Genomic DNA, 72,089 nt, shown 5'->3' on the forward strand with positions numbered 1-72,089 from the left:
GAAGGTACACAGTTCTCTAAAACCCCTTCAGCATTTATAGTTTGTAGACTTTTTGCTGCTGGTCATGACTGGTGTGAGCTGAAACCTTATTGAATTTGAATTTGCATATGGCTAATAATTTCCTTTACTGAGCTTTAGGCATGCCCTTTTTTTCTTTTCCTTTTTTTTTAAAGAGTGAGTACAACCTCCCTCCTCTTATTGACTTCTTGAAAAATTTCTCATGTGTTGAATTTTCTTGCCTATTCCTTACCCCACGGCATTTTTTGAGGGCCTGTGTCATTTACAGCCCTGCAGTTCTTGTGAGTCTATAAGCAACCATTGGCACTGGGTTTAAAGCTGCTGTTGTGGGAAATAGCCACAAGGCAGCAGCATTATTACGTTCTCAACACTTGTTACTAGGGCAGCAGAGTCTTCCTGGAGGTAGTGTTCCGAGGTTGTAAACTAGAGTGGAATGTGCTGGGACAAGCCCCCAGAAGTTTATATCTCCTTACTTATGTTTGTTTTTTAAATTTATTTTCTACTTCTTATCGGAGTAAATTTGATTAGAGTGTTTTGATTGTCTGGCTGTACAGAATCTGCTCAATGATTCATACATATGTCTGTTCATCTTCGGAACCTGTTACCATGTATGTGATTACAGAATGTATATTTTGAAGGGATTGGTGATTATATAATTCATATCATTTATATGTTATATGTTTATGTACATTTAACTTACATTAGTATATTCATGTTAACCCCATAGTCCTAATTTACCCATCCCCCCACCTTTCATTTTGGCTAACCATTAGTTTATTTGATAAGTCTGAGTGTCTTTTTCTGTGGAAATATGTTCATTGGTAGCAATCTTAGGATAACATGTATAAATGATATCATAGGACATTTGTCATACCCTTTTGACTTACTTATCGTTATATGATTATTTCTAGGCTCAACTGTAGTCCTGAAAACGGCATTGTTCATTTTTTTCCCGAGGCTACTATTCCATTCTGTCCATATACCACTTCTTCTTTTTCCCGTCATCTGTTTATGGACCTTTTTTTGCTTCCATGTCTTGGCTCTTTCAATATTGCTGCAGTGCACATTTGCCTGCCTCTGTCTTTCCGATTCTGGTGGTCTTAGGTTATAGGCCCAAAAGGTGCCCTGCCGCATCATATGGTAGCTCAATTTTTACCTTTTCAAGCACAGCTCCATTCAGTTTGCGTTAGTGCTGTTGCCACTTTACATCCCACCAGCAGCCAGAAGGTACACAGTTCTCTAAAACCCCCTCAGCATTTATCGTTTGTAGACTTTTTGCTGATGGTTATGACTGGTGTGAACTGAAACCTTTTTGAATTTGAATTTGCTTGTGGCTTATAATTCCTTATACTGAGCTTTAGGCATGTCCTTTTTTTTCTTTTCCTTTTTTTTTAAAGAGTGAGTACAACTTCCCTCCTCTTATTGACTTCTTGAAAAATTTCTCATATGTTGAATTTTCTTGCCTATTGCCTACGCCAGGGCATGTTTTGAGGGCCTGTGTCATTTAGAGCCCTGCAGTCCTTGTGACTATATAAGCAACCATTGGCACTGGGTTTAAAGCTGCTGTTGTGGGAAACAGCCACAAGGCGGCAGCATTATTACGTTCTCAACTCTTGTTACTAGGTCAACTGAGTCTTCCTGGAGGCAGTTTTCCAAGGTTGTAAATTAGAGTGGAATGTGCTGGGACAAGCCCCAGAAGTTTATGTCTCCTTACTTATGTTTGTGTTTTAAACTTAATTTATACTTCTTGTCGGAGTAAATTTGATTAGAGTGTGTTGATTGTCTGGCTGTACAGAATCTGCTCAATGATTCATACTTATGTCTGTTCACCTTCGGACCCTGTTACCATGTATGTGATCACAGAATGTATATTTTAAAGGTATTGGTGATTATATAATTCATATAGTTTATCTGTTATATGTTTATATACATTTAACATACATTAGTATATGTATGTTAACCCCATAGTCCTAATTTACCCATCCTCCCACCTTTCATTTTGGCTAACCATTAGTTTCTTTGGTAAGTCTGTGAGTGTGTTTTTCTGTGGAAATATGTTCATTGGTAGCAATCTTAGGATAACATGTATAAATGATATCATAGGATGTTTGTCATACCCTTTTCACTTACTTAACCTTATATGATTATTTCTAGGCTCAACTGTAGTCCTGAAAACGGCATTGTTCATTTTTTTCGCGAGGCTACTATTACATTTGGTACGTATACCACTTCGTCTTTGTCCATTCATCTGTTTATGGACCTATTTTCTGCTTCCATGTCTTGGCTATTTCAATATTGCTGCAGTGCACATTGGCCTGCCTGTGTTTTTCAGATTCTGGTGGTCTTAGGTTATAGGCCCAAAAGGTGCCATGCCGCATCATATGGTAGCTCAATTTTTACCTTTTCAAGCATCTCCATTCAGTTTGCATTAGTGTTGTTACCACGTTACATCCCAGCAGCAGCTTGAAGGTACACAGTTCTCTAAAACCCCTTCAGCATTTATCGTTTGTAGACTTTTTGCTGATGGTTATGACTGGTGTGAGCTGAAACCTTTTTGAATTTGAATTTGCATGTGGCTAATAATTCCTTATACTGAGCTTTAGGCATGTCCTTTTTTTGTTTTCCTTTTTTTTAAAGAGTGAGTACAACTTGCCTCCTCTTATTGACTTCTTGAAAAATTTCTCATGTGTTGAATTTTCTTGCCTATTCCCTACCCCAGGGCATTTCTTGAGGGCCTGTGTCATTTACAGCCCTGCAGTCCTTGTGACTATGTAGGCAACCATTGGCACTGGGTTTAAAGCTGCTGCTGTGGGAAACAGCCACATGGCGGCAGCATTATTACGTCCTCAACTCTTGTTAATGGGGCAAAAGACTCTTCCTGGAGGTAGTGTTCCAAGGTTGGAAATTAGAGTGGAATGTGCTGGGACAAGCCCCCAGAAGTTTATCTCTCCTTACTTATGTTTGTTTTTTAAATTTAATTTCTATTTCTTATCGGAGTAAATCTGATTGGAGTGTTTTGATTTTCTGGCTGTACAGAATCTGCTCATTGATTCATATTTATGTTTCTTCATCTTCGGATCCTGTTACCATGTATGTGATTACAGAATATATATTTTAAAGGTATTCGTGATTATATAATTCATATACTTTATATGTTATATGTTTATATACATTTAACATACATTAGTATATGTATGTTAACCCCATAGTCCTAATTTACCCATCCTCCCACCTTTCATTTTGGCTAACCATTAGTTTATTTGATAAGTCTGTGAGTGTCTTTTTCTGTGGAAATATGTTCATTGGTAGCAATTTTACTATAACATATATAAATGATATCATAGGATATTTGTCATATACCCTTTTCACTTACTTAACGTTATATGATTATTTCTAGGCTCAACTGTAGTCCTGAAAACGGCATTGTTCATTTTTTTCACGAGCCTACTATTCCATTCTGTCCATATACCCACTTCGTCTTTGTCCATACATCTGTTTATGGACCTTTTTTTTTCCTTCCATGTCTTGGCTATTTCCATATTGCTGCAGTGCACATTTCCCTGCCTCTGTCTTTCCGATTCTGGTGGTCTTAGGTTATAGGCCCAAAAGGTGCCCTGCCGCATCATATGGTAGCTCAATTTTTACCTTTTCAAGCAGCTCCATTCAGTTTGCGTTAGTGCTGTTGCCATTTTACATCCCACCAGCAACTAGAAGGTACACAGTTCTCTAAAACCCCTTCAGCATTTATAATTTGTAGACTTTTTGCTGATGGTCATGAGTCTTGTGAGCTTAAACCTTTTTGAATTTGAATATGTATGTGGCTAATAATTCCTTATACTGAGCTTTAGGCATGTACTTTTTTTTGTTTTCCTTTTTTTTAAAGAGTGAGTACAACTTCCCTCCTCTTATTGACTTCTTGAAAAATTTCTCATGTGTTGAATTTTCTTGCCTATTCCCTACCCCAGGGCATGTTTTGTGGGCCTGTGTCATTTACAGCCCTGCAGTCCTTGTGACTATATAACCAACCATTGGCACTGGGTTTAAAGCTGCTGTTGTGGGAAAGAGCCACAAGACGGCAGCATTATTACATTCTCAACTCTTGTTATTAGGGCAACAGAGTCTTCCTGGAGGTAGTGTTCCCAGGTTGTAAATTAGAGAGGAATGTCCTGGGACAAGCCCCCAGAAGTTTATGTCTCCTTACTTATGTTTGTTTTTTAAATTTAATTTCTATTTCTTATCGGAGTAAATTTGATTAGAGTGTTTTGATTGTCTGGCTGTACAGAATCTGCTCAATGATTCATACATACGTCTGTTCATCTTCGGATACTGTTACCATGTATGTGATCACAAAATGTATATTTTGAAGGTATTGGTGATGATATAATTCATGTAATTTATATGTTATATGTTTATGTACATTTAACATACATTAGTATATGTATGTTAACCCCATAGTCCTAATTTACCCATCCTCCCACCTTTCATTTTGGCTAACCATTAGTTTATTTGATAAGTCTGTGAGTGTCTTTTTCTGTGGAAATATGTTCATTGGTAGCAATCTTAGGATAACATGTATAAATGATATCATAGGCTGTTTGTCATACCCTTTTCACTTACTTAACCTTATATGATTATTTCAAGGCTCAACTGTAGTCCAGAAAACGGCATTGTTCATTTTTTTCCCGAGCTTACTATTCCATTCTGTCCATATACCACTTCTTCTTTTTCCATTCATATGTTTATGGACCTTTTTTTTTGCTTTCATGTCTTGGCTATTTCAATATTACTGCAGTGCACATTTGCCTGCCTCTGTCTTTCCGATCCTGGTGGTCTTCGTTTATAGGCTCAAAGGTGCCCTGCCGCATCATATGGTAGCTCAATTTTTACCTTGTAAAGCAGCTCCATTCAGTTCTTGTTAGTGCTTTTACCACTTTACATCCCACCAGCAGCTAGTAGGTATGAGTTGTCTAAAACCCATTCAGCATTTATAGTTTGTAGACTTTTTGCTAATGGCCATTTGACTGGTGTGAGCTGAAACCTTTTTGGAGGTTGGAAACGCATGTGGCTAATAATTCCTTATACTGAGCTTTAACCATATCCTTTTTCTTCGTTTCCTTTTTTTGTTAAAGAGTAGGTACAACTTCCCTCCTCTCTTGACTTCTTGAAAAATTTCTCATGTGTTGAATTTTCCTGCCTATTCCCTACCCCAGGGCATTTTTTGAGGGCAGGTGTCATTTAGAGCCCTGCATTCCTTGGGACTATTAAGCAACCATTAGCAGTGGGTTTAAAGCTGCTCTTGTGCGAAACAGCCACAAGGCGGCAGCATTATTACGTTCTCAACTCTTGTTACTTGGGCAAAAGAGTCTTCCTGGAGGTAGGGTTCCGAGGTTGTAAATTAGAGTGGAATGTGCAGGGACAAGCCCCCAGAAGTTTATGTCTCCTTACTTATGTTTGTTTTTTAAATTTAGTTTCTATTTCTTTTTTTTTTTTTTTTTTTTTAAATTTTTATTATTTATTTATTATGTTTATTTTTGGCTGTGTTGGGTCTTTGTTTCTGTGCGAGGGCTTTCTCCAGTTGCGGCGAGTGGGGGCCACTCTTCATCGCAGTGCGCGGGCCTCTCACTATCGCGGCCTCTCTTGTTGCGGAGCAGAGGCTCCAGACGCTCAGGCTCAGTAGTTGTGGCTCACGGGCCCAGTTGCTCCGCGGCATGTGGGATCTTCCCAGACCAGGGCTCGAACCCGTGTCCCCTGCATTGGCAGGCAGATTCTCAACCACTGCGCCACCAGGGAAGCCCCTAGTTTCTATTTCTTATCGGAGTAAATTTGATTAGAGTGTGTTGATTGTCTGGCTGTACAGAATCTGCTCAATGATTCATACTTATGTCTGTTCACCTTTGGACCCTGTTACCATGTATGTGATTACAGAATGTATATTTTAAAGGTATTGGTGATTATATAATTCATATAATTTATCTGTTATATGTTTATATACATTTAACATACATTAGTATATGTATATTAACCCCATAGTCCTAATTTACCCATCCTCCCACCTTTCCTTTTGGCTAACCATTAGTTTACTTGATAAGTCTGTGAGTGTCTTTTTCTGTGGAAATATGTTCTTTGGTAGCAATCTTAGGATAACATGTATAAATGATATCATAGGATATTTGTCATACCCTTTTGACTTACTTAACCTTATATGATTATTTGTAGGCTCAACTGTAGTCGTGAAAACGGCATTGTTCCTTTTTTTCCCGAGGCTACTATTCCATTTGGTACGTATACCACTTCATCTTTGTCCATTCATTTGTTTATGGACCTTTTTTTTGCTTCCATGTCTTGGCTATTTCAATATTGTTGCAGTGCATATTTGCCTGCATCTGTCTTTCCGATTTTGGTGGTTTTATATTATAGGCCCAAAAGGTGCCCTGCCGCATCATATGTTAACTCAATTTTTACCTTTTCAAGCAGCTCCATTCAGTTTTCGTTAGTGCTCTTACCACTTTACATCCCACCGGCACCAAGAAGGTACACAGTTCTCTAAAACCCCTTCAGCATTTATAGTTTGTAGACTTTTTGCTGCTGGTCATGACTGGTGTGAGCTGAAACCTTATTGAATTTGAATTTGCATATGGCTAATAATTTCCTTTACTGAGCTTTAGGCATGCCCTTTTTTTCTTTTCCTTTTTTTTTAAAGAGTGAGTACAACCTCCCTCCTCTTATTGACTTCTTGAAAAATTTCTCATGTGTTGAATTTTCTTGCCTATTCCCTACCCCAGGGCATTTTTTGAGGGCCTGTGTCATTTACAGCCCTGCAGTCCTTGTGAGTCTATAAGCAACCATTGGCACTGGGTTTAAAGCTGCTGTTGTGGGAAATAGCCACAAGGCAGCAGCATTATTACGTTCTCAACACTTGTTACTAGGGCAGCAGAGTCTTCCTGGAGGTAGTGTTCCGAGGTTGTAAACTAGAGTGGAATGTGCTGGGACAAGCCCCCAGAAGTTTATATCTCCTTACTTATGTTTGTTTTTTAAATTTATTTTCTACTTCTTATCGGAGTAAATTTGATTAGAGTGTTTTGATTGTCTGGCTGTACAGAATCTGCTCAATGATTCATACATATGTCTGTTCATCTTCGGAACCTGTTACCATGTATGTGATTACAGAATGTATATTTTGAAGGGATTGGTGATTATATAATTCATATCATTTATATGTTATATGTTTATGTACATTTAACTTACATTAGTATATTCATATACCCCATAGTCCTAATTTACCCATCCCCCCACCTTTCATTTTGGCTAACCATTAGTTTATTTGATAAGTCTGTGAGTGTCTTTTTCTGTGGAAATATGTTCATTGGTAGCAATCTTAGGATAACATGTATAAATGATATCATAGGACATTTGTCATACCCTTTTGACTTACTTATCGTTATATGATTATTTCTAGGCTCAACTGTAGTCCTGAAAACGGCATTGTTCATCTTTTTCCCGAGGCCACTATTCCATTCTGTCCATATACCACTTCTTCTTTTTCCCGTCATCTGTTTATGGACCTTTTTTTGCTTCCATGTCTTGGCTCTTTCAATATTGCTGCAGCGCACATTTGCCTGCCTCTGTCTTTCCGATTCTGGTGGTCTTAGGTTATAGGCCCAAAAGGTGCCCTGCCGCATCATATGGTAGCTCAATTTTTACCTTTTCAAGCACAGCTCCATTCAGTTTGCGTTACTGCTGTTGCCACTTTACATCCCACCAGCAGCCAGAAGGTACACAGTTCTCTAAAACCCCCTCAGCATTTATCGTTTGTAGACTTTTTGCTGATGGTTATGACTGGTGTGAACTGAAACCTTTTTGAATTTGAATTTGCTTGTGGCTTATAATTCCTTATACTGAGCTTTAGGCATGTCCTTTTTTTTCTTTTCCTTTTTTTTTAAAGAGTGAGTACAACTTCCCTCCTCTTATTGACTTCTTGAAAAATTTCTCATATGTTGAATTTTCTTGCCTATTGCCTACGCCAGGGCATGTTTTGAGGGCCTGTGTCATTTAGAGCCCTGCAGTCCTTGTGACTATATAAGCAACCATTGGCACTGGGTTTAAAGCTGCTGTTGTGGGAAACAGCCACAAGGCGGCAGCATTATTACGTTCTCAACTCTTGTTACTAGGGCAACTGAGTCTTCCTGGAGGCAGTTTTCCAAGGTTGTAAATTAGAGTGGAATGTGCTGGGACAAGCCCCAGAAGTTTATGTCTCCTTACTTATGTTTGTTTTTTAAACTTAATTTATACTTCTTGTCGGAGTAAATTTGATTAGAGTGTTTTGATTGTCTGGCTGTACAGAATCTGCTCAATGATTCATACATACGTCTGTTCATCTTCGGATACTGTTACCATATATGTGATCACAAAATATATATTTTCAAGGTATTGGTGATTATATAATTCATATAGTTTATCTGTTATATGTTTATATACATTTAACATACATTAGTATATGTATGTTAACCCCATAGTCCTAATTTACCCATCCTCCCACCTTTCATTTTGGCTAACCATTAGTTTCTTTGGTAAGTCTGTGAGTGTGTTTTTCTGTGGAAATATGTTCATTGGTAGCAATCTTAGGATAACATGTATAAATGATATCATAGGATGTTTGTCATACCCTTTTCACTTACTTAACCTTATATGATTATTTCTAGGCTCAACTGTAGTCCTGAAAACGGCATTGTTCATTTTTTTCGCGAGGCTACTATTACATTTGGTACGTATACCACTTCGTCTTTGTCCATTCATCTGTTTATGAACCTATTTTCTGCTTCCATGTCTTGGCTATTTCAATATTGCTGCAGTGCACATTGGCCTGCCTGTGTTTTTCAGATTCTGGTGGTCTTAGGTTATAGGCCCAAAAGGTGCCATGCCGCATCATATGGTAGCTCAATTTTTACCTTTTCAAGCATCTCCATTCAGTTTGCATTAGTGTTGTTACCACGTTACATCCCAGCAGCAGCTTGAAGGTACACAGTTCTCTAAAACCCCTTCAGCATTTATCGTTTGTAGACTTTTTGCTGATGGTTATGACTGGTGTAAGCTGAAACCTTTTTGAATTTGAATTTGCATGTGGCTAATAATTCCTTATACTGAGCTTTAGGCATGTCCTTTTTTTGTTTTCCTTTTTTTTAAAGAGTGAGTACAACTTCCCTCCTCTTATTGACTTCTTGAAAAATTTCTCATGTGTTGAATTTTCTTGCCTATTCCCTACCCCAGGGCATTTCTTGAGGGCCTGTGTCATTTACAGCCCTGCAGTCCTTGTGACTATGTAGGCAACCATTGGCACTGGGTTTAAAGCTGCTGCTGTGGGAAACAGCCACATGGCGGCAGCATTATTACGTCCTCAACTCTTGTTAATGGGGCAAAAGACTCTTCCTGGAGGTAGTGTTCCAAGGTGGGAAATTAGAGTGGAATGTGCTGGGACAAGCCCCCAGAAGTTTATCTCTCCTTACTTATGTTTGTTTTTTAAATTTAATTTCTATTTCTTATCGGAGTAAATCTGATTAGAGTGTTTTGATTTTCTGGCTGTACAGAATCTGCTCATTGATTCATATTTATGTTTCTTCATCTTCGGATCCTGTTACCATGTATGTGATTACAGAATATATATTTTAAAGGTATTCGTGATTATATAATTCATATACTTTATATGTTATATGTTTATATACATTTAACATACATTAGTATATGTATGTTAACCCCATAGTCCTAATTTACCCATCCTCCCACCTTTCATTTTGGCTAACCATTAGTTTATTTGATAAGTCTGTGAGTGTCTTTTTCTGTGGAAATATGTTCATTGGTAGCAATTTTACGATAACATATATAAATGATATCATAGGATATTTGTCATATACCCTTTTCACTTACTTAACGTTATATGATTATTTCTAGGCTCAACTGTAGTCCTGAAAACGGCATTGTTCATTTTTTTCACGAGCCTACTATTCCATTCTGTCCATATACCACTTCATCTTTGTCCATACATCTGTTTATGGACCTTTTTTTTTCCTTCCATGTCTTGGCTATTTCAATGTTGCTGCAGTGCACATTTGCCTGCCTCTGTCTTTCCGATTCTGGTGGTCTTAGGTTATAGGCCCAAAAGGTGCCCTGCCGCATCATATGGTAGCTCAATTTTTACCTTTTCAAGCAGCTCCATTCAGTTTGCGTTAGTGCTGTTGCCACTTTACATCCCACCAGCAACTAGAAGGTACACAGTTCTCTAAAACCCCTTCAGCATTTATAATTTGTAGACTTTTTGCTGATGGTCATGACTCTTGTGAGCTTAAACCTTTTTGAATTTGAATATGTATGTGGCTAATAATTCCTTATACTGAGCTTTAGGCATGTCCTTTTTTTTGTTTTCCTTTTTTTTAAAGAGTGAGTACAACTTCCCTCCTCTTATTGACTTCTTGAAAAATTTCTCATGTGTTGAATTTTCTTGCCTATTCCCTACCCCAGGGCATGTTTTGTGGGCCTGTGTCATTTACAGCCCTGCAGTCCTTGTGACTATATAACCAACCATTGGCACTGGGTTTAAAGCTGCTGTTGTGGGAAAGAGCCACAAGACGGCAGCATTATTACATTCTCAACTCTTGTTATTAGGGCAACAGAGTCTTCCTGGAGGTAGTGTTCCCAGGTTGTAAATTAGAGAGGAATGTCCTGGGACAAGCCCCCAGAAGTTTATGTCTCCTTACTTATGTTTGTTTTTTAAATTTAACTTCTATTTCTTATCGGAGTAAATTTGATTAGAGTGTTTTGATTGTCTGGCTGTACAGAATCTGCTCAATGATTCATACATACGTCTGTTCATCTTCGGATACTGTTACCATGTATGTGATCACAAAATGTATATTTTGAAGGTATTGGTGATGATATAATTCATGTAATTTATATGTTATATGTTTATATACATTTAAAATACATTAGTATATGTATGTTAACCCCATAGTCCTAATTTACCCATCCTCCCACCTTTCATTTTGGCTAACCATTAGTTTATTTGATAAGTCTGTGAGTGTCTTTTTCTGTGGAAATATGTTCATTGGTAGCAATCTTAGGATAACATGTATAAATGAAATCATAGGCTGTTTGTCATACCCTTTTCACTTACTTAACCTTATATGATTATTTCAAGGCTCAACTGTAGTCCAGAAAACGGCATTGTTCATTTTTTTCCCGAGCTTACTATTCCATTCTGTCCATATACCACTTCTTCTTTTTCCATTCATATGTTTATGGACCTTTTTTTTTGCTTTCATGTCTTGGCTATTTCAATATTACTGCAGTGCACATTTGCCTGCCTCTGTCTTTCCGATCCTGGTGGTCTTCGTTTATAGGCTCAAAGGTGCCCTGCCGCATCATATGGTAGCTCAATTTTTACCTTGTAAAGCAGCTCCATTCAGTTCTTGTTAGTGCTTTTACCACTTTACATCCCACCAGCAGCTAGTAGGTATGAGTTGTCTAAAACCCATTCAGCATTTATAGTTTGTAGACTTTTTGCTAATGGCCATTTGACTGGTGTGAGCTGAAACCTTTTTGGAGGTTGGAAACGCATGTGGCTAATAATTCCTTATACTGAGCTTTAACCATATCCTTTTTCTTCGTTTCCTTTTTTTGTTAAAGAGTAGGTACAACTTCCCTCCTCTCTTGACTTCTTGAAAAATTTCTCATGTGTTGAATTTTCCTGCCTATTCCCTACCCCAGGGCATTTTTTGAGGGCAGGTGTCATTTAGAGCCCTGCATTCCTTGGGACTATTAAGCAACCATTAGCAGTGGGTTTAAAGCTGCTCTTGTGCGAAACAGCCACAAGGCGGCAGCATTATTACGTTCTCAACTCTTGTTACTTGGGCAAAAGAGTCTTCCTGGAGGTAGGGTTCCGAGGTTGTAAATTAGAGTGGAATGTGCAGGGACAAGCCCCCAGAAGTTTATATCTCCTTACTTATGTTTATTTTTTAAATTTAGTTTCTATTTCTTTTTTTTTTTTTTTTTTTTTTTAAATTTTTATTATTTATTTATTATGTTTATTTTTGGCTGTGTTGGGTCTTCGTTTCTGTGCGAGGGCTTTCTCCAGTTGCGGCGAGTGGGGGCCACTCTTCATCGCAGTGCGCGGGCCTCTCACTATCGCGGCCTCTCTTGTTGCGGAGCAGAGGCTCCAGACGCTCAGGCTAAGTAGTTGTGGCTCACGGGCCCAGTTGCTCCGCGGCATGTGGGATCTTCCCAGACCAGGGCTCGAACCCGTGTCCCCTGCATTGGCAGGCAGATTCTCAACCACTGCGCCACCAGGGAAGCCCCTAGTTTCTATTTCTTATCGGAGTAAATTTGATTAGAGTGTGTTGATTGTCTGGCTGTACAGAATCTGCTCAATGATTCATACTTATGTCTGTTCACCTTTGGACCCTGTTACCATGTATGTGATTACAGAATGTATATTTTAAAGGTATTGGTGATTATATAATTCATATAATTTATCTGTTATATGTTTATATACATTTAACATACATTAGTATATGTATATTAACCCCATAGTCCTAATTTACCCATCCTCCCACCTTTCCTTTTGGCTAACCATTAGTTTACTTGATAAGTCTGTGAGTGTCTTTTTCTGTGGAAATATGTTCTTTGGTAGCAATCTTAGGATAACATGTATAAATGATATCATAGGATATTTGTCATACCCTTTTGACTTGCTTAACCTTATATGATTATTTGTAGGCTCAACTGTAGTCGTGAAAACGGCATTGTTCCTTTTTTTCCCGAGGCTACTATTCCATTTGGTACGTATACCACTTCATCTTTGTCCATTCATTTGTTTATGGACCTTTTTTTTGCTTCCATGTCTTGGCTATTTCAATATTGTTGCAGTGCATATTTGCCTGCATCTGTCTTTCCGATTTTGGTGGTTTTATATTATAGGCCCAAAAGGTGCCCTGCCGCATCATATGTTAACTCAATTTTTACCTTTTCAAGCAGCTCCATTCAGTTTTCGTTAGTGCTCTTACCACTTTACATCCCACCGGCACCAAGAAGGTACACAGTTCTCTAAAACCCCTTCAGCATTTATAGTTTGTAGACTTTTTGCTGCTGGTCATGACTGGTGTGAGCTGAAACCTTATTGAATTTGAATTTGCATATGGCTAATAATTTCCTTTACTGAGCTTTAGGCATGCCCTTTTTTTCTTTTCCTTTTTTTTTAAAGAGTGAGTACAACCTCCCTCCTCTTATTGACTTCTTGAAAAATTTCTCATGTGTTGAATTTTCTTGCCTATTCCCTACCCCAGGGCATTTTTTGAGGGCCTGTGTCATTTACAGCCCTGCAGTCCTTGTGAGTCTATAAGCAACCATTGGCACTGGGTTTAAAGCTGCTGTTGTGGGAAATAGCCACAAGGCAGCAGCATTATTACGTTCTCAACACTTGTTACTAGGGCAGCAGAGTCTTCCTGGAGGTAGTGTTCCGTGGTTGTAAACTAGAGTGGAATGTGCTGGGACAAGCCCCCAGAAGTTTATATCTCCTTACTTTTGTTTGTTTTTTAAATTTATTTTCTACTTCTTATCGGAGTAAATTTGATTAGAGTGTTTTGATTGTCTGGCTGTACAGAATCTGCTCAATGATTCATACATATGTCTGTTCATCTTCGGAACCTGTTACCATGTATGTGATTACAGAATGTATATTTTGAAGGGATTGGTGATGATATAATTCATGTAATTTATATGTTATATGTTTATGTACATTTAACTTACATTAGTATATTCATGTTAACCCCATAGTCCTAATTTACCCATCCCCCCACCTTTCATTTTGGCTAACCATTAGTTTATTTGATAAGTCTGTGAGTGTCTTTTTCTGTGGAAATATGTTCATTGGTAGCAATCTTAGGATAACATGTATAAATGATATCATAGGACATTTGTCATACCCTTTTGACTTACTTATCGTTATATGATTATTTCTAGGCTCAACTGTAGTCCTGAAAACGGCATTGTTCATTTTTTTCCCGAGGCTACTATTCCATTCTGTCCATATACCACTTCTTCTTTTTCCCGTCATCTGTTTATGGACCTTTTTTTGCTTCCATGTCTTGGCTCTTTCAATACTGCTGCAGTGCACATTTGCCTGCCTCTGTCTTTCCGATTCTGGTGGTCTTAGGTTATAGGCCCAAAAGGTGCCCTGCCGCATCATATGGTAGCTCAATTTTTACCTTTTCAAGCACAGCTCCATTCAGTTTGCGTTAGTGCTGTTGCCACTTTACATCCCACCAGCAGCCAGAAGGTACACAGTTCTCTAAAACCCCCTCAGCATTTATCGTTTGTAGACTTTTTGCTGATGGTTATGACTGGTGTGAACTGAAACCTTTTTGAATTTGAATTTGCTTGTGGCTTATAATTCCTTATACTGAGCTTTAGGCATGTCCTTTTTTTTCTTTTCCTTTTTTTTTAAAGAGTGAGTACAACTTCCCTCCTCTTATTGACTTCTTGAAAAATTTCTCATATGTTGAATTTTCTTGCCTATTGCCTACGCCAGGGCATGTTTTGAGGGCCTGTGTCATTTAGAGCCCTGCAGTCCCTGTGACTATATAAGCAACCATTGGAACTGGGTTTAAAGCTGCTGTTGTGGGAAACAGCCACAAGGCGGCAGCATTATTACGTTCTCAACTCTTGTTACTAGGGCAACTGAGTCTTCCTGGAGGCAGTTTTCCAAGGTTGTAAATTAGAGTGGAATGTGCTGGGACAAGCCCCAGAAGTTTATGTCTCCTTACTTATGTTTGTTTTTTAAACTTAATTTATACTTCTTGTCGGAGTAAATTTGATTAGAGTGTTTTGATTGTCTGGCTGTACAGAATCTGCTCAATGATTCATACATATATCTGTTCATCTTCGGATCCTGTTACCATGTATGTGATCACAAAATATATATTTTCAAGGTATTGGTGATTATATAATTCATATAGTTTATCTGTTATATGTTTATATACATTTAACATACATTAGTATATGTATGTTAACCCCATAGTCCTAATTTACCCATCCTCCCACCTTTCATTTTGGCTAACCATTAGTTTCTTTGGTAAGTCTGTGAGTGTGTTTTTCTGTGGAAATATGTTCATTGGTAGCAATCTTAGGATAACATGTATAAATGATATCATAGGATGTTTGTCATACCCTTTTCACTTACTTAACCTTATATGATTATTTCTAGGCTCAACTGTAGTCCTGTAAACGGCATTGTTCATTTTTTTCGCGAGGCTACTATTACATTTGGTATGTATACCACTTCGTCTTTGTCCATTCATCTGTTTATGGACCTATTTTCTGCTTCCATGTCTTGGCTATTTCAATATTGCTGCAGTGCACATTTGCCTGCCTGTGTTTTTCAGATTCTGGTGGTCTTAGGTTATAGGCCCAAAAGGTGCCATGCCGCATTATATGGTAGCTCAATTTTTACCTTTTCAAGCAGCTCCATTCAGTTTTCGTTAGTGCTGTTACCACTTTACATCCCTCCAGCAGCTAGGAGGTATGAGTTGGCTAAAACCCATTCAGCATTTATAGTTTGTAGACTTTTTGCTTATGGCCATTTGACTGGTGTCAGCTGAAACCTTTTTGGAGGTTGGATACGCATTTGGCTAATAATTCCTTATACTGAGCTTTAGGCATATCCTTTTTCTTCTTTTCCTTTTTTTGTTAAAGTGTGAGTACAACTTCCCTCTTCATATTGACTACTTGAAAACTTTCTCATGTGTTGAATTATCTTTCCTATTCCCTACCCCAGTGCATTTTTGAGGGCAGGTGTCATTTAGAGCCCTGCAGTCCTTGTGACTATTAAGGAACCATTAGCACTGGGCTTAAAGCTGCTGCTGTGGGAAACAGCCACAAGGCGGCAGCATAATTACGTTCTCAACTCTTGTTACTAGGGCAGAAGAGTCTTCCTCGAGGTAGTGTTCCGAGGTTGTGAATTAGAGTGGGATGTGCTGGGACAAGCCCCCAGAAGTTTATGTCTCCTTACCTATGTTTGTTTTTAAATTTAATTTCTATTTCTTATCGGAGTAAATTTGATTAGAGTGTTTTGATGGTCTGGCTGTACAGAATCTGCTCAATGATTCCTACTAATGTCTGTTCATCTTCAGATCCTGTTACCATGTATGTGATAACAGAATGTATATTTTAAAGGTATTGGTGATTATATAATTTATACAGTTTATATGTTATATGTTTATATACATTTAACATATATTAGTATATGTATGTTAACCCCATAGTCCTAATTTACCAATCCTCCCACCTTTCATTTTGGCTAACCATTAGTTTATTTCATAAGTCTGTGAGTGTCTTTTTCTGTGGAAATATGTTCATTGGTAGCAATCTTAGGATAACATGTATAAATGATACCATAGGATATTTGTCATACCCTTTTGACTTACTTAACCTTATATGATTATTTCTAGGCTCAACTGTAGTCCTGAAAACTGCATTGTTCATTTTTTTCCCGAGGCTACTATTCCATTCTTTCCGTATACCACTTCTTCTTTTTCCATTCACCTGTTTATGGACCTTTTTTTGCTTCCATGTCTTGGCTATTTCAATATTGCTGCAGTGCACATTTGCCTGCCTCTGTGTTTCTGATTCTGGTGGTCTTAGGTTATAGGCCCAAAGGTGCCATGCCGCATCATATGGTAGCTCAATTTTTACCTTTTCAAGCAGCTCCATTCAGTTTGCGTTAGTGCTGTTACGACTTTACATCCCACCAGCAGCTAGAAGGTACACAGTTCTCTAAAACCCCTTCAGCATTTATAGTTTGTAGACTTTTTGCTGATGGTCATGACTGGTGTGAGCTGAAACCTTTTTGAATTTGAATTTGCATGTGGCTAATAATTCCTTATACTGAGCTTTAGGCATGTCCTTTTTTCGTTTTCCTTTTTTTTAAAGAGTGAGTACAACTTCCCTCCTCTTATTGACTTCTTGAAAAATTTCTCATGTGTTGAATTTTCTTGCCTATTCGCTACCCCAGGGCATGTTTTGTGGGCCTGTGTCATTTACTGCCCTGCAGTCCTTGTGACTATATAACCAACCATTGGCACTGGGTTTAAAGCTGCTGTTGTGGGAATGAGCCACAAGACGGCAGCATTATTACATTCTCAACTCTTGTTATTAGGCCAACAGAGTCTTCCTGGAGATAGTGTTCCCAGGTTGTAAATTAGAGAGGAATGTCCTGGGACAAGCCCCCAGAAGTTTATGTCTCCTTACTTATGTTTGTTTTTTAAATTTAATTTCTATTTCTTATCGGAGTAAATTTGATTAGAGTGTTTTGATTGTCTGGCTGTACAGAATCCGCTCAATGATTCATACATATGTCTGTTCATCTTCGGATACTGTTACCATGTATGTGATCACAAAATGTATATTTTGAAGGTATTGTTGATGATATAATTCATGTAACTTATATGTTATATGTTTATATACATTTAACATACATTAGTATATGTATCTTATCCCCATAGTCCTAATTTACCCATCCTCCCACCTTTCATTTTGGCTAACCATTAGTTTATTTGATAAGTCTGTGAGTGTGTTTTTCTGTGGAAATATGTTCATTGGTAGCAATCTTAGGATAACATGTATAAATGATATCATAGGCTGTTTGTCATACCCTTTTCACTTACTTAACCTTATATGATTATTTCAAGGCTCAACTGTAGTCCAGAAAACGGCATTGTTCATTTTTTTCCCGAGCTTACTATTCGATTCTGTCCATATACCACTTCTTCTTTTTCCATTCATATGTTTATGGACCTTTTTTTTTGCTTTCATGTCTTGGCTATTTCAATATTACTGCAGTGCACATTTGCCTGCCTCTGTCTTTCCGATCCTGGTGGTCTTCGTTTATAGGCTCAAAGGTGCCCTGCCGCATCATATGGTAGCTCAATTTTTACCTTGTAAAGCAGCTCCATTCAGTTCTTGTTAGTGCTTTTACCACTTTACATCCCACCAGCAGCTAGTAGGTATGAGTTGTCTAAAACCCATTCAGCATTTATAGTTTGTAGACTTTTTGCTAATGGCCATTTGACTGGTGTGAGCTGAAACCTTTTTGGAGGTTGGAAACGCATGTGGCTAATAATTCCTTATACTGAGCTTTAACCATATCCTTTTTCTTCGTTTCCTTTTTTTGTTAAAGAGTAAGTACAACTTCCCTCCTCTCTTGATTTCTTGAAAAATTTCTCATGTGTTGAATTTTCCTGCCTATTCCCTACCCCAGGGCATTTTTTGAGGGCAGGTGTCATTTAGAGCCCTGCATTCCTTGGGACTATTAAGCAACCATTAGCAGTGGGTTTAAAGCTGCTCTTGTGCGAAACAGCCACAAGGCGGCAGCATTATTACGTTCTCAACTCTTGTTACTTGGGCAAAAGAGTCTTCCTGGAGGTAGGGTTCCGAGGTTGTAAATTAGAGTGGAATGTGCAGGGACAAGCCCCGAGAAGTTTATGTCTCCTTACTTATGTTTGTTTTTTAAATTTAGTTTCTATTTCTTATCGGAGTAAATTTGATTAGAGTGTGTTGATTGTCTGGCTGTACAGAATCTGCTCAATGATTCATACTTATGTCTGTTCACCTTTGGACCCTGTTACCATGTATGTGATTACAGAATGTATATTTTAAAGGTATTGGTGATTATATAATTCATATAATTTATCTGTTATATGTTTATATACATTTAACATACATTAGTATATGTATTTTAACCCCATAGTCCTAATTTACCCATCCTCCCACCTTTCCTTTTGGCTAACCATTAGTTTACTTGATAAGTCTGTGAGTGTGTTTTTCTGTGGAAATATGTTCTTTGGTAGCAATCTTAGGATAACATGTATAAATGATATCATAGGATATTTGTCATACCCTTTTGACTTACTTAACCTTATATGATTATTTGTAGGCTCAACTGTAGTCGTGAAAACGGCATTGTTCCTTTTTTTCCCGAGGCTCCTATTCCATTTGGTACGTATACCACTTCATCTTTGTCCATTCATTTGTTTATGGACCTTTTTTTTGCTTCCATGTCTTGGCTATTTCAATATTGTTGCAGTGCATATTTGCCTGCATCTGTCTTTCCGATTTTGGTGGTTTTATATTATAGGCCCAAAAGGTGCCCTGCCGCATCATATGTTAACTCAATTTTTACCTTTTCAAGCAGCTCCATTCAGTTTTCGTTAGTGCTCTTACCACTTTACATCCCACCGGCACCAAGAAGGTACACAGTTCTCTAAAACCCCTTCAGCATTTATAGTTTGTAGACTTTTTGCTGCTGGTCATGACTGGTGTGAGCTGAAACCTTATTGAATTTGAATTTGCATATGGCTAATAATTTCCTTTACTGAGCTTTAGGCATGCCCTTTTTTTCTTTTCCTTTTTTTTTAAAGAGTGAGTACAACCTCCCTCCTCTTATTGACTTCTTGAAAACTTTCTCATGTGCTGAATTTTCTTGCCTATTCCCTACCCCAGGGCATTTTTTGAGGGCCTGTGTCATTTACAGCCCTGCAGTCCTTGTGAGTCTATAAGCAACCATTGGCACTGGGTTTAAAGCTGCTGTTGTGGGAAATAGCCACAAGGCAGCAGCATTATTACGTTCTCAACACTTGTTACTAGGGCAGCAGAGTCTTCCTGGAGGTAGTGTTCCGAGGTTGTAAACTAGAGTGGAATGTGCTGGGACAAGCCCCCAGAAGTTTATATCTCCTTACTTATGTTTGTTTTTTAAATTTATTTTCTACTTCTTATCGGAGTAAATTTGATTAGAGTGTTTTGATTGTCTGGCTGTACAGAATCTGCTCAATGATTCATACATATGTCTGTTCATCTTCGGAACCTGTTACCATGTATGTGATTACAGAATGTATATTTTGAAGGGATTGGTGATTATATAATTCATATCATTTATATGTTATATGTTTATGTACATTTAACTTACATTAGTATATTCATATTAACCCCATAGTCCTAATTTACCCATCCCCCCACCTTTCATTTTGGCTAACCATTAGTTTATTTGATAAGTCTGTGAGTGTCTTTTTCTGTGGAAATATGTTCATTGGTAGCAATCTTAGGATAACATGTATAAATGATATCATAGGACATTTGTCATACCCTTTTGACTTACTTATCGTTATATGATTATTTCTAGGCTCAACTGTAGTCCTGAAAACGGCATTGTTCATCTTTTTCCCGAGGCCACTATTCCATTCTGTCCATATACCACTTCTTCTTTTTCCCGTCATCTGTTTATGGACCTTTTTTTGCTTCCATGTCTTGGCTCTTTCAATATTGCTGCAGCGCACATTTGCCTGCCTCTGTCTTTCCGATTCTGGTGGTCTTAGGTTATAGGCCCAAAAGGTGCCCTGCCGCATCATATGGTAGCTCAATTTTTACCTTTTCAAGCACAGCTCCATTCAGTTTGCGTTAGTGCTGTTGCCACTTTACATCCCACCAGCAGCCAGAAGGTACACAGTTCTCTAAAACCCCCTCAGCATTTATCGTTTGTAGACTTTTTGCTGATGGTTATGACTGGTGTGAACTGAAACCTTTTTGAATTTGAATTTGCTTGTGGCTTATAATTCCTTATACTGAGCTTTAGGCATGTCCTTTTTTTTCTTTTCCTTTTTTTTTAAAGAGTGAGTACAACTTCCCTCCTCTTATTGACTTCTTGAAAAATTTCTCATATGTTGAATTTTCTTGCCTATTGCCTACGCCAGGGCATGTTTTGAGGGCCTGTGTCATTTAGAGCCCTGCAGTCCTTGTGACTATATAAGCAACCATTGGCACTGGGTTTAAAGCTGCTGTTGTGGGAAACAGCCACAAGGCGGCAGCATTATTACGTTCTCAACTCTTGTTACTAGGGCAACTGAGTCTTCCTGGAGGCAGTTTTCCAAGGTTGTAAATTAGAGTGGAATGTGCTGGGACAAGCCCCAGAAGTTTATGTCTCCTTACTTATGTTTGTTTTTTAAACTTAATTTATACTTCTTGTCGGAGTAAATTTGATTAGAGTGTTTTGATTGTCTGGCTGTACAGAATCTGCTCAATGATTCATACATACGTCTGTTCATCTTCGGATACTGTTACCATGTATGTGATCACAAAATATATATTTTCAAGGTATTGGTGATTATATAATTCATATAGTTTATCTGTTATATGTTTATATACATTTAACATACATTAGTATATGTATGTTAACCCCATAGTCCTAATTTACCCATCCTCCCACCTTTCATTTTGGCTAACCATTAGTTTCTTTGGTAAGTCTGTGAGTGTGTTTTTCTGTGGAAATATGTTCATTGGTAGCAATCTTAGGATAACATGTATAAATGATATCATAGGATGTTTGTCATACCCTTTTCACTTACTTAACCTTATATGATTATTTCTAGGCTCAACTGTAGTCCTGAAAACGGCATTGTTCATTTTTTTCGCGAGGCTACTATTACATTTGGTACGTATACCACTTCGTCTTTGTCCATTCATCTGTTTATGAACCTATTTTCTGCTTCCATGTCTTGGCTATTTCAATATTGCTGCAGTGCACATTGGCCTGCCTGTGTTTTTCAGATTCTGGTGGTCTTAGGTTATAGGCCCAAAAGGTGCCATGCCGCATCATATGGTAGCTCAATTTTTACCTTTTCAAGCATCTCCATTCAGTTTGCATTAGTGTTGTTACCACGTTACATCCCAGCAGCAGCTTGAAGGTACACAGTTCTCTAAAACCCCTTCAGCATTTATCGTTTGTAGACTTTTTGCTGATGGTTATGACTGGTGTGAGCTGAAACCTTTTTGAATTTGAATTTGCATGTGGCTAATAATTCCTTATACTGAGCTTTAGGCATGTCCTTTTTTTGTTTTCCTTTTTTTTAAAGAGTGAGTACAACTTGCCTCCTCTTATTGACTTCTTGAAAAATTTCTCATGTGTTGAATTTTCTTGCCTATTCCCTACCCCAGGGCATTTCTTGAGGGCCTGTGTCATTTACAGCCCTGCAGTCCTTGTGACTATGTAGGCAACCATTGGCACTGGGTTTAAAGCTGCTGCTGTGGGAAACAGCCACATGGCGGCAGCATTATTACGTCCTCAACTCTTGTTAATGGGGCAAAAGACTCTTCCTGGAGGTAGTGTTCCAAGGTTGGAAATTAGAGTGGAATGTGCTGGGACAAGCCCCCAGAAGTTTATCTCTCCTTACTTATGTTTGTTTTTTAAATTTAATTTCTATTTCTTATCGGAGTAAATCTGATTAGAGTGTTTTGATTTTCTGGCTGTACAGAATCTGCTCATTGATTCATATTTATGTTTCTTCATCTTCGGATCCTGTTACCATGTATGTGATTACAGAATATATATTTTAAAGGTATTCGTGATTATATAATTCATATACTTTATATGTTATATGTTTATATACATTTAACATACATTAGTATATGTATATTAACCCCATAGTCCTAATTTACCCATCCTCCCACCTTTCATTTTGGCTAACCATTAGTTTATTTGATAAGTCTGTGAGTGTCTTTTTCTGTGGAAATATGTTCATTGGTAGCAATTTTACGATAACATATATAAATGATATCATAGGATATTTGTCATACCCTTTTCACTTACTTAACGTTATATGATTATTTCTAGGCTCAACTGTAGTCCTGAAAATGGCATTGTTCATTTTTTTCACGAGCCTACTATTCCATTCTGTCCATATACCACTTCGTCTTTGTCCATACATCTGTTTATGGACCTTTTTTTTTCCTTCCATGTCTTGGCTATTTCAATGTTGCTGCAGTGCACATTTGCCTGCCTCTGTCTTTCCGATTCTGGTGGTCTTAGGTTATAGGCCCAAAAGGTGCCCTGCCGCATCATATGGTAGCTCAATTTTTACCTTTTCAAGCAGCTCCATTCAGTTTGTGTTAGTGCTGTTGCCACTTTACATCCCACCAGCAACTAGAAGGTACACAGTTCTCTAAAACCCCTTCAGCATTTATAGTTTGTAGACTTTTTGCTGATGGTCATGACTCTTGTGAGCTTAAACCTTTTTGAATTTGAATATGTATGTGGCTAATAATTCCTTATACTGAGCTTTAGGCATGTCCTTTTTTTTGTTTTCCTTTTTTTTAAAGAGTGAGTACAACTTCCCTCCTCTTATTGACTTCTTGAAAAATTTCTCATGTGTTGAATTTTCTTGCCTATTCCCTACCCCAGGGCATGTTTTGTGGGCCTGTGTCATTTACAGCCCTGCAGTCCTTGTGACTATATAACCAACCATTGGCACTGGGTTTAAAGCTGCTGTTGTGGGAAAGAGCCACAAGACGGCAGCATTATTACATTCTCAACTCTTGTTATTAGGGCAACAGAGTCTTCCTGGAGGTAGTGTTCCCAGGTTGTAAATTAGAGAGGAATGTCCTGGGACAAGCCCCCAGAAGTTTATGTCTCCTTACTTATGTTTGTTTTTTAAATTTAATTTCTATTTCTTATCGGAGTAAATTTGATTAGAGTGTTTTGATTGTCTGGCTGTACAGAATCTGCTCAATGATTCATACATACGTCTGTTCATCTTCGGATACTGTTACCATGTATGTGATCACAAAATGTATATTTTGAAGGTATTGGTGATGATATAATTCATGTAATTTATATGTTATATGTTTATATACATTTAACATACATTAGTATATGTATGTTAACCCCATAGTCCTAATTTACCCATCCTCCCACCTTTCATTTTGGCTAACCATTAGTTTATTTGATAAGTCTGTGAGTGTCTTTTTCTGTGGAAATATGTTCATTGGTAGCAATCTTAGGATAACATGTATAAATGATATCATAGGCTGTTTGTCATACCCTTTTCACTTACTTAACCTTATATGATTATTTCAAGGCTCAACTGTAGTCCAGAAAACGGCATTGTTCATTTTTTTCCCGAGCTTACTATTCCATTCAGTCCATATACCACTTCTTCTTTTTCCATTCATATGTTTATGGACCTTTTTTTTTGCTTTCATGTCTTGGCTATTTCAATATTACTGCAGTGCACATTTGCCTGCCTCTGTCTTTCCGATCCTGGTGGTCTTCGTTTATAGGCTCAAAGGTGCCCTGCCGCATCATATGGTAGCTCAATTTTTACCTTGTAAAGCAGCTCCATTCAGTTCTTGTTAGTGCTTTTACCTCTTTACATCCCACCAGCAGCTAGTAGGTATGAGTTGTCTAAAACCCATTCAGCATTTATAGTTTGTAGACTTTTTGCTAATGGCCATTTGACTGGTGTGAGCTGAAACCTTTTTGGAGGTTGGAAACGCATGTGGCTAATAATTCCTTATACTGAGCTTTAACCATATCCTTTTTCTTCGTTTCCTTTTTTTGTTAAAGAGTAGGTACAACTTCCCTCCTCTCTTGACTTCTTGAAAAATTTCTCATGTGTTGAATTTTCCTGCCTATTCCCTACCCCAGGGCATTTTTTGAGGGCAGGTGTCATTTAGAGCCCTGCATTCCTTGGGACTATTAAGCAACCATTAGCAGTGGGTTTAAAGCTGCTCTTGTGCGAAACAGCCACAAGGCGGCAGCATTATTACGTTCTCAACTCTTGTTACTTGGGCAAAAGAGTCTTCCTGGAGGTAGGGTTCCGAGGTTGTAAATTAGAGTGGAATGTGCAGGGACAAGCCCCCAGAAGTTTATGTCTCCTTACTTATGTTTGTTTTTTAAATTTAGTTTCTATTTCTTTTTTTTTTTTTTTTTTTTTTAAATTTTTATTATTTATTTATTATGTTTATTTTTGGCTGTGTTGGGTCTTCGTTTCTGTGCGAGGGCTTTCTCCAGTTGCGGCGAGTGGGGGCCACTCTTCATCGCAGTGCGCGGGCCTCTCACTATCGCGGCCTCTCTTGTTGCGGAGCAGAGGCTCCAGACGCTCAGGCTCAGTAGTTGTGGCTCACGGGCCCAGTTGCTCCGCGGCATGTGGGATCTTCCCAGACCAGGGCTCGAACCCGTGTCCCCTGCATTGGCAGGCAGATTCTCAACCACTGCGCCACCAGGGAAGCCCCTAGTTTCTATTTCTTATCGGAGTAAATTTGATTAGAGTGTGTTGATTGTCTGGCTGTACAGAATCTGCTCAATGATTCATACATACGTCTGTTCACCTTTGGACCCTGTTACCATGTATGTGATTACAGAATGTATATTTTAAAGGTATTGGTGATTATATAATTCATATAATTTATCTGTTATATGTTTATATACATTTAACATACATTAGTATATGTATATTAACCCCATAGTCCTAATTTACCCATCCTCCCACCTTTCCTTTTGGCTAACCATTAGTTTACTTGATAAGTCTGTGAGTGTCTTTTTCTGTGGAAATATGTTCTTTGGTAGCAATCTTAGGATAACATGTATAAATGATATCATAGGATATTTGTCATACCCTTTTGACTTACTTAACCTTATATGATTATTTGTAGGCTCAACTGTAGTCGTGAAAACGGCATTGTTCCTTTTTTTCCCGAGGCTCCTATTCCATTTGGTACGTATACCACTTCATCTTTGTCCATTCATTTGTTTATGGACCTTTTTTTTGCTTCCATGTCTTGGCTATTTCAATATTGTTGCAGTGCATATTTGCCTGCATCTGTCTTTCCGATTTTGGTGGTTTTATATTATAGGCCCAAAAGGTGCCCTGCCGCATCATATGTTAACTCAATTTTTACCTTTTCAAGCAGCTCCATTCAGTTTTCGTTAGTGCTCTTACCACTTTACATCCCACCGGCACCAAGAAGGTACACAGTTCTCTAAAACCCCTTCAGCATTTATAGTTTGTAGACTTTTTGCTGCTGGTCATGACTGGTGTGAGCTGAAACCTTATTGAATTTGAATTTGCATATGGCTAATAATTTCCTTTACTGAGCTTTAGGCATGCCCTTTTTTTCTTTTCCTTTTTTTTTAAAGAGTGAGTACAACCTCCCTCCTCTTATTGACTTCTTGAAAAATTTCTCATGTGTTGAATTTTCTTGCCTATTCCCTACCCCAGGGCATTTTTTGAGGGCCTGTGTCATTTACAGCCCTGCAGTCCTTGTGAGTCTATAAGCAACCATTGGCACTGGGTTTAAAGCTGCTGTTGTGGGAAATAGCCACAAGGCAGCAGCATTATTACGTTCTCAACACTTGTTACTAGGGCAGCAGAGTCTTCCTGGAGGTAGTGTTCCGAGGTTGTAAACTAGAGTGGAATGTGCTGGGACAAGCCCCCAGAAGTTTATATCTCCTTACTTATGTTTGTTTTTTAAATTTATTTTCTACTTCTTATCGGAGTAAATTTGATTAGAGTGTTTTGATTGTCTGGCTGTACAGAATCTGCTCAATGATTCATACATATGTCTGTTCATCTTCGGAACCTGTTACCATGTATGTGATTACAGAATGTATATTTTGAAGGGATTGGTGATTATATAATTCATATCATTTATATGTTATATGTTTATGTACATTTAACTTACATTAGTATATTCATATTAACCCCATAGTCCTAATTTACCCATCCCCCCACCTTTCATTTTGGCTAACCATTAGTTTATTTGATAAGTCTGTGAGTGTCTTTTTCTGTGGAAATATGTTCATTGGTAGCAATCTTAGGATAACATGTATAAATGATATCATAGGACATTTGTCATACCCTTTTGACTTACTTATCGTTATATGATTATTTCTAGGCTCAACTGTAGTCCTGAAAACGGCATTGTTCATCTTTTTCCCGAGGCCACTATTCCATTCTGTCCATATACCACTTCTTCTTTTTCCCGTCATCTGTTTATGGACCTTTTTTTGCTTCCATGTCTTGGCTCTTTCAATATTGCTGCAGCGCACATTTGCCTGCCTCTGTCTTTCCGATTCTGGTGGTCTTAGGTTATAGGCCCAAAAGGTGCCCTGCCGCATCATATGGTAGCTCAATTTTTACCTTTTCAAGCACAGCTCCATTCAGTTTGCGTTAGTGCTGTTGCCACTTTACATCCCACCAGCAGCCAGAAGGTACACAGTTCTCTAAAACCCCCTCAGCATTTATCGTTTGTAGACTTTTTGCTGATGGTTATGACTGGTGTGAACTGAAACCTTTTTGAATTTGAATTTGCTTGTGGCTTATAATTCCTTATACTGAGCTTTAGGCATGTCCTTTTTTTTCTTTTCCTTTTTTTTTAAAGAGTGAGTACAACTTCCCTCCTCTTATTGACTTCTTGAAAAATTTCTCATATGTTGAATTTTCTTGCCTATTGCCTACGCCAGGGCATGTTTTGAGGGCCTGTGTCATTTAGAGCCCTGCAGTCCTTGTGACTATATAAGCAACCATTGGCACTGGGTTTAAAGCTGCTGTTGTGGGAAACAGCCACAAGGCGGCAGCATTATTACGTTCTCAACTCTTGTTACTAGGGCAACTGAGTCTTCCTGGAGGCAGTTTTCCAAGGTTGTAAATTAGAGTGGAATGTGCTGGGACAAGCCCCAGAAGTTTATGTCTCCTTACTTATGTTTGTTTTTTAAACTTAATTTATACTTCTTGTCGGAGTAAATTTGATTAGAGTGTTTTGATTGGCTGTACAGAATCTGCTCAATGATTCATACATACGTCTGTTCATCTTCGGATACTGTTACCATGTATGTGATCACAAAATATATATTTTCAAGGTATTGGTGATTATATAATTCATATAGTTTATCTGTTATATGTTTATATACATTTAACATACATTAGTATATGTATGTTAACCCCATAGTCCTAATTTACCCATCCTCCCACCTTTCATTTTGGCTAACCATTAGTTTCTTTGGTAAGTCTGTGAGTGTGTTTTTCTGTGGAAATATGTTCATTGGTAGCAATCTTAGGATAACATGTATAAATGATATCATAGGATGTTTGTCATACCCTTTTCACTTACTTAACCTTATATGATTATTTCTAGGCTCAACTGTAGTCCTGAAAACGGCATTGTTCATTTTTTTCGCGAGGCTACTATTACATTTGGTACGTATACCACTTCGTCTTTGTCCATTCATCTGTTTATGAACCTATTTTCTGCTTCCATGTCTTGGCTATTTCAATATTGCTGCAGTGCACATTGGCCTGCCTGTGTTTTTCAGATTCTGGTGGTCTTAGGTTATAGGCCCAAAAGGTGCCATGCCGCATCATATGGTAGCTCAATTTTTACCTTTTCAAGCATCTCCATTCAGTTTGCATTAGTGTTGTTACCACGTTACATCCCAGCAGCAGCTTGAAGGTACATAGTTCTCTAAAACCCCTTCAGCATTTATCGTTTGTAGACTTTTTGCTGATGGTTATGACTGGTGTGAGCTGAAACCTTTTTGAATTTGAATTTGCATGTGGCTAATAATTCCTTATACTGAGCTTTAGGCATGTCCTTTTTTTGTTTTCCTTTTTTTTAAAGAGTGAGTACAACTTCCCTCCTCTTATTGACTTCTTGAAAAATTTCTCATGTGTTGAATTTTCTTGCCTATTCCCTACCCCAGGGCATTTCTTGAGGGCCTGTGTCATTTACAGCCCTGCAGTCCTTGTGACTATGTAGGCAACCATTGGCACTGGGTTTAAAGCTGCTGCTGTGGGAAACAGCCACATGGCGGCAGCATTATTACGTCCTCAACTCTTGTTAATGGGGCAAAAGACTCTTCCTGGAGGTAGTGTTCCAAGGTTGGAAATTAGAGTGGAATGTGCTGGGACAAGCCCCCAGAAGTTTATCTCTCCTTACTTATGTTTGTTTTTTAAATTTAATTTCTATTTCTTATCGGAGTAAATCTGATTAGAGTGTTTTGATTTTCTGGCTGTACAGAATCTGCTCATTGATTCATATTTATGTTTCTTCATCTTCGGATCCTGTTACCATGTATGTGATTACAGAATATATATTTTAAAGGTATTCGTGATTATATAATTCATATACTTTATATGTTATATGTTTATATACATTTAACATACATTAGTATATGTATGTTAACCCCATAGTCCTAATTTACCCATCCTCCCACCTTTCATTTTGGCTAACCATTAGTTTATTTGATAAGTCTGTGAGTGTCTTTTTCTGTGGAAATATGTTCATTGGTAGCAATTTTACGATAACATATATAAATGATATCATAGGATATTTGTCATATACCCTTTTCACTTACTACACGTTATATGATTATTTCTAGGCTCAACTGTAGTCCTGAAAACGGCATTGTTCATTTTTTTCACGAGCCTACTATTCCATTCTGTCCATATACCACTTCGTCTTTGTCCATACATCTGTTTATGGACCTTTTTTTTTCCTTCCATGTCTTGGCTATTTCAATGTTGCTGCAGTGCACATTTGCCTGCCTCTGTCTTTCCGATTCTGGTGGTCTTAGGTTATAGGCCCAAAAGGTGCCCTGCCGCATCATATGGTAGCTCAATTTTTACCTTTTCAAGCAGCTCCATTCAGTTTTCGTTAGTGCTGTTACCACTTTACATCCCTCCAGCAGCTAGGAGGTATGAGTTGGCTAAAACCCATTCAGCATTTATAGTTTGTAGACTTTTTGCTTATGGCCATTTGACTGGTGTCAGCTGAAACCTTTTTGGAGGTTGGATACGCATTTGGCTAATAATTCCTTATACTGAGCTTTAGGCATATCCTTTTTCTTCTTTTCCTTTTTTTGTTAAAGTGTGAGTACAACTTCCCTCTTCATATTGACTACTTGAAAACTTTCTCATGTGTTGAATTATCTTTCCTATTCCCTACCCCAGTGCATTTTTGAGGGCAGGTGTTATTTAGAGCCCTGCAGTCCTTGTGACTTTTAAGCAACCATTAGCACTGGGCTTAAAGCTGCTGCTGTGGGAAACAGCCACAAGGCGGCAGCATAATTACGTTCTCAACTCTTGTTACTAGGGCAGAAGAGTCTTCCTCGAGGTAGTGTTCCGAGGTTGTGAATTAGAGTGGGATGTGCTGGGACAAGCCCCCAGAAGTTTATGTCTCCTTACCTATGTTTGTTTTTAAATTTAATTTCTATTTCTTATCGGAGTAAATTTGATTAGAGTGTTTTGATGGTCTGGCTGTACAGAATCTGCTCAATGATTCCTACTAATGTCTGTTCATCTTCAGATCCTGTTACCATGTATGTGATAACAGAATGTATATTTTAAAGGTATTGGTGATTATATAATTTATACAGTTTATATGTTATATGTTTATATACATTTAACATATATTAGTATATGTATGTTAACCCCATAGTCCTAATTTACCAATCCTCCCACCTTTCATTTTGGCTAACCATTAGTTTATTTCATAAGTCTGTGAGTGTCTTTTTCTGTGGAAATATGTTCATTGGTAGCAATCTTAGGATAACATGTATAAATGATATCATAGGATATTTGTCATACCCTTTTGACTTACTTAACCTTATATGATTATTTCTAGGCTCAACTGTAGTCCTGAAAACTGCATTGTTCATTTTTTTCCCGAGGCTACTATTCCATTCTTTCCGTATACCACTTCTTCTTTTTCCATTCACCTGTTTATGGACCTTTTTTTGCTTCCATGTCTTGGCTATTTCAATATTGCTGCAGTGCACATTTGCCTGCCTCTGTGTTTCTGATTCTGGTGGTCTTAGGTTATAGGCCCAAAGGTGCCATGCCGCATCATATGGTAGCTCAATTTTTACCTTTTCAAGCAGCTCCATTCAGTTTGCGTTAGTGCTGTTACGACTTTACATCCCACCAGCAGCTAGAAGGTACACAGTTCTCTAAAACCCCTTCAGCATTTATAGTTTGTAGACTTTTTGCTGATGGTCATGACTGGTGTGAGCTGAAACCTTTTTGAATTTGAATTTGCATGTGGCTAATAATTCCTTATACTGAGCTTTAGGCATGTCCTTTTTTCGTTTTCCTTTTTTTTAAAGAGTGAGTACAACTTCCCTCCTCTTATTGACTTCTTGAAAAATTTCTCATGTGTTGAATTTTCTTGCCTATTCCCTACCCCAGGGCATGTTTTGTGGGCCTGTGTCATTTACAGCCCTGCAGTCCTTGTGACTATATAACCAACCATTGGCACTGGGTTTAAAGCTGCTGTTGTGGGAATGAGCCACAAGACGGCAGCATTATTACATTCTCAACTCTTGTTATTAGGCCAACAGAGTCTTCCTGGAGATAGTGTTCCCAGGTTGTAAATTAGAGAGGAATGTCCTGGGACAAGCCCCCAGAAGTTTATGTCTCCTTACTTATGTTTGTTTTTTAAATTTAATTTCTATTTCTTATCGGAGTAAATTTGATTAGAGTGTTTTGATTGTCTGGCTGTACACAATCCGCTCAATGATTCATACATATGTCTGTTCATCTTCGGATACTGTTACCATGTATGTGATCACAAAATGTATATTTTGAAGGTATTGTTGATGATATAATTCATGTAACTTATATGTTATATGGTTATATACATTTAACATACATTAGTATATGTATGTTATCCCCATAGTCCTAATTTACCCATCCTCCCACCTTTCATTTTGGCTAACCATTAGTTTATTTGATAAGTCTGTGAGTGTGTTTTTCTGTGGAAATATGTTCATTGGTAGCAATCTTAGGATAACATGTATAAATGATATCATAGGCTGTTTGTCATACCCTTTTCACTTACTTAACCTTATATGATTATTTCAAGGCTCACCTGTAGTCCAGAAAACGGCATTGTTCATTTTTTTCCCGAGCTTACTATTCGATTCTGTCCATATACCACTTCTTCTTTTTCCATTCATATGTTTATGGACCTTTTTTTTTGCTTTCATGTCTTGGCTATTTCAATATTACTGCAGTGCACATTTGCCTGCCTCTGTCTTTCCGATCCTGGTGGTCTTCGTTTATAGGCTCAAAGGTGCCCTGCCGCATCATATGGTAGCTCAATTTTTACCTTGTAAAGCAGGTCCACTCAGTTCTTGTTAGTGCTTTTACCACTTTACATCCCACCAGCAGCTAGTAGGTATGAGTTGTCTAAAACCCATTCAGCATTTATAGTTTGTAGACTTTTTGCTAATGGCCATTTGACTGGTGTGAGCTGAAACCTTTTTGGAGGTTGGAAACGCATGTGGCTAATAATTCCTTATACTGAGCTTTAACCATATCCTTTTTCTTCGTTTCCTTTTTTTGTTAAAGAGTAAGTACAACTTCCCTCCTCTCTTGATTTCTTGAAAAATTTCTCATGTGTTGAATTTTCCTGCCTATTCCCTACCCCAGGGCATTTTTTGAGGGCAGGTGTCATTTAGAGCCCTGCATTCCTTGGGACTATTAAGCAACCATTAGCAGTGGGTTTAAAGCTGCTCTTGTGCGAAACAGCCACAAGGCGGCAGCATTATTACGTTCTCAACTCTTGTTACTTGGGCAAAAGAGTCTTCCTGGAGGTAGGGTTCCGAGGTTGTAAATTAGAGTGGAATGTGCAGGGACAAGCCCCGAGAAGTTTATGTCTCCTTACTTATGTTTGTTTTTTAAATTTAGTTTCTATTTCTTATCGGAGTAAATTTGATTAGAGTGTGTTGATTGTCTGGCTGTACAGAATCTGCTCAATGATTCATACTTATGTCTGTTCACCTTCGGACCCTGTTACCATGTATGTGATTACAGAATGTATATTTTGAAGGGATTGGTGATTATATAATTCATATCATTTATATGTTATATGTTTATGTACATTTAACTTACATTAGTATATTCATGTTAACCCCATAGTCCTAATTTACCCATCCCCCCACCTTTCATTTTGGCTAACCATTAGTTTATTTGATAAGTCTGTGAGTGTCTTTTTCTGTGGAAATATGTTCATTGGTAGCAATCTTAGGATAACATGTATAAATGATATCATAGGACATTTGTCATACCCTTTTGACTTACTTATCGTTATATGATTATTTCTAGGCTCAACTGTACTCCTGAAAACGGCATTGTTCATTTTTTTCCCGAGGCTACTATTCCATTCTGTCCATATACCACTTCTTCTTTTTCCCGTCATCTGTTTATGGACCTTTTTTTGCTTCCATGTCTTGGCTCTTTCAGTATTGCTGCAGTGCACATTTGCCTGCCTCTGTCTTTCCGATTCTGGTGGTCTTAGGTTATAGGCCCAAAAGGTGCCCTGCCGCATCATATGGTAGCTCAATTTTTACCTTTTCAAGCACAGCTCCATTCAGTTTGCGTTAGTGCTCTTGCCACTTTACATCCCACCAGCAGCCAGAAGGTACACAGTTCTCTAAAACCCCCTCAGCATTTATCGTTTGTAGACTTTTTGCTGATGGTTATGACTGGTGTGAGCTGAAACCTTTTTGAATTTGAATTTGCATGTGGCTAATAATTCCTTATACTGAGCTTTAGGCATGTCCTTTTTTTGTTTTCCTTTTTTTTAAAGAGTGAGTACAACTTCCCTCCTCTTATTGACTTCTTGAAAAATTTCTCATGTGTTGAATTTTCTTGCCTATTCCCTACCCCAGGGCATTTCTTGAGGGCCTGTGTCATTTACAGCCCTGCAGTCCTTGTGACTATGTAGGCAACCATTGGCACTGGGTTTAAAGCTGCTGCTGTGGGAAACAGCCACATGGCGGCAGCATTATTACGTCCTCAACTCTTGTTAATGGGGCAAAAGACTCTTCCTGGAGGTAGTGTTCCAAGGTTGGAAATTAGAGTGGAATGTGCTGGGACAAGCCCCCAGAAGTTTATCTCTCCTTACTTATGTTTGTTTTTTAAATTTAATTTCTATTTCTTATCGGAGTAAATCTGATTAGAGTGTTTTGATTTTCTGGCTGTACAGAATCTGCTCATTGATTCATATTTATGTTTCTTCATCTTCGGATCCTGTTACCATGTATGTGATTACAGAATATATATTTTAAAGGTATTCGTGATTATATAATTCATATACTTTATATGTTATATGTTTATATACATTTAACATACATTAGTATATGTATGTTAACCCCATAGTCCTAATTTACCCATCCTCCCACCTTTCATTTTGGCTAACCATTAGTTTATTTGATAAGTCTGTGAGTGTCTTTTTCTGTGGAAATATGTTCATTGGTAGCAATTTTACGATAACATATATAAATGATATCATAGGATATTTGTCATACCCTTTTCACTTACTTAACGTTATATGATTATTTCTAGGCTCAACTGTAGTCCTGAAAACGGCATTGTTCATTTTTTTCACGAGCCTACTATTCCATTCTGTCCATATACCACTTCGTCTTTGTCCATACATCTGTTTATGGACCTTTTTTTTTCCTTCCATGTCTTGGCTATTTCAATGTTGCTGCAGTGCACATTTGCCTGCCTCTGTCTTTCCGATTCTGGTGGTCTTAGGTTATAGGCCCAAAAGGTGCCCTGCCGCATCATATGGTAGCTCAATTTTTACCTTTTCAAGCAGCTCCATTCAGTTTGTGTTAGTGCTGTTGCCACTTTACATCCCACCAGCAACTAGAAGGTACACAGTTCTCTAAAACCCCTTCAGCATTTATAGTTTGTAGACTTTTTGCTGATGGTCATGACTCTTGTGAGCTTAAACCTTTTTGAATTTGAATATGTATGTGGCTAATAATTCCTTATACTGAGCTTTAGGCATGTCCTTTTTTTTGTTTTCCTTTTTTTTAAAGAGTGAGTACAACTTCCCTCCTCTTATTGACTTCTTGAAAAATTTCTCATGTGTTGAATTTTCTTGCCTATTCCCTACCCCAGGGCATGTTTTGTGGGCCTGTGTCATTTACAGCCCTGCAGTCCTTGTGACTATATAACCAACCATTGGCACTGGGTTTAAAGCTGCTGTTGTGGGAAAGAGCCACAAGACGGCAGCATTATTACATTCTCAACTCTTGTTATTAGGGCAACAGAGTCTTCCTGGAGGTAGTGTTCCCAGGTTGTAAATTAGAGAGGAATGTCCTGGGACAAGCCCCCAGAAGTTTATGTCTCCTTACTTATGTTTGTTTTTTAAATTTAATTTCTATTTCTTATCGGAGTAAATTTGATTAGAGTGTTTTGATTGTCTGGCTGTACAGAATCTGCTCAATGATTCATACATACGTCTGTTCATCTTCGGATACTGTTACCATGTATGTGATCACAAAATGTATATTTTGAAGGTATTGGTGATGATATAATTCATGTAATTTATATGTTATATGTTTATATACATTTAACATACATTAGTATATGTATGTTAACCCCATAGTCCTAATTTACCCATCCTCCCACCTTTCATTTTGGCTAACCATTAGTTTATTTGATAAGTCTGTGAGTGTCTTTTTCTGTGGAAATATGTTCATTGGTAGCAATCTTAGGATAACATGTATAAATGATATCATAGGCTGTTTGTCATACCCTTTTCACTTACTTAACCTTATATGATTATTTCAAGGCTCAACTGTAGTCCAGAAAACGGCATTGTTCATTTTTTTCCCGAGCTTACTATTCCATTCTGTCCATATACCACTTCTTCTTTTTCCATTCATATGTTTATGGACCTTTTTTTTTGCTTTCATGTCTTGGCTATTTCAATATTACTGCAGTGCACATTTGCCTGCCTCTGTCTTTCCGATCCTGGTGGTCTTCGTTTATAGGCTCAAAGGTGCCCTGCCGCATCATATGGTAGCTCAATTTTTACCTTGTAAAGCAGCTCCATTCAGTTCTTGTTAGTGCTTTTACCACTTTACATCGCACCAGCAGCTAGTAGGTATGAGTTGTCTAAAACCCATTCAGCATTTATAGTTTGTAGACTTTTTGCTAATGGCCATTTGACTGGTGTGAGCTGAAACCTTTTTGGAGGTTGGAAACGCATGTGGCTAATAATTCCTTATACTGAGCTTTAACCATATCCTTTTTCTTCGTTTCCTTTTTTTGTTAAAGAGTAGGTACAACTTCCCTCCTCTCTTGACTTCTTGAAAAATTTCTCATGTGTTGAATTTTCCTGCCTATTCCCTACCCCAGGGCATTTTTTGAGGGCAGGTGTCATTTAGAGCCCTGCATTCCTTGGGACTATTAAGCAACCATTAGCAGTGGGTTTAAAGCTGCTCTTGTGCGAAACAGCCACAAGGCGGCAGCATTATTACGTTCTCAACTCTTGTTACTTGGGCAAAAGAGTCTTCCTGGAGGTAGGGTTCCGAGGTTGTAAATTAGAGTGGAATGTGCAGGGACAAGCCCCCAGAAGTTTATGTCTCCTTACTTATGTTTGTTTTTTAAATTTAGTTTCTATTTCTTATCGGAGTAAATTTGATTAGAGTGTGTTGATTGTCTGGCTGTACAGAATCTGCTCAATGATTCATACTTATGTCTGTTCACCTTTGGACCCTGTTACCATGTATGTGATTACAGAATGTATATTTTAAAGGTATTGGTGATTATATAATTCATATAATTTATCTGTTATATGTTTATATACATTTAACATACATTAGTATATGTATATTAACCCCATAGTCCTAATTTACCCATCCTCCCACCTTTCCTTTTGGCTAACCATTAGTTTACTTGATAAGTCTGTGAGTGTCTTTTTCTGTGGAAATATGTTCATTGGTAGCAATCTTAGGATAACATGTATAAATGATATCATAGGATATTTGTCATACCCTTTTGACTTACTTAACCTTATATGATTATTTGTAGGCTCAACTGTAGTCGTGAAAACGGCATTGTTCCTTTTTTTCCCGAGGCTCCTATTCCATTTGGTACGTATACCACTTCATCTTTGTCCATTCATTTGTTTATGGACCTTTTTTTTGCTTCCATGTCTTGGCTATTTCAATATTGCTGCAGTGCATATTTGCCTGCATCTGTCTTTCCGATTTTGGTGGTTTTATATTATAGGCCCAAAAGGTGCCCTGCCGCATCATATGTTAACTCAATTTTTACCTTTTCAAGCAGCTCCATTCAGTTTTCGTTAGTGCTCTTACCACTTTACATCCCACCGGCACCAAGAAGGTACACAGTTCTCTAAAACCCCTTCAGCATTTATAGTTTGTAGACTTTTTGCTGCTGGTCATGACTGGTGTGAGCTGAAACCTTATTGAATTTGAATTTGCATATGGCTAATAATTTCCTTTACTGAGCTTTAGGCATGCCCTTTTTTTCTTTTCCTTTTTTTTTAAAGAGTGAGTACAACCTCCCTCCTCTTATTGACTTCTTGAAAAATTTCTCATGTGTTGAATTTTCTTGCCTATTCCTTACCCCAGGGCATTTTTTGAGGGCCTGTGTCATTTACAGCCCTGCAGTTCTTGTGAGTCTATAAGCAACCATTGGCACTGGGTTTAAAGCTGCTGTTGTGGGAAATAGCCACAAGGCAGCAGCATTATTACGTTCTCAACACTTGTTACTAGGGCAGCAGAGTCTTCCTGGAGGTAGTGTTCCGAGGTTGTAAACTAGAGTGGAATGTGCTGGGACAAGCCCCCAGAAGTTTATATCTCCTTACTTATGTTTGTTTTTTAAATTTATTTTCTACTTCTTATCGGAGTAAATTTGATTAGAGTGTTTTGATTGTCTGGCTGTACAGAATCTGCTCAATGATTCATACATATGTCTGTTCATCTTCGGAACCTGTTACCATGTATGTGATTACAGAATGTATATTTTGAAGGGATTGGTGATTATATAATTCATATCATTTATATGTTATATGTTTATGTACATTTAACTTACATTAGTATATTCATGTTAACCCCATAGTCCTAATTTACCCATCCCCCCACCTTTCATTTTGGCTAACCATTAGTTTATTTGATAAGTCTGTGAGTGTCTTTTTCTGTGGAAATATGTTCATTGGTAGCAATCTTAGGATAACATGTATAAATGATATCATAGGACATTTGTCATACCCTTTTGACTTACTTATCGTTATATGATTATTTCTAGGCTCAACTGTAGTCCTGAAAACGGCATTGTTCATTTTTTTCCCGAGGCTACTATTCCATTCTGTCCATATACCACTTCTTCTTTTTCCCGTCATCTGTTTATGGACCTTTTTTTGCTTCCATGTCTTGGCTCTTTCAATATTGCTGCAGTGCACATTTGCCTGCCTCTGTCTTTCCGATTCTGGTGGTCTTAGGTTATAGGCCCAAAAGGTGCCCTGCCGCATCATATGGTAGCTCAATTTTTACCTTTTCAAGCACAGCTCCATTCAGTTTGCGTTAGTGCTGTTGCCACTTTACATCCCACCAGCAGCCAGAAGGTACACAGTTCTCTAAAACCCCCTCAGCATTTATCGTTTGTAGACTTTTTGCTGATGGTTATGACTGGTGTGAACTGAAACCTTTTTGAATTTGAATTTGCTTGTGGCTTATAATTCCTTATACTGAGCTTTAGGCATGTCCTTTTTTTTCTTTTCCTTTTTTTTTAAAGAGTGAGTACAACTTCCCTCCTCTTATTGACTTCTTGAAAAATTTCTCATATGTTGAATTTTCTTGCCTATTGCCTACGCCAGGGCATGTTTTGAGGGCCTGTGTCATTTAGAGCCCTGCAGTCCTTGTGACTATATAAGCAACCATTGGCACTGGGTTTAAAGCTGCTGTTGTGGGAAACAGCCACAAGGCGGCAGCATTATTACGTTCTCAACTCTTGTTACTAGGTCAACTGAGTCTTCCTGGAGGCAGTTTTCCAAGGTTGTAAATTAGAGTGGAATGTGCTGGGACAAGCCCCAGAAGTTTATGTCTCCTTACTTATGTTTGTGTTTTAAACTTAATTTATACTTCTTGTCGGAGTAAATTTGATTAGAGTGTGTTGATTGTCTGGCTGTACAGAATCTGCTCAATGATTCATACTTATGTCTGTTCACCTTCGGACCCTGTTACCATGTATGTGATCACAGAATGTATATTTTAAAGGTATTGGTGATTATATAATTCATATAGTTTATCTGTTATATGTTTATATACATTTAACATACATTAGTATATGTATGTTAACCCCATAGTCCTAATTTACCCATCCTCCCACCTTTCATTTTGGCTAACCATTAGTTTCTTTGGTAAGTCTGTGAGTGTGTTTTTCTGTGGAAATATGTTCATTGGTAGCAATCTTAGGATAACATGTATAAATGATATCATAGGATGTTTGTCATACCCTTTTCACTTACTTAACCTTATATGATTATTTCTAGGCTCAACTGTAGTCCTGAAAACGGCATTGTTCATTTTTTTCGCGAGGCTACTATTACATTTGGTACGTATACCACTTCGTCTTTGTCCATTCATCTGTTTATGGACCTATTTTCTGCTTCCATGTCTTGGCTATTTCAATATTGCTGCAGTGCACATTGGCCTGCCTGTGTTTTTCAGATTCTGGTGGTCTTAGGTTATAGGCCCAAAAGGTGCCATGCCGCATCATATGGTAGCTCAATTTTTACCTTTTCAAGCATCTCCATTCAGTTTGCATTAGTGTTGTTACCACGTTACATCCCAGCAGCAGCTTGAAGGTACACAGTTCTCTAAAACCCCTTCAGCATTTATCGTTTGTAGACTTTTTGCTGATGGTCATGACTGGTGTGAGCTGAAACCTTTTTGAATTTGAATTTGCATGTGGCTAATAATTCCTTATACTGAGCTTTAGGCATGTCCTTTTTTTGTTTTCCTTTTTTTTAAAGAGTGAGTACAACTTGCCTCCTCTTATTGACTTCTTGAAAAATTTCTCATGTGTTGAATTTTCTTGCCTATTCCCTACCCCAGGGCATTTCTTGAGGGCCTGTGTCATTTACAGCCCTGCAGTCCTTGTGACTATGTAGGCAACCATTGGCACTGGGTTTAAAGCTGCTGCTGTGGGAAACAGCCACATGGCGGCAGCATTATTACGTCCTCAACTCTTGTTAATGGGGCAAAAGACTCTTCCTGGAGGTAGTGTTCCAAGGTTGGAAATTAGAGTGGAATGTGCTGGGACAAGCCCCCAGAAGTTTATCTCTCCTTACTTATGTTTGTTTTTTAAATTTAATTTCTATTTCTTATCGGAGTAAATCTGATTAGAGTGTTTTGATTTTCTGGCTGTACAGAATCTGCTCATTGATTCATATTTATGTTTCTTCATCTTCGGATCCTGTTACCATGTATGTGATTACAGAATATATATTTTAAAGGTATTCGTGATTATATAATTCATATACTTTATATGTTATATGTTTATATACATTTAACATACATTAGTATATGTATGTTAACCCCATAGTCCTAATTTACCCATCCTCCCACCTTTCATTTTGGCTAACCATTAGTTTATTTGATAAGTCTGTGAGTGTCTTTTTCTGTGGAAATATGTTCATTGGTAGCAATTTTACGATAACATATATAAATGATATCATAGGATATTTGTCATACCCTTTTCACTTACTTAACGTTATATGATTATTTCTAGGCTCAACTGTAGTCCTGAAAACGGCATTGTTCATTTTTTTCACGAGCCTACTATTCCATTCTGTCCATATACCACTTCGTCTTTGTCCATACATCTGTTTATGGACCTTTTTTTTTCCTTCCATGTCTTGGCTATTTCAATGTTGCTGCAGTGCACATTTGCCTGCCTCTGTCTTTCCGATTCTGGTGGTCTTAGGTTATAGGCCCAAAAGGTGCCCTGCCGCATCATATGGTAGCTCAATTTTTACCTTTTCAAGCAGCTCCATTCAGTTTGTGTTAGTGCTGTTGCCACTTTACATCCCACCAGCAACTAGAAGGTACACAGTTCTCTAAAACCCCTTCAGCATTTATAGTTTGTAGACTTTTTGCTGATGGTCATGACTCTTGTGAGCTTAAACCTTTTTGAATTTGAATATGTATGTGGCTAATAATTCCTTATACTGAGCTTTAGGCATGTCCTTTTTTTTGTTTTCCTTTTTTTTAAAGAGTGAGTACAACTTCCCTCCTCTTATTGACTTCTTGAAAAATTTCTCATGTGTTGAATTTTCTTGCCTATTCCCTACCCCAGGGCATGTTTTGTGGGCCTGTGTCATTTACAGCCCTGCAGTCCTTGTGACTATATAACCAACCATTGGCACTGGGTTTAAAGCTGCTGTTGTGGGAAAGAGCCACAAGACGGCAGCATTATTACATTCTCAACTCTTGTTATTAGGGCAACAGAGTCTTCCTGGAGGTAGTGTTCCCAGGTTGTAAATTAGAGAGGAATGTCCTGGGACAAGCCCCCAGAAGTTTATGTCTCCTTACTTATGTTTGTTTTTTAAATTTAATTTCTATTTCTTATCGGAGTAAATTTGATTAGAGTGTTTTGATTGTCTGGCTGTACAGAATCTGCTCAATGATTCATACATACGTCTGTTCATCTTCGGATACTGTTACCATGTATGTGATCACAAAATGTATATTTTGAAGGTATTGGTGATGATATAATTCATGTAATTTATATGTTATATGTTTATATACATTTAACATACATTAGTATATGTATGTTAACCCCATAGTCCTAATTTACCCATCCTCCCACCTTTCATTTTGGCTAACCATTAGTTTATTTGATAAGTCTGTGAGTGTCTTTTTCTGTGGAAATATGTTCATTGGTAGCAATCTTAGGATAACATGTATAAATGATATCATAGGCTGTTTGTCATACCCTTTTCACTTACTTAACCTTATATGATTATTTCAAGGCTCAACTGTAGTCCAGAAAACGGCATTGTTCATTTTTTTCCCGAGCTTACTATTCCATTCTGTCCATATACCACTTCTTCTTTTTCCATTCATATGTTTATGGACCTTTTTTTTTGCTTTCATGTCTTGGCTATTTCAATATTACTGCAGTGCACATTTGCCTGCCTCTGTCTTTCCGATCCTGGTGGTCTTCGTTTATAGGCTCAAAGGTGCCCTGCCGCATCATATGGTAGCTCAATTTTTACCTTGTAAAGCAGCTCCATTCAGTTCTTGTTAGTGCTTTTACCACTTTACATCGCACCAGCAGCTAGTAGGTATGAGTTGTCTAAAACCCATTCAGCATTTATAGTTTGTAGACTTTTTGCTAATGGCCATTTGACTGGTGTGAGCTGAAACCTTTTTGGAGGTTGGAAACGCATGTGGCTAATAATTCCTTATACTGAGCTTTAACCATATCCTTTTTCTTCGTTTCCTTTTTTTGTTAAAGAGTAGGTACAACTTCCCTCCTCTCTTGACTTCTTGAAAAATTTCTCATGTGTTGAATTTTCCTGCCTATTCCCTACCCCAGGGCATTTTTTGAGGGCAGGTGTCATTTAGAGCCCTGCATTCCTTGGGACTATTAAGCAACCATTAGCAGTGGGTTTAAAGCTGCTCTTGTGCGAAACAGCCACAAGGCGGCAGCATTATTACGTTCTCAACTCTTGTTACTTGGGCAAAAGAGTCTTCCTGGAGGTAGGGTTCCGAGGTTGTAAATTAGAGTGGAATGTGCAGGGACAAGCCCCCAGAAGTTTATGTCTCCTTACTTATGTTTGTTTTTTAAATTTAGTTTCTATTTCTTTTTTTTTTTTTTTTTTTAAATTTTTATTATTTATTTATTATGTTTATTTTTGGCTGTGTTGGGTCTTCGTTTCTGTGCGAGGGCTTTCTCCAGTTGCGGCGAGTGGGGGCCACTCTTCATCGCAGTGCGCGGGCCTCTCACTATCGCGGCCTCTCTTGTTGCGGAGCAGAGGCTCCAGACGCTCAGGCTCAGTAGTTGTGGCTCACGGGCCCAGTTGCTCCGCGGCATGTGGGATCTTCCCAGACCAGGGCTCGAACCCGTGTCCCCTGCATTGGCAGGCAGATTCTCAACCACTGCGCCACCAGGGAAGCCCCTAGTTTCTATTTCTTATCGGAGTAAATTTGATTAGAGTGTGTTGATTGTCTGGCTGTACAGAATCTGCTCAATGATTCATACTTATGTCTGTTCACCTTTGGACCCTGTTACCATGTATGTGATTACAGAATGTATATTTTAAAGGTATTGGTGATTATATAATTCATATAATTTATCTGTTATATGTTTATATACATTTAACATACATTAGTATATGTATATTAACCCCATAGTCCTAATTTACCCATCCTCCCACCTTTCCTTTTGGCTAACCATTAGTTTACTTGATAAGTCTGTGAGTGTCTTTTTCTGTGGAAATATGTTCTTTGGTAGCAATCTTAGGATAACCTGTATAAATGATATCATAGGATATTTGTCATACCCTTTTGACTTACTTAACCTTATATGATTATTTGTAGGCTCAACTGTAGTCGTGAAAACGGCATTGTTCCTTTTTTTCCCGAGGCTCCTATTCCATTTGGTACGTATACCACTTCATCTTTGTCCATTCATTTGTTTATGGACCTTTTTTTTGCTTCCATGTCTTGGCTATTTCAATATTGTTGCAGTGCATATTTGCCTGCATCTGTCTTTCCGATTTTGGTGGTTTTATATTATAGGCCCAAAAGGTGCCCTGCCGCATCATATGTTAACTCAATTTTTACCTTTTCAAGCAGCTCCATTCAGTTTTCGTTAGTGCTCTTACCACTTTACATCCCACCGGCACCAAGAAGGTACACAGTTCTCTAAAACCCCTTCAGCATTTATAGTTTGTAGACTTTTTGCTGCTGGTCATGACTGGTGTGAGCTGAAACCTTATTGAATTTGAATTTGCATATGGCTAATAATTTCCTTTACTGAGCTTTAGGCATGCCCTTTTTTTCTTTTCCTTTTTTTTTAAAGAGTGAGTACAACCTCCCTCCTCTTATTGACTTCTTGAAAAATTTCTCATGTGTTGAATTTTCTTGCCTATTCCCTACCCCAGGGCATTTTTTGAGGGCCTGTGTCATTTACAGCCCTGCAGTCCTTGTGAGTCTATAAGCAACCATTGGCACTGGGTTTAAAGCTGCTGTTGTGGGAAATAGCCACAAGGCAGCAGCATTATTACGTTCTCAACACTTGTTACTAGGGCAGCAGAGTCTTCCTGGAGGTAGTGTTCCGAGGTTGTAAACTAGAGTGGAATGTGCTGGGACAAGCCCCCAGAAGTTTATATCTCCTTACTTATGTTTGTTTTTTAAATTTATTTTCTACTTCTTATCGGAGTAAATTTGATTAGAGTGTTTTGATTGTCTGGCTGTACAGAATCTGCTCAATGATTCATACATATGTCTGTTCATCTTCGGAACCTGTTACCATGTATGTGATTACAGAATGTATATTTTGAAGGGATTGGTGATTATATAATTCATATCATTTATATGTTATATGTTTATGTACATTTAACTTACATTAGTATATTCATATTAACCCCATAGTCCTAATTTACCCATCCCCCCACCTTTCATTTTGGCTAACCATTAGTTTATTTGATAAGTCTGTGAGTGTCTTTTTCTGTGGAAATATGTTCATTGGTAGCAATCTTAGGATAACATGTATAAATGATATCATAGGACATTTGTCATACCCTTTTGACTTACTTATCGTTATATGATTATTTCTAGGCTCAACTGTAGTCCTGAAAACGGCATTGTTCATCTTTTTCCCGAGGCCACTATTCCATTCTGTCCATATACCACTTCTTCTTTTTCCCGTCATCTGTTTATGGACCTTTTTTTGCTTCCATGTCTTGGCTCTTTCAATATTGCTGCAGCGCACATTTGCCTGCCTCTGTCTTTCCGATTCTGGTGGTCTTAGGTTATAGGCCCAAAAGGTGCCCTGCCGCATCATATGGTAGCTCAATTTTTACCTTTTCAAGCACAGCTCCATTCAGTTTGCGTTAGTGCTGTTGCCACTTTACATCCCACCAGCAGCCAGAAGGTACACAGTTCTCTAAAACCCCCTCAGCATTTATCGTTTGTAGACTTTTTGCTGATGGTTATGACTGGTGTGAACTGAAACCTTTTTGAATTTGAATTTGCTTGTGGCTTATAATTCCTTATACTGAGCTTTAGGCATGTCCTTTTTTTTCTTTTCCTTTTTTTTTAAAGAGTGAGTACAACTTCCCTCCTCTTATTGACTTCTTGAAAAATTTCTCATATGTTGAATTTTCTTGCCTATTGCCTACGCCAGGGCATGTTTTGAGGGCCTGTGTCATTTAGAGCCCTGCAGTCCTTGTGACTATATAAGCAACCATTGGCACTGGGTTTAAAGCTGCTGTTGTGGGAAACAGCCACAAGGCGGCAGCATTATTACGTTCTCAACTCTTGTTACTAGGGCAACTGAGTCTTCCTGGAGGCAGTTTTCCAAGGTTGTAAATTAGAGTGGAATGTGCTGGGACAAGCCCCAGAAGTTTATGTCTCCTTACTTATGTTTGTTTTTTAAACTTAATTTATACTTCTTGTCGGAGTAAATTTGATTAGAGTGTTTTGATTGTCTGGCTGTACAGAATCTGCTCAATGATTCATACATACGTCTGTTCATCTTCGGATACTGTTACCATGTATGTGATCACAAAATATATATTTTCAAGGTATTGGTGATTATATAATTCATATAGTTTATCTGTTATATGTTTATATACATTTAACATACATTAGTATATGTATGTTAACCCCATAGTCCTAATTTACCCATCCTCCCACCTTTCATTTTGGCTAACCATTAGTTTCTTTGGTAAGTCTGTGAGTGTGTTTTTCTGTGGAAATATGTTCATTGGTAGCAATCTTAGGATAACATGTATAAATGATATCATAGGATGTTTGTCATACCCTTTTCACTTACTTAACCTTATATGATTATTTCTAGGCTCAACTGTAGTCCTGAAAACGGCATTGTTCATTTTTTTCGCGAGGCTACTATTACATTTGGTACGTATACCACTTCGTCTTTGTCCATTCATCTGTTTATGAACCTATTTTCTGCTTCCATGTCTTGGCTATTTCAATATTGCTGCAGTGCACATTGGCCTGCCTGTGTTTTTCAGATTCTGGTGGTCTTAGGTTATAGGCCCAAAAGGTGCCATGCCGCATCATATGGTAGCTCAATTTTTACCTTTTCAAGCATCTCCATTCAGTTTGCATTAGTGTTGTTACCACGTTACATCCCAGCAGCAGCTTGAAGGTACACAGTTCTCTAAAACCCCTTCAGCATTTATCGTTTGTAGACTTTTTGCTGATGGTCATGAGTCTTGTGAGCTTAAACCTTTTTGAATTTGAATTTGCATGTGGCTAATAATTCCTTATACTGAGCTTTAGGCATGTCCTTTTTTTGTTTTCCTTTTTTTTAAAGAGTGAGTACAACTTCCCTCCTCTTATTGACTTCTTGAAAAATTTCTCATGTGTTGAATTTTCTTGCCTATTCCCTACCCCAGGGCATTTCTTGAGGGCCTGTGTCATTTACAGCCCTGCAGTCCTTGTGACTATGTAGGCAACCATTGGCACTGGGTTTAAAGCTGCTGCTGTGGGAAACAGCCACATGGCGGCAGCATTATTACGTCCTCAACTCTTGTTAATGGGGCAAAAGACTCTTCCTGGAGGTAGTGTTCCAAGGTTGGAAATTAGAGTGGAATGTGCTGGGACAAGCCCCCAGAAGTTTATCTCTCCTTACTTATGTTTGTTTTTTAAATTTAATTTCTATTTCTTATCGGAGTAAATCTGATTAGAGTGTTTTGATTTTCTGGCTGTACAGAATCTGCTCATTGATTCATATTTATGTTTCTTCATCTTCGGATCCTGTTACCATGTATGTGATTACAGAATATATATTTTAAAGGTATTCGTGATTATATAATTCATATACTTTATATGTTATATGTTTATATACATTTAACATACATTAGTATATGTATGTTAACCCCATAGTCCTAATTTACCCATCCTCCCACCTTTCATTTTGGCTAACCATTAGTTTATTTGATAAGTCTGTGAGTGTCTTTTTCTGTGGAAATATGTTCATTGGTAGCAATTTTACGATAACATATATAAATGATATCATAGGATATTTGTCATACCCTTTTCACTTACTTAACGTTATATGATTATTTCTAGGCTCAACTGTAGTCCTGAAAACGGCATTGTTCATTTTTTTCACGAGCCTACTATTCCATTCTGTCCGTATACCACTTCGTCTTTGTCCATACATCTGTTTATGGACCTTTTTTTTTCCTTCCATGTCTTGGCTATTTCAATGTTGCTGCAGTGCACATTTGCCTGCCTCTGTCTTTCCGATTCTGGTGGTCTTAGGTTATAGGCCCAAAAGGTGCCCTGCCGCATCATATGGTAGCTCAATTTTTACCTTTTCAAGCAGCTCCATTCAGTTTGTGTTAGTGCTGTTGCCACTTTACATCCCACCAGCAACTAGAAGGTACACAGTTCTCTAAAACCCCTTCAGCATTTATAGTTTGTAGACTTTTTGCTGATGGTCATGACTCTTGTGAGCTTAAACCTTTTTGAATTTGAATATGTATGTGGCTAATAATTCCTTATACTGAGCTTTAGGCATGTCCTTTTTTTTGTTTTCCTTTTTTTTAAAGAGTGAGTACAACTTCCCTCCTCTTATTGACTTCTTGAAAAATTTCTCATGTGTTGAATTTTCTTGCCTATTCCCTACCCCAGGGCATGTTTTGTGGGCCTGTGTCATTTACAGCCCTGCAGTCCTTGTGACTATATAACCAACCATTGGCACTGGGTTTAAAGCTGCTGTTGTGGGAAAGAGCCACAAGACGGCAGCATTATTACATTCTCAACTCTTGTTATTAGGGCAACAGAGTCTTCCTGGAGGTAGTGTTCCCAGGTTGTAAATTAGAGAGGAATGTCCTGGGACAAGCCCCCAGAAGTTTATGTCTCCTTACTTATGTTTGTTTTTTAAATTTAATTTCTATTTCTTATCGGAGTAAATTTGATTAGAGTGTTTTGATTGTCTGGCTGTACAGAATCTGCTCAATGATTCATACATACGTCTGTTCATCTTCGGATACTGTTACCATGTATGTGATCACAAAATGTATATTTTGAAGGTATTGGTGATGATATAATTCATGTAATTTATATGTTATATGTTTATATACATTTAACATACATTAGTATATGTATGTTAACCCCATAGTCCTAATTTACCCATCCTCCCACCTTTCATTTTGGCTAACCATTAGTTTATTTGATAAGTCTGTGAGTGTCTTTTTCTGTGGAAATATGTTCATTGGTAGCAATCTTAGGATAACATGTATAAATGATATCATAGGCTGTTTGTCATACCCTTTTCACTTACTTAACCTTATATGATTATTTCAAGGCTCAACTGTAGTCCAGAAAACGGCATTGTTCATTTTTTTCCCGAGCTTACTATTCCATTCTGTCCATATACCACTTCTTCTTTTTCCATTCATATGTTTATGGACCTTTTTTTTTGCTTTCATGTCTTGGCTATTTCAATATTACTGCAGTGCACATTTGCCTGCCTCTGTCTTTCCGATCCTGGTGGTCTTCGTTTATAGGCTCAAAGGTGCCCTGCCGCATCATATGGTAGCTCAATTTTTACCTTGTAAAGCAGCTCCATTCAGTTCTTGTTAGTGCTTTTACCACTTTACATCGCACCAGCAGCTAGTAGGTATGAGTTGTCTAAAACCCATTCAGCATTTATAGTTTGTAGACTTTTTGCTAATGGCCATTTGACTGGTGTGAGCTGAAACCTTTTTGGAGGTTGGAAACGCATGTGGCTAATAATTCCTTATACTGAGCTTTAACCATATCCTTTTTCTTCGTTTCCTTTTTTTGTTAAAGAGTAGGTACAACTTCCCTCCTCTTTTGACTTCTTGAAAAATTTCTCATGTGTTGAATTTTCCTGCCTATTCCCTACCCCAGGGCATTTTTTGAGGGCAGGTGTCATTTAGAGCCCTGCATTCCTTGGGACTATTAAGCAACCATTAGCAGTGGGTTTAAAGCTGCTCTTGTGCGAAACAGCCACAAGGCGGCAGCATTATTACGTTCTCAACTCTTGTTACTTGGGTAAAAGAGTCTTCCTGGAGGTAGGGTTCCGAGGTTGTAAATTAGAGTGGAATGTGCAGGGACAAGCCCCCAGAAGTTTATGTCTCCTTACTTATGTTTGTTTTTTAAATTTAGTTTCTATTTCTTATCGGAGTAAATTTGATTAGAGTGTGTTGATTGTCTGGCTGTACAGAATCTGCTCAATGATTCATACTTATGTCTGTTCACCTTTGGACCCTGTTACCATGTATGTGATTACAGAATGTATATTTTAAAGGTATTGGTGATTATATAATTCATATAATTTATCTCTTATATGTTTATATACATTTAACATACATTAGTATATGTATATTAACCCCATAGTCCTAATTTACCCATCCTCCCACCTTTCCTTTTGGCTAACCATTAGTTTACTTGATAAGTCTGTGAGTGTCTTTTTCTGTGGAAATATGTTCATTGGTAGCAATCTTAGGATAACATGTATAAATGATATCATAGGATATTTGTCATACCCTTTTGACTTACTTAACCTTATATGATTATTTGTAGGCTCAACTGTAGTCGTGAAAACGGCATTGTTCCTTTTTTTCCCGAGGCTCCTATTCCATTTGGTACGTATACCACTTCATCTTTGTCCATTCATTTGTTTATGGACCTTTTTTTTGCTTCCATGTCTTGGCTATTTCAATATTGCTGCAGTGCATATTTGCCTGCATCTGTCTTTCCGATTTTGGTGGTTTTATATTATAGGCCCAAAAGGTGCCCTGCCGCATCATATGTTAACTCAATTTTTACCTTTTCAAGCAGCTCCATTCAGTTTTCGTTAGTGCTCTTACCACTTTACATCCCACCGGCACCAAGAAGGTACACAGTTCTCTAAAACCCCTTCAGCATTTATAGTTTGTAGACTTTTTGCTGCTGGTCATGACTGGTGTGAGCTGAAACCTTATTGAATTTGAATTTGCATATGGCTAATAATTTCCTTTACTGAGCTTTAGGCATGCCCTTTTTTTCTTTTCCTTTTTTTTTAAAGAGTGAGTACAACCTCCCTCCTCTTATTGACTTCTTGAAAAATTTCTCATGTGTTGAATTTTCTTGCCTATTCCCTACCCCAGGGCATTTTTTGAGGGCCTGTGTCATTTACAGCCCTGCAGTCCTTGTGAGTCTATAAGCAACCATTGGCACTGGGTTTAAAGCTGCTGTTGTGGGAAATAGCCACAAGGCAGCAGCATTATTATGTTCTCAACACTTGTTACTAGGGCAGCAGAGTCTTCCTGGAGGTAGTGTTCCGAGGTTGTAAACTAGAGTGGAATGTGCTGGGACAAGCCCCCAGAAGTTTATATCTCCTTACTTATGTTTGTTTTTTAAATTTATTTTCTACTTCTTATCGGAGTAAATTTGATTAGAGTGTTTTGATTGTCTGGCTGTACAGAATCTGCTCAATGATTCATACATATGTCTGTTCATCTTCGGAACCTGTTACCACGTATGTGATTACAGAATGTATATTTTGAAGGGATTGGTGATTATATAATTCATATCATTTATATGTTATATGTTTATGTACATTTAACTTACATTAGTATATTCATGTTAACCCCATAGTCCTAATTTACCCATCCCCCCACCTTTCATTTTGGCTAACCATTAGTTTATTTGATAAGTCTGTGAGTGTCTTTTTCTGTGGAAATATGTTCATTGGTAGCAATCTTAGGATAACATGTATAAATGATATCATAGGACATTTGTCATACCCTTTTGACTTACTTATCGTTATATGATTATTTCTAGGCTCAACTGTAGTCCTGAAAACGGCATTGTTCATTTTTTTCCCGAGGCTACTATTCCATTCTGTCCATATACCACTTCTTCTTTTTCCCGTCATCTGTTTATGGACCTTTTTTTGCTTCCATGTCTTGGCTCTTTCAATATTGCTGCAGTGCACATTTGCCTGCCTCTGTCTTTCCGATTCTGGTGGTCTTAGGTTATAGGCCCAAAAGGTGCCCTGCCGCATCATATGGTAGCTCAATTTTTACCTTTTCAAGCACAGCTCCATTCAGTTTGCGTTAGTGCTCTTGCCACTTTACATCCCACCAGCAGCCAGAAGGTACACAGTTCTCTAAAACCCCCTCAGCATTTATCGTTTGTAGACTTTTTGCTGATGGTTATGACTGGTGTGAACTGAAACCTTTTTGAATTTGAATTTGCTTGTGGCTTATAATTCCTTATACTGAGCTTTAGGCATGTCCTTTTTTTTCTTTTCCTTTTTTTTTAAAGAGTGAGTACAACTTCCCTCCTCTTATTGACTTCTTGAAAAATTTCTCATATGTTGAATTTTCTTGCCTATTGCCTACGCCAGGGCATGTTTTGAGGGCCTGTGTCATTTAGAGCCCTGCAGTCCTTGTGACTATATAAGCAACCATTGGCACTGGGTTTAAAGCTGCTGTTGTGGGAAACAGCCACAAGGCGGCAGCATTATTACGTTCTCAACTCTTGTTACTAGGGCAACTGAGTCTTCCTGGAGGCAGTTTTCCGAGGTTGAAAATTAGAGTGGAATGTGCTGGGACAAGCCCCAGAAGTTTATGTCTCCTTACTTATGTTTGTTTTTTAAACTTAATTTATATTTCTTGTCGGAGTAAATTTGATTAGAGTGTTTTGATTGTCTGGCTGTACAGAATCTGCTCAATGATTCATGCATATGTCTGTTCATCTTCGGATCCTGTTACCATGTATATGATCACAAAATATATATTTTCAAGGTAATGGTGATTATATAATTCATATAGTTTATCTGTTATATGTTTATATACATTTAACATACATTAGTATATGTATGTTAACCCCATAGTCCTAATTTACCCATCCTCCCACCTTTCATTTTGGCTAACCATTAGTTTCTTTGGTAAGTCTGTGAGTGTGTTTTTCTGTGGAAATATGTTCATTGGTAGCAATCTTAGGATAACATGTATAAATGATATCATAGGATGTTTGTCATACCCTTTTCACTTACTTAACCTTATATGATTATTTCTAGGCTCAACTGTAGTCCTGAAAACGGCATTGTTCATTTTTTTCGCGAGGCTACTATTACATTTGGTACGTATACCACTTCGTCTTTGTCCATTCATCTGTTTATGGACCTATTTTCTGCTTCCATGTCTTGGCTATTTCAATATTGCTGCAGTGCACATTGGCCTGCCTGTGTTTTTCAGATTCTGGTGGTCTTAGGTTATAGGCCCAAAAGGTGCCATGCCGCATCATATTGTAGCTCAATTTTTACCTTTTCAAGCATCTCCATTCAGTTTGCATTAGTGTTGTTACCACGTTACATCCCAGCAGCAGCTTGAAGGTACACAGTTCTCTAAAACCCCTTCAGCATTTATCGTTTGTAGACTTTTTGCTGATGGTTATGACTGGTGTGAGCTGAAACCTTTTTGAATTTGAATTTGCATGTGGCTAATAATTCCTTATACTGAGCTTTAGGCATGTCCTTTTTTTGTTTTCCTTTTTTTTAAAGAGTGAGTACAACTTCCCTCCTCTTATTGACTTCTTGAAAAATTTCTCATGTGTTGAATTTTCTTGCCTATTCCCTACCCCAGGGCATTTCTTGAGGGCCTGTGTCATTTACAGCCCTGCAGTCCTTGTGACTATGTAGGCAACCATTGGCACTGGGTTTAAAGCTGCTGCTGTGGGAAACAGCCACATGGCGGCAGCATTATTACGTCCTCAACTCTTGTTAATGGGGCAAAAGACTCTTCCTGGAGGTAGTGTTCCAAGGTTGGAAATTAGAGTGGAATGTGCTGGGACAAGCCCCCAGAAGTTTATCTCTCCTTACTTATGTTTGTTTTTTAAATTTAATTTCTATTTCTTATCGGAGTAAATCTGATTAGAGTGTTTTGATTGTCTGGCTGTACAGAATCTGCTCATTGATTCATATTTATGTTTCTTCATCTTCGGATCCTGTTACCATGTATGTGATTACAGAATATATATTGTAAAGGTATTCGTGATTATATAATTCATATACTTTATATGTTATATGTTTATATACATTTAACATACATTAGTATATGTATGTTAACCCCATAGTCCTAATTTACCCATCCTCCCACCTTTCATTTTGGCTAACCATTAGTTTATTTGATAAGTCTGTGAGTGTCTTTTTCTGTGGAAATATGTTCATTGGTAGCAATCTTAGGATAACATGTATAAATGATATCATAGGCTGTTTGTCATACCCTTTTCACTTACTTAACCTTATATGATTATTTCAAGGCTCAACTGTAGTCCAGAAAACGGCATTGTTCATTTTTTTCCCGAGCTTACTATTCCATTCTGTCCATATACCACTTCTTCTTTTTCCATTCATATGTTTATGAACCTTTTTTTTTGCTTTCATGTCTTGGCTATTTCAATATTACTGCAGTGCACATTTGCCTGCCTCTGTCTTTCCGATCCTGGTGGTCTTCGTTTATAGGCTCAAAGGTGCCCTGCCGCATCATATGGTAGCTCAGTTTTTACCTTGTAAAGCAGCTCCATTCAGTTCTTGTTAGTGCTTTTACCACTTTACATCGCACCAGCAGCTAGTAGGTATGAGTTGTCTAAAACCCATTCAGCATTTATAGTTTGTAGACTTTTTGCTAATGGCCATTTGACTGGTGTGAGCTGAAACCTTTTTGGAGGTTGGAAACGCATGTGGCTAATAATTCCTTATACTGAGCTTTAACCATATCCTTTTTCTTCGTTTCCTTTTTTTGTTAAAGAGTAGGTACAACTTCCCTCCTCTCTTGACTTCTTGAAAAATTTCTCATGTGTTGAATTTTCCTGCCTATTCCCTACCCCAGGGCATTTTTTGAGGGCAGGTGTCATTTAGAGCCCTGCATTCCTTGGGACTATTAAGCAACCATTAGCAGTGGGTTTAAAGCTGCTCTTGTGCGAAACAGCCACAAGGCGGCAGCATTATTACGTTCTCAACTCTTGTTACTTGGGCAAAAGAGTCTTCCTGGAGGTAGGGTTCCGAGGTTGTAAATTAGAGTGGAATGTGCAGGGACAAGCCCCCAGAAGTTTATGTCTCCTTACTTATGTTTGTTTTTTAAATTTAGTTTCTATTTCTTATCGGAGTAAATTTGATTAGAGTGTGTTGATTGTCTGGCTGTACAGAATCTGCTCAATGATTCATACTTATGTCTGTTCACCTTTGGACCCTGTTACCATGTATGTGATTACAGAATGTATATTTTAAAGGTATTGGTGATTATATAATTCATATAATTTATCTGTTCTATGTTTATATACATTTAACATACATTAGTATATGTATATTAACCCCATAGTCCTAATTTAACCATCCTCCCACCTTTCCTTTTGGCTAACCATTAGTTTACTTGATAAGTCTGTGAGTGTCTTTTTCTCTGGAAATATGTTCTTTGGTAGCAATCTTTGGATAACATGTATAAATGATATCATAGGATATTTGTCATACCCTTTTGACTTACTTAACCTTATATGATTATTTGTAGGCTCAACTGTAGTCGTGAAAACGGCATTGTTCCTTTTTTTCCCGAGGCTACTATTCCATTTGGTACGTATACCACTTCATCTTTGTCCATTCATTTGTTTATGGACCTTTTTTTTGCTTCCATGTCTTGGCTATTTCAATATTGTTGCAGTGCATATTTGCCTGCATCTGTCTTTCCGATTTTGGTGGTTTTATATTATAGGCCCAAAAGGTGCCCTGCCGCATCATATGTTAACTCAATTTTTACCTTTTCAAGCAGCTCCATTCAGTTTTCGTTAGTGCTCTTACCACTTTACATCGCACCGGCACCAAGAAGGTACACAGTTCTCTAAAACCCCTTCAGCATTTATAGTTTGTAGACTTTTTGCTGCTGGTCATGACTGGTGTGAGCTGAAACCTTATTGAATTTGAATTTGCATATGGCTAATAATTTCCTTTACTGAGCTTTAGGCATGCCCTTTTTTTCTTTTCCTTTTTTTTTAAAGAGTGAGTACAACCTCCCTCCTCTTATTGACTTCTTGAAAAATTTCTCATGTGTTGAATTTTCTTGCCTATTCCCTACCCCAGGGCATTTTTTGAGGGCCTGTGTCATTTACAGCCCTGCAGTCCTTGTGAGTCTATAAGCAACCATTGGCACTGGGTTTAAAGCTGCTGTTGTGGGAAATAGCCACAAGGCAGCAGCATTATTACGTTCTCAACACTTGTTACTAGGGCAGCAGAGTCTTCCTGGAGGTAGTGTTCCGAGGTTGTAAACTAGAGTGGAATGTGCTGGGACAAGCCCCCAGAAGTTTATATCTCCTTACTTATGTTTGTTTTTTAAATTTATTTTCTACTTCTTATCGGAGTAAATTTGATTAGAGTGTTTTGATTGTCTGGCTGTACAGAATCTGCTCAATGATTCATACATATGTCTGTTCATCTTCGGAACCTGTTACCACGTATGTGATTACAGAATGTATATTTTGAAGGGATTGGTGATTATATAATTCATATCATTTATATGTTATATGTTTATGTACATTTAACTTACATTAGTATATTCATGTTAACCCCATAGTCCTAATTTACCCATCCCCCCACCTTTCATTTTGGCTAACCATTAGTTTATTTGATAAGTCTGTGAGTGTCTTTTTCTGTGGAAATATGTTCATTGGTAGCAATCTTAGGATAACATGTATAAATGATATCATAGGACATTTGTCATACCCTTTTGACTTACTTATCGTTATATGATTATTTCTAGGCTCAACTGTAGTCCTGAAAACGGCATTGTTCATTTTTTTCCCGAGGCTACTATTCCATTCTGTCCATATACCACTTCTTCTTTTTCCCGTCATCTGTTTATGGACCTTTTTTTGCTTCCATGTCTTGGCTCTTTCAATATTGCTGCAGTGCACATTTGCCTGCCTCTGTCTTTCCGATTCTGGTGGTCTTAGGTTATAGGCCCAAAAGGTGCCCTGCCGCATCATATGGTAGCTCAATTTTTACCTTTTCAAGCACAGCTCCATTCAGTTTGCGTTAGTGCTGTTGCCACTTTACATCCCACCAGCAGCCAGAAGGTACACAGTTCTCTAAAACCCCCTCAGCATTTATCGTTTGTAGACTTTTTGCTGATGGTTATGACTGGTGTGAACTGAAACCTTTTTGAATTTGAATTTGCTTGTGGCTTATAATTCCTTATACTGAGCTTTAGGCATGTCCTTTTTTTTCTTTTCCTTTTTTTTTAAAGAGTGAGTACAACTTCCCTCCTCTTATTGACTTCTTGAAAAATTTCTCATATGTTGAATTTTCTTGCCTATTGCCTACGCCAGGGCATGTTTTGAGGGCCTGTGTCATTTAGAGCCCTGCAGTCCTTGTGACTATATAAGCAACCATTGGCACTGGGTTTAAAGCTGCTGTTGTGGGAAACAGCCACAAGGCGGCAGCATTATTACGTTCTCAACTCTTGTTACTAGGGCAACTGAGTCTTCCTGGAGGCAGTTTTCCAAGGTTGTAAATTAGAGTGGAATGTGCTGGGACAAGCCCCAGAAGTTTATGTCTCCTTACTTATGTTTGTTTTTTAAACTTAATTTATACTTCTTGTCGGAGTAAATTTGATTAGAGTGTGTTGATTGTCTGGCTGTACAGAATCTGCTCAATGATTCATACTTATGTCTGTTCACCTTTGGACCCTGTTACCATGTATGTGATTACAGAATGTATATTTTAAAGGTATTGGTGATTATATAATTCATATAATTTATCTGTTCTATGTTTATATACATTTAACATACATTAGTATATGTATATTAACCCCATAGTCCTAATTTACCCATCCTCCCACCTTTCCTTTTGGCTAACCATTAGTTTACTTGATAAGTCTGTGAGTGTCTTTTTCTGTGGAAATATGTTCTTTGGTAGCAATCTTAGGGTAACATGTATAAATGATATCATAGGATATTTGTCATACCCTTTTGACTTACTTAACCTTATATGATTATTTGTAGGCTCAACTGTAGTCGTGAAAACGGCATTGTTCCTTTTTTTCCCGAGGCTACTATTCCATTTGGTACGTATACCACTTCATCTTTGTCCATTCATTTGTTTATGGACCTTTTTTTTGCTTCCATGTCTTGGCTATTTCAATATTGTTGCAGTGCATATTTGCCTGCATCTGTCTTTCCGATTTTGGTGGTTTTATATTATAGGCCCAAAAGGTGCCCTGCCACATCATATGTTAACTCAATTTTTACCTTTTCAAGCAGCTCCATTCAGTTTTCGTTAGTGCTCTTACCACTTTACATCCCACCGGCACCAAGAAGGTACACAGTTCTCTAAAACCCCTTCAGCATTTATAGTTTGTAGACTTTTTGCTGCTGGTCATGACTTGTGTGAGCTGAAACCTTATTGAATTTGAATTTGCATATGGCTAATAATTTCCTTTACTGAGCTTTAGGCATGCCCTTTTTTTCTTTTCCTTTTTTTTAAAGAGTGAGTACAACCTCCCTCCTCTTATTGACTTCTTGAAAAATTTCTCATGTGTTGAATTTTCTTGCCTATTCCCTACCCCAGGGCATTTTTTGAGGGCCTGTGTCATTTACAGCCCTGCAGTCCTTGTGAGTCTATAAGCAACCATTGGCACTGGGTTTAAAGCTGCTGTTGTGGGAAATAGCCACAAGGCAGCAGCATTATTATGTTCTCAACACTTGTTACTAGGGCAGCAGAGTCTTCCTGGAGGTAGTGTTCCGAGGTTGTAAACTAGAGTGGAATGTGCTGGGACAAGCCCCCAGAAGTTTATATCTCCTTACTTATGTTTGTTTTTTAAATTTATTTTCTACTTCTTATCGGAGTAAATTTGATTAGAGTGTTTTGATTGTCTGGCTGTACAGAATCTGCTCAATGATTCATACATATGTCTGTTCATCTTCGGAACCTGTTACCACGTATGTGATTACAGAATGTATATTTTGAAGGGATTGGTGATTATATAATTCATATCATTTATATGTTATATGTTTATGTACATTTAACTTACATTAGTATATTCATGTTAACCCCATAGTCCTAATTTACCCATCCCCCCACCTTTCATTTTGGCTAACCATTAGTTTATTTGATAAGTCTGTGAGTGTCTTTTTCTGTGGAAATATGTTCATTGGTAGCAATCTTAGGATAACATGTATAAATGATATCATAGGACATTTGTCATACCCTTTTGACTTACTTATCGTTATATGATTATTTCTAGGCTCAACTGTAGTCCTGAAAACGGCATTGTTCATTTTTTTCCCGAGGCTACTATTCCATTCTGTCCATATACCACTTCTTCTTTTTCCCGTCATCTGTTTATGGACCTTTTTTTGCTTCCATGTCTTGGCTCTTTCAATATTGCTGCAGTGCACATTTGCCTGCCTCTGTCTTTCCGATTCTGGTGGTCTTAGGTTATAGGCCCAAAAGGTGCCCTGCCGCATCATATGGTAGCTCAATTTTTACCTTTTCAAGCACAGCTCCATTCAGTTTGCGTTAGTGCTGTTGCCACTTTACATCCCACCAGCAGCCAGAAGGTACACAGTTCTCTAAAACCCCCTCAGCATTTATCGTTTGTAGACTTTTTGCTGATGGTTATGACTGGTGTGAACTGAAACCTTTTTGAATTTGAATTTGCTTGTGGCTTATAATTCCTTATACTGAGCTTTAGGCATGTCCTTTTTTTTCTTTTCCTTTTTTTTTAAAGAGTGAGTACAACTTCCCTCCTCTTATTGACTTCTTGAAAAATTTCTCATATGTTGAATTTTCTTGCCTATTGCCTACGCCAGGGCATGTTTTGAGGGCCTGTGTCATTTAGAGCCCTGCAGTCCTTGTGACTATATAAGCAACCATTGGCACTGGGTTTAAAGCTGCTGTTGTGGGAAACAGCCACAAGGCGGCAGCATTATTACGTTCTCAACTCTTGTTACTAGGTCAACTGAGTCTTCCTGGAGGCAGTTTTCCAAGGTTGTAAATTAGAGTGGAATGTGCTGGGACAAGCCCCAGAAGTTTATGTCTCCTTACTTATGTTTGTGTTTTAAACTTAATTTATACTTCTTGTCGGAGTAAATTTGATTAGAGTGTGTTGATTGTCTGGCTGTACAGAATCTGCTCAATGATTCATACTTATGTCTGTTCACCTTCGGACCCTGTTACCATGTATGTGATCACAGAATGTATATTTTAAAGGTATTGGTGATTATATAATTCATATAGTTTATCTGTTATATGTTTATATACATTTAACATACATTAGTATATGTATGTTAACCCCATAGTCCTAATTTACCCATCCTCCCACCTTTCATTTTGGCTAACCATTAGTTTCTTTGGTAAGTCTGTGAGTGTGTTTTTCTGTGGAAATATGTTCATTGGTAGCAATCTTAGGATAACATGTATAAATGATATCATAGGATGTTTGTCATACCCTTTTCACTTACTTAACCTTATATGATTATTTCTAGGCTCAACTGTAGTCCTGAAAACGGCATTGTTCATTTTTTTCGCGAGGCTACTATTACATTTGGTACGTATACCACTTCGTCTTTGTCCATTCATCTGTTTATGGACCTATTTTCTGCTTCCATGTCTTGGCTATTTCAATATTGCTGCAGTGCACATTGGCCTGCCTGTGTTTTTCAGATTCTGGTGGTCTTAGGTTATAGGCCCAAAAGGTGCCATGCCGCATCATATGGTAGCTCAATTTTTACCTTTTCAAGCATCTCCATTCAGTTTGCATTAGTGTTGTTACCACGTTACATCCCAGCAGCAGCTTGAAGGTACACAGTTCTCTAAAACCCCTTCAGCATTTATCGTTTGTAGACTTTTTGCTGATGGTCATGAGTCTTGTGAGCTGAAACCTTTTTGAATTTGAATTTGCATGTGGCTAATAATTCCTTATACTGAGCTTTAGGCATGTCCTTTTTTTGTTTTCCTTTTTTTTAAAGAGTGAGTACAACTTGCCTCCTCTTATTGACTTCTTGAAAAATTTCTCATGTGTTGAATTTTCTTGCCTATTCCCTACCCCAGGGCATTTCTTGAGGGCCTGTGTCATTTACAGCCCTGCAGTCCTTGTGACTATGTAGGCAACCATTGGCACTGGGTTTAAAGCTGCTGCTGTGGGAAACAGCCACATGGCGGCAGCATTATTACGTCCTCAACTCTTGTTAATGGGGCAAAAGACTCTTCCTGGAGGTAGTGTTCCAAGGTTGGAAATTAGAGTGGAATGTGCTGGGACAAGCCCCCAGAAGTTTATCTCTCCTTACTTATGTTTGTTTTTTAAATTTAATTTCTATTTCTTATCGGAGTAAATCTGATTAGAGTGTTTTGATTTTCTGGCTGTACAGAATCTGCTCATTGATTCATATTTATGTTTCTTCATCTTCGGATCCTGTTACCATGTATGTGATTACAGAATATATATTTTAAAGGTATTCGTGATTATATAATTCATATACTTTATATGTTATATGTTTATATACATTTAACATACATTAGTATATGTATGTTAACCCCATAGTCCTAATTTACCCATCCTCCCACCTTTCATTTTGGCTAACCATTAGTTTATTTGATAAGTCTGTGAGTGTCTTTTTCTGTGGAAATATGTTCATTGGTAGCAATTTTACGATAACATATATAAATGATATCATAGGATATTTGTCATACCCTTTTCACTTACTTAACGTTATATGATTATTTCTAGGCTCAACTGTAGTCCTGAAAACGGCATTGTTCATTTTTTTCACGAGCCTACTATTCCATTCTGTCCATATACCACTTCGTCTTTGTCCATACATCTGTTTATGGACCTTTTTTTTTCCTTCCATGTCTTGGCTATTTCAATGTTGCTGCAGTGCACATTTGCCTGCCTCTGTCTTTCCGATTCTGGTGGTCTTAGGTTATAGGCCCAAAAGGTGCCCTGCCGCATCATATGGTAGCTCAATTTTTACCTTTTCAAGCAGCTCCATTCAGTTTGTGTTAGTGCTGTTGCCACTTTACATCCCACCAGCAACTAGAAGGTACACAGTTCTCTAAAACCCCTTCAGCATTTATAGTTTGTAGACTTTTTGCTGATGGTCATGACTCTTGTGAGCTTAAACCTTTTTGAATTTGAATATGTATGTGGCTAATAATTCCTTATACTGAGCTTTAGGCATGTCCTTTTTTTTGTTTTCCTTTTTTTTAAAGAGTGAGTACAACTTCCCTCCTCTTATTGACTTCTTGAAAAATTTCTCATGTGTTGAATTTTCTTGCCTATTCCCTACCCCAGGGCATGTTTTGTGGGCCTGTGTCATTTACAGCCCTGCAGTCCTTGTGACTATATAACCAACCATTGGCACTGGGTTTAAAGCTGCTGTTGTGGGAAAGAGCCACAAGACGGCAGCATTATTACATTCTCAACTCTTGTTATTAGGGCAACAGAGTCTTCCTGGAGGTAGTGTTCCCAGGTTGTAAATTAGAGAGGAATGTCCTGGGACAAGCCCCCAGAAGTTTATGTCTCCTTACTTATGTTTGTTTTTTAAATTTAATTTCTATTTCTTATCGGAGTAAATTTGATTAGAGTGTTTTGATTGTCTGGCTGTACAGAATCTGCTCAATGATTCATACATACGTCTGTTCATCTTCGGATACTGTTACCATGTATGTGATCACAAAATGTATATTTTGAAGGTATTGGTGATGATATAATTCATGTAATTTATATGTTATATGTTTATATACATTTAACATACATTAGTATATGTATGTTAACCCCATAGTCCTAATTTACCCATCCTCCCACCTTTCATTTTGGCTAACCATTAGTTTATTTGATAAGTCTGTGAGTGTCTTTTTCTGTGGAAATATGTTCATTGGTAGCAATCTTAGGATAACATGTATAAATGATATCATAGGCTGTTTGTCATACCCTTTTCACTTACTTAACCTTATATGATTATTTCAAGGCTCAACTGTAGTCCAGAAAACGGCATTGTTCATTTTTTTCCCGAGCTTACTATTCCATTCTGTCCATATACCACTTCTTCTTTTTCCATTCATATGTTTATGGACCTTTTTTTTTGCTTTCATGTCTTGGCTATTTCAATATTACTGCAGTGCACATTTGCCTGCCTCTGTCTTTCCGATCCTGGTGGTCTTCGTTTATAGGCTCAAAGGTGCCCTGCCGCATCATATGGTAGCTCAATTTTTACCTTGTAAAGCAGCTCCATTCAGTTCTTGTTAGTGCTTTTACCACTTTACATCGCACCAGCAGCTAGTAGGTATGAGTTGTCTAAAACCCATTCAGCATTTATAGTTTGTAGACTTTTTGCTAATGGCCATTTGACTGGTGTGAGCTGAAACCTTTTTGGAGGTTGGAAACGCATGTGGCTAATAATTCCTTATACTGAGCTTTAACCATATCCTTTTTCTTCGTTTCCTTTTTTTGTTAAAGAGTAGGTACAACTTCCCTCCTCTTTTGACTTCTTGAAAAATTTCTCATGTGTTGAATTTTCCTGCCTATTCCCTACCCCAGGGCATTTTTTGAGGGCAGGTGTCATTTAGAGCCCTGCATTCCTTGGGACTATTAAGCAACCATTAGCAGTGGGTTTAAAGCTGCTCTTGTGCGAAACAGCCACAAGGCGGCAGCATTATTACGTTCTCAACTCTTGTTACTTGGGTAAAAGAGTCTTCCTGGAGGTAGGGTTCCGAGGTTGTAAATTAGAGTGGAACGTGCAGGGACAAGCCCCCAGAAGTTTATGTCTCCTTACTTATGTTTGTTTTTTAAATTTAGTTTCTATTTCTTATCGGAGTAAATTTGATTAGAGTGTGTTGATTGTCTGGCTGTACAGAATCTGCTCAATGATTCATACTTATGTCTGTTCACCTTTGGACCCTGTTACCATGTATGTGATTACAGAATGTATATTTTAAAGGTATTGGTGATTATATAATTCATATAATTTATCTCTTATATGTTTATATACATTTAACATACATTAGTATATGTATATTAACCCCATAGTCCTAATTTACCCATCCTCCCACCTTTCCTTTTGGCTAACCATTAGTTTACTTGATAAGTCTGTGAGTGTCTTTTTCTGTGGAAATATGTTCATTGGTAGCAATCTTAGGATAACATGTATAAATGATATCATAGGATATTTGTCATACCCTTTTGACTTACTTAACCTTATATGATTATTTGTAGGCTCAACTGTAGTCGTGAAAACGGCATTGTTCCTTTTTTTCCCGAGGCTCCTATTCCATTTGGTACGTATACCACTTCATCTTTGTCCATTCATTTGTTTATGGACCTTTTTTTTGCTTCCATGTCTTGGCTATTTCAATATTGCTGCAGTGCATATTTGCCTGCATCTGTCTTTCCGATTTTGGTGGTTTTATATTATAGGCCCAAAAGGTGCCCTGCCGCATCATATGTTAACTCAATTTTTACCTTTTCAAGCAGCTCCATTCAGTTTTCGTTAGTGCTCTTACCACTTTACATCCCACCGGCACCAAGAAGGTACACAGTTCTCTAAAACCCCTTCAGCATTTATAGTTTGTAGACTTTTTGCTGCTGGTCATGACTGGTGTGAGCTGAAACCTTATTGAATTTGAATTTGCATATGGCTAATAATTTCCTTTACTGAGCTTTAGGCATGCCCTTTTTTTCTTTTCCTTTTTTTTTAAAGAGTGAGTACAACCTCCCTCCTCTTATTGACTTCTTGAAAAATTTCTCATGTGTTGAATTTTCTTGCCTATTCCCTACCCCAGGGCATTTTTTGAGGGCCTGTGTCATTTACAGCCCTGCAGTCCTTGTGAGTCTATAAGCAACCATTGGCACTGGGTTTAAAGCTGCTGTTGTGGGAAATAGCCACAAGGCAGCAGCATTATTATGTTCTCAACACTTGTTACTAGGGCAGCAGAGTCTTCCTGGAGGTAGTGTTCCGAGGTTGTAAACTAGAGTGGAATGTGCTGGGACAAGCCCCCAGAAGTTTATATCTCCTTACTTATGTTTGTTTTTTAAATTTATTTTCTACTTCTTATCGGAGTAAATTTGATTAGAGTGTTTTGATTGTCTGGCTGTACAGAATCTGCTCAATGATTCATACATATGTCTGTTCATCTTCGGAACCTGTTACCACGTATGTGATTACAGAATGTATATTTTGAAGGGATTGGTGATTATATAATTCATATCATTTATATGTTATATGTTTATGTACATTTAACTTACATTAGTATATTCATGTTAACCCCATAGTCCTAATTTACCCATCCCCCCACCTTTCATTTTGGCTAACCATTAGTTTATTTGATAAGTCTGTGAGTGTCTTTTTCTGTGGAAATATGTTCATTGGTAGCAATCTTAGGATAACATGTATAAATGATATCATAGGACATTTGTCATACCCTTTTGACTTACTTATCGTTATATGATTATTTCTAGGCTCAACTGTAGTCCTGAAAACGGCATTGTTCATTTTTTTCCCGAGGCTACTATTCCATTCTGTCCATATACCACTTCTTCTTTTTCCCGTCATCTGTTTATGGACCTTTTTTTGCTTCCATGTCTTGGCTCTTTCAATATTGCTGCAGTGCACATTTGCCTGCCTCTGTCTTTCCGATTCTGGTGGTCTTAGGTTATAGGCCCAAAAGGTGCCCTGCCGCATCATATGGTAGCTCAATTTTTACCTTTTCAAGCACAGCTCCATTCAGTTTGCGTTAGTGCTCTTGCCACTTTACATCCCACCAGCAGCCAGAAGGTACACAGTTCTCTAAAACCCCCTCAGCATTTATCGTTTGTAGACTTTTTGCTGATGGTTATGACTGGTGTGAACTGAAACCTTTTTGAATTTGAATTTGCTTGTGGCTTATAATTCCTTATACTGAGCTTTAGGCATGTCCTTTTTTTTCTTTTCCTTTTTTTTTAAAGAGTGAGTACAACTTCCCTCCTCTTATTGACTTCTTGAAAAATTTCTCATATGTTGAATTTTCTTGCCTATTGCCTACGCCAGGGCATGTTTTGAGGGCCTGTGTCATTTAGAGCCCTGCAGTCCTTGTGACTATATAAGCAACCATTGGCACTGGGTTTAAAGCTGCTGTTGTGGGAAACAGCCACAAGGCGGCAGCATTATTACGTTCTCAACTCTTGTTACTAGGGCAACTGAGTCTTCCTGGAGGCAGTTTTCCGAGGTTGAAAATTAGAGTGGAATGTGCTGGGACAAGCCCCAGAAGTTTATGTCTCCTTACTTATGTTTGTTTTTTAAACTTAATTTATATTTCTTGTCGGAGTAAATTTGATTAGAGTGTTTTGATTGTCTGGCTGTACAGAATCTGCTCAATGATTCATGCATATGTCTGTTCATCTTCGGATCCTGTTACCATGTATATGATCACAAAATATATATTTTCAAGGTAATGGTGATTATATAATTCATATAGTTTATCTGTTATATGTTTATATACATTTAACATACATTAGTATATGTATGTTAACCCCATAGTCCTAATTTACCCATCCTCCCACCTTTCATTTTGGCTAACCATTAGTTTCTTTGGTAAGTCTGTGAGTGTGTTTTTCTGTGGAAATATGTTCATTGGTAGCAATCTTAGGATAACATGTATAAATGATATCATAGGATGTTTGTCATACCCTTTTCACTTACTTAACCTTATATGATTATTTCTAGGCTCAACTGTAGTCCTGAAAACGGCATTGTTCATTTTTTTCGCGAGGCTACTATTACATTTGGTACGTATACCACTTCGTCTTTGTCCATTCATCTGTTTATGGACCTATTTTCTGCTTCCATGTCTTGGCTATTTCAATATTGCTGCAGTGCACATTGGCCTGCCTGTGTTTTTCAGATTCTGGTGGTCTTAGGTTATAGGCCCAAAAGGTGCCATGCCGCATCATATGGTAGCTCAATTTTTACCTTTTCAAGCATCTCCATTCAGTTTGCATTAGTGTTGTTACCACGTTACATCCCAGCAGCAGCTTGAAGGTACACAGTTCTCTAAAACCCCTTCAGCATTTATCGTTTGTAGACTTTTTGCTGATGGTTATGACTGGTGTGAGCTGAAACCTTTTTGAATTTGAATTTGCATGTGGCTAATAATTCCTTATACTGAGCTTTAGGCATGTCCTTTTTTTGTTTTCCTTTTTTTTAAAGAGTGAGTACAACTTCCCTCCTCTTATTGACTTCTTGAAAAATTTCTCATGTGTTGAATTTTCTTGCCTATTCCCTACCCCAGGGCATTTCTTGAGGGCCTGTGTCATTTACAGCCCTGCAGTCCTTGTGACTATGTAGGCAACCATTGGCACTGGGTTTAAAGCTGCTGCTGTGGGAAACAGCCACATGGCGGCAGCATTATTACGTCCTCAACTCTTGTTAATGGGGCAAAAGACTCTTCCTGGAGGTAGTGTTCCAAGGTTGGAAATTAGAGTGGAATGTGCTGGGACAAGCCCCCAGAAGTTTATCTCTCCTTACTTATGTTTGTTTTTTAAATTTAATTTCTATTTCTTATCGGAGTAAATCTGATTAGAGTGTTTTGATTGTCTGGCTGTACAGAATCTGCTCATTGATTCATATTTATGTTTCTTCATCTTCGGATCCTGTTACCATGTATGTGATTACAGAATATATATTGTAAAGGTATTCGTGATTATATAATTCATATACTTTATATGTTATATGTTTATATACATTTAACATACATTAGTATATGTATGTTAACCCCATAGTCCTAATTTACCCATCCTCCCACCTTTCATTTTGGCTAACCATTAGTTTATTTGATAAGTCTGTGAGTGTCTTTTTCTGTGGAAATATGTTCATTGGTAGCAATCTTAGGATAACATGTATAAATGATATCATAGGCTGTTTGTCATACCCTTTTCACTTACTTAACCTTATATGATTATTTCAAGGCTCAACTGTAGTCCAGAAAACGGCATTGTTCATTTTTTTCCCGAGCTTACTATTCCATTCTGTCCATATACCACTTCTTCTTTTTCCATTCATATGTTTATGAACCTTTTTTTTTGCTTTCATGTCTTGGCTATTTCAATATTACTGCAGTGCACATTTGCCTGCCTCTGTCTTTCCGATCCTGGTGGTCTTCGTTTATAGGCTCAAAGGTGCCCTGCCGCATCATATGGTAGCTCAGTTTTTACCTTGTAAAGCAGCTCCATTCAGTTCTTGTTAGTGCTTTTACCACTTTACATCGCACCAGCAGCTAGTAGGTATGAGTTGTCTAAAACCCATTCAGCATTTATAGTTTGTAGACTTTTTGCTAATGGCCATTTGACTGGTGTGAGCTGAAACCTTTTTGGAGGTTGGAAACGCATGTGGCTAATAATTCCTTATACTGAGCTTTAACCATATCCTTTTTCTTCGTTTCCTTTTTTTGTTAAAGAGTAGGTACAACTTCCCTCCTCTCTTGACTTCTTGAAAAATTTCTCATGTGTTGAATTTTCCTGCCTATTCCCTACCCCAGGGCATTTTTTGAGGGCAGGTGTCATTTAGAGCCCTGCATTCCTTGGGACTATTAAGCAACCATTAGCAGTGGGTTTAAAGCTGCTCTTGTGCGAAACAGCCACAAGGCGGCAGCATTATTACGTTCTCAACTCTTGTTACTTGGGCAAAAGAGTCTTCCTGGAGGTAGGGTTCCGAGGTTGTAAATTAGAGTGGAATGTGCAGGGACAAGCCCCCAGAAGTTTATGTCTCCTTACTTATGTTTGTTTTTTAAATTTAGTTTCTATTTCTTATCGGAGTAAATTTGATTAGAGTGTGTTGATTGTCTGGCTGTACAGAATCTGCTCAATGATTCATACTTATGTCTGTTCACCTTTGGACCCTGTTACCATGTATGTGATTACAGAATGTATATTTTAAAGGTATTGGTGATTATATAATTCATATAATTTATCTGTTCTATGTTTATATACATTTAACATACATTAGTATATGTATATTAACCCCATAGTCCTAATTTAACCATCCTCCCACCTTTCCTTTTGGCTAACCATTAGTTTACTTGATAAGTCTGTGAGTGTCTTTTTCTCTGGAAATATGTTCTTTGGTAGCAATCTTTGGATAACATGTATAAATGATATCATAGGATATTTGTCATACCCTTTTGACTTACTTAACCTTATATGATTATTTGTAGGCTCAACTGTAGTCGTGAAAACGGCATTGTTCCTTTTTTTCCCGAGGCTACTATTCCATTTGGTACGTATACCACTTCATCTTTGTCCATTCATTTGTTTATGGACCTTTTTTTTGCTTCCATGTCTTGGCTATTTCAATATTGTTGCAGTGCATATTTGCCTGCATCTGTCTTTCCGATTTTGGTGGTTTTATATTATAGGCCCAAAAGGTGCCCTGCCGCATCATATGTTAACTCAATTTTTACCTTTTCAAGCAGCTCCATTCAGTTTTCGTTAGTGCTCTTACCACTTTACATCGCACCGGCACCAAGAAGGTACACAGTTCTCTAAAACCCCTTCAGCATTTATAGTTTGTAGACTTTTTGCTGCTGGTCATGACTGGTGTGAGCTGAAACCTTATTGAATTTGAATTTGCATATGGCTAATAATTTCCTTTACTGAGCTTTAGGCATGCCCTTTTTTTCTTTTCCTTTTTTTTTAAAGAGTGAGTACAACCTCCCTCCTCTTATTGACTTCTTGAAAAATTTCTCATGTGTTGAATTTTCTTGCCTATTCCCTACCCCAGGGCATTTTTTGAGGGCCTGTGTCATTTACAGCCCTGCAGTCCTTGTGAGTCTATAAGCAACCATTGGCACTGGGTTTAAAGCTGCTGTTGTGGGAAATAGCCACAAGGCAGCAGCATTATTACGTTCTCAACACTTGTTACTAGGGCAGCAGAGTCTTCCTGGAGGTAGTGTTCCGAGGTTGTAAACTAGAGTGGAATGTGCTGGGACAAGCCCCCAGAAGTTTATATCTCCTTACTTATGTTTGTTTTTTAAATTTATTTTCTACTTCTTATCGGAGTAAATTTGATTAGAGTGTTTTGATTGTCTGGCTGTACAGAATCTGCTCAATGATTCATACATATGTCTGTTCATCTTCGGAACCTGTTACCACGTATGTGATTACAGAATGTATATTTTGAAGGGATTGGTGATTATATAATTCATATCATTTATATGTTATATGTTTATGTACATTTAACTTACATTAGTATATTCATGTTAACCCCATAGTCCTAATTTACCCATCCCCCCACCTTTCATTTTGGCTAACCATTAGTTTATTTGATAAGTCTGTGAGTGTCTTTTTCTGTGGAAATATGTTCATTGGTAGCAATCTTAGGATAACATGTATAAATGATATCATAGGACATTTGTCATACCCTTTTGACTTACTTATCGTTATATGATTATTTCTAGGCTCAACTGTAGTCCTGAAAACGGCATTGTTCATTTTTTTCCCGAGGCTACTATTCCATTCTGTCCATATACCACTTCTTCTTTTTCCCGTCATCTGTTTATGGACCTTTTTTTGCTTCCATGTCTTGGCTCTTTCAATATTGCTGCAGTGCACATTTGCCTGCCTCTGTCTTTCCGATTCTGGTGGTCTTAGGTTATAGGCCCAAAAGGTGCCCTGCCGCATCATATGGTAGCTCAATTTTTACCTTTTCAAGCACAGCTCCATTCAGTTTGCGTTAGTGCTGTTGCCACTTTACATCCCACCAGCAGCCAGAAGGTACACAGTTCTCTAAAACCCCCTCAGCATTTATCGTTTGTAGACTTTTTGCTGATGGTTATGACTGGTGTGAACTGAAACCTTTTTGAATTTGAATTTGCTTGTGGCTTATAATTCCTTATACTGAGCTTTAGGCATGTCCTTTTTTTTCTTTTCCTTTTTTTTTAAAGAGTGAGTACAACTTCCCTCCTCTTATTGACTTCTTGAAAAATTTCTCATATGTTGAATTTTCTTGCCTATTGCCTACGCCAGGGCATGTTTTGAGGGCCTGTGTCATTTAGAGCCCTGCAGTCCTTGTGACTATATAAGCAACCATTGGCACTGGGTTTAAAGCTGCTGTTGTGGGAAACAGCCACAAGGCGGCAGCATTATTACGTTCTCAACTCTTGTTACTAGGGCAACTGAGTCTTCCTGGAGGCAGTTTTCCAAGGTTGTAAATTAGAGTGGAATGTGCTGGGACAAGCCCCAGAAGTTTATGTCTCCTTACTTATGTTTGTTTTTTAAACTTAATTTATACTTCTTGTCGGAGTAAATTTGATTAGAGTGTGTTGATTGTCTGGCTGTACAGAATCTGCTCAATGATTCATACTTATGTCTGTTCACCTTTGGACCCTGTTACCATGTATGTGATTACAGAATGTATATTTTAAAGGTATTGGTGATTATATAATTCATATACTTTATCTGTTATATGTTTATATACATTTAACATACATTAGTATATGTATATTAACCCCATAGTCCTAATTTACCCATCCTCCCACCTTTCCTTTTGGCTAACCATTAGTTTACTTGATAAGTCTGTGAGTGTCTTTTTCTGTGGAAATATGTTCTTTGGTAGCAATCTTAGGGTAACATGTATAAATGATATCATAGGATATTTGTCATACCCTTTTGACTTACTTAACCTTATATGATTATTTGTAGGCTCAACTGTAGTCGTGAAAACGGCATTGTTCCTTTTTTTCCCGAGGCTACTATTCCATTTGGTACGTATACCACTTCATCTTTGTCCATTCATTTGTTTATGGACCTTTTTTTTGCTTCCATGTCTTGGCTATTTCAATATTGTTGCAGTGCATATTTGCCTGCATCTGTCTTTCCGATTTTGGTGGTTTTATAATATAGGCCCAAAAGGTGCCCTGCCACATCATATGTTAACTCAATTTTTACCTTTTCAAGCAGCTCCATTCAGTTTTCGTTAGTGCTCTTACCACTTTACATCCCACCGGCACCAAGAAGGTACACAGTTCTCTAAAACCCCTTCAGCATTTATAGTTTGTAGACTTTTTGCTGCTGGTCATGACTGGTGTGAGCTGAAACCTTATTGAATTTGAATTTGCATATGGCTAATAATTTCCTTTACTGAGCTTTAGGCATGCCCTTTTTTTCTTTTCCTTTTTTTTAAAGAGTGAGTACAACCTCCCTCCTCTTATTGACTTCTTGAAAAATTTCTCATGTGTTGAATTTTCTTGCCTATTCCCTACCCCAGGGCATTTTTTGAGGGCCTGTGTCATTTACAGCCCTGCAGTCCTTGTGAGTCTATAAGCAACCATTGGCACTGGGTTTAAAGCTGCTGTTGTGGGAAATAGCCACAAGGCAGCAGCATTATTATGTTCTCAACACTTGTTACTAGGGCAGCAGAGTCTTCCTGGAGGTAGTGTTCCGAGGTTGTAAACTAGAGTGGAATGTGCTGGGACAAGCCCCCAGAAGTTTATATCTCCTTACTTATGTTTGTTTTTTAAATTTATTTTCTACTTCTTATCGGAGTAAATTTGATTAGAGTGTTTTGATTGTCTGGCTGTACAGAATCTGCTCAATGATTCATACATATGTCTGTTCATCTTCGGAACCTGTTACCACGTATGTGATTACAGAATGTATATTTTGAAGGGATTGGTGATTATATAATTCATATCATTTATATGTTATATGTTTATGTACATTTAACTTACATTAGTATATTCATGTTAACCCCATAGTCCTAATTTACCCATCCCCCCACCTTTCATTTTGGCTAACCATTAGTTTATTTGATAAGTCTGTGAGTGTCTTTTTCTGTGGAAATATGTTCATTGGTAGCAATCTTAGGATAACATGTATAAATGATATCATAGGACATTTGTCATACCCTTTTGACTTACTTATCGTTATATGATTATTTCTAGGCTCAACTGTAGTCCTGAAAACGGCATTGTTCATTTTTTTCCCGAGGCTACTATTCCATTCTGTCCATATACCACTTCTTCTTTTTCCCGTCATCTGTTTATGGACCTTTTTTTGCTTCCATGTCTTGGCTCTTTCAATATTGCTGCAGTGCACATTTGCCTGCCTCTGTCTTTCCGATTCTGGTGGTCTTAGGTTATAGGCCCAAAAGGTGCCCTGCCGCATCATATGGTAGCTCAATTTTTACCTTTTCAAGC

This window comes from Balaenoptera physalus, assembly GCF_965194825.1.
Source record: "Balaenoptera physalus genome assembly, chromosome: 1".
NCBI lineage: Eukaryota > Metazoa > Chordata > Mammalia > Artiodactyla > Balaenopteridae > Balaenoptera > Balaenoptera physalus.